This window comes from Ictalurus punctatus, chromosome 22 (genome assembly GCF_001660625.3).
Source record: "Ictalurus punctatus breed USDA103 chromosome 22, Coco_2.0, whole genome shotgun sequence".
Taxonomy (NCBI): Eukaryota; Metazoa; Chordata; class Actinopteri; order Siluriformes; family Ictaluridae; genus Ictalurus; species Ictalurus punctatus.
The window spans coordinates 11,226,558-11,297,255 of NC_030437.2; the positions used below are offsets into that span (position 1 = coordinate 11,226,558).

General features: G+C 37.4%; 2 protein-coding genes across 5 annotated transcripts; one reads left to right on the forward strand and one right to left on the reverse strand.

Annotated features, from left to right (window-relative positions):
- The first annotated feature begins 11,093 nt into the window (after nt 1–11,093).
- Nucleotides 11,094–20,622, forward strand: hapln1a (hyaluronan and proteoglycan link protein 1a). The gene is made up of 4 exons (XM_017452549.3): nt 11,094–11,347; nt 16,117–16,452; nt 18,612–18,911; nt 19,574–20,622. Exons 1-4 carry the CDS (start codon nt 11,284–11,286, stop codon nt 19,855–19,857), a joined length of 984 nt encoding a protein of 327 aa, XP_017308038.1. The 5' UTR covers nt 11,094–11,283; the 3' UTR covers nt 19,858–20,622.
- Nucleotides 20,623–27,023: 6,401 nt separating this feature from the next.
- On the reverse strand, nt 27,024–60,693 carry vcana (versican a). 4 transcript variants are annotated; one of them, XM_017452370.3, is made up of 15 exons: nt 60,266–60,693; nt 59,185–59,273; nt 57,228–57,599; nt 55,800–55,974; nt 55,398–55,525; nt 53,905–54,198; nt 45,490–46,644; nt 36,257–42,724; nt 36,016–36,129; nt 35,752–35,865; nt 34,396–34,554; nt 33,776–33,858; nt 30,966–31,110; nt 29,512–29,694; nt 27,024–28,598 (listed from the first exon to the last, which is right to left on the reverse strand). In XM_017452370.3, exons 2-15 carry the CDS (start codon nt 59,240–59,242, stop codon nt 28,456–28,458), a joined length of 9,591 nt encoding a protein of 3,196 aa, XP_017307859.1. In that variant the 5' UTR covers nt 59,243–59,273; nt 60,266–60,693; the 3' UTR covers nt 27,024–28,455. The 4 variants fall into 4 exon arrangements, with proteins under 4 accessions (XP_017307859.1, XP_017307858.1, XP_017307860.1 ...); XM_017452369.3 differs by having other exon boundaries at nt 59,185–59,276; XM_017452371.3 differs by lacking the exon at nt 60,266–60,693 and adding an exon at nt 59,661–60,199 and having other exon boundaries at nt 59,185–59,276.
- Nucleotides 60,694–70,698: the final 10,005 nt, after the last annotated feature.

Here is a 70,698-nt window from a genome sequence, read left to right on the forward strand (position 1 = left end):
CAGAAAACAGTCCCCTCTGAAGCTGTTTCAACAGCAAGGCCAATTCAATTGTTTTTGCTGTAGACTGAAGACATTTGGGTTTGAGATCAAAATATCAATATGAAAAGAAAGTTTAGAATTTCAGCTTTTATTTCCTGGTATTTATACGTAGATGTGTTAAACAACATAGAACCTAGCACATTTTGTATCAGACCACCCAATTTGTAGGCAAGCAAAAATATAGGAACAAGTGATTGACAGGTGTTTCTTGTTACCCCGATGTGTCCTGTTAGATTGATTGTTTAAACAATAAATAACTCTGAAAATCTACTCTGGGCTTCAGCCTTTAGTTTTACCTGTGAAGACTGCATTTTTTGTTAAAATGGATAAACCAACATGAAGATCAGAGAGCTCTCTATAGGAGAAATGCAGGGCATTTTGAAGCTGAGAAAAGAGAGAAAGGGCATTGCAGAAACATTGGCCATAGCCAATACAACAATCTGGAATATCCTGAAAAAGAAAGACACCAGTGGTGTATTGAGTAACAGAAATGCATAGATGAGCCACAAAGTTCTGTAAACAAGTTTAACTTCTACCAAAGTGATGGAAAGGGCAAAATGTGGTGAAAGAAAGGATCTGCTCATGATCCAAAACATACAAGCTCATCTGTGAAGCATGGTGGAGGTAGTGCCATGGCTTGGGCTTGTATGGCTGCTTCTGGAATAGGCTCACTATCTTTTTTGATGATGTAACTCATGATGCCATCAGCAGAATGAATTCAGAAGTTTACAGGAACATTCTGTCTGCCAATTTACAGAGAAATGCATCCAAATTAATCAGTAGGATCATGTAGCATTGATGCAAAACACAATGCCAACTCAAAAAAGCACTTTATCAGGGGGAAGGGTGGAGGTGGAAATTGGAAGGTTTTTGAATGGCCAAGTCACTCACCAGATCCTGAGCAGCATTTCACTTCCTGAAGAGGAGACTGAAGGGAGAAACTCCACGAAACAAGCAACATCTGAAAGAGGCTTCGTTAAAAGCCTGGAAAAGCATCACAAAAGAATAAACCAACAATTTGGTGATGTCAATGAGTCACAGGCTTGACTCAGTTATTGCAAGCAAGGGATAAGCAACTAAATATTAAATGTTATTTACCTTATTTAGTCTTATCTGTTCTTATATTTTTACTCAGCTAAAAATTGGGTGACCTGATTCAAAAGGTCCTATGTTTTATGTTGTTTAACACATCTAGATAAAAATGCCAGGAAAAAAAGAGGAAATCCTAAACTCTCGTCTCGTATATACTAAAAGTCAAAAGTTTAGACACACTCATTCTTTAGTTTTTTTTTTTCTCTCCATATTTTACAATAATAATAAAGTAATCAAATCTCTGGAATGACACAAATTGAACTATGGGAATCAAGTTGTGATAAAAAAAAAAAAATCCAAAATAAATCAAAATAATTTAATATTTCATCATCTTCAACCTAAACCTCATTTTTGCATAGAATTTCCAGAAATGTATTCTTGGCATTTTCTCAACTGATTTCTTGAGGAATCCCCCTGAGAAGCTTTTCAAACAATATTAAAGGAGTTCCCAGCTATGCTAGACACTTATTGGCTGCTTTTCGGAATATTTCACTCTAAGTCATCCATTTAAATATATATATATATATATATATATATATATATATATATATATATATATATATATATATATATATATATATATATATATATAAAATAGTTTTCTAATGAAAGAAATGAATATGTTGGCACAATTATATTTTTGTCTACAACACAGATTTCAAACATTTAATCATACACCTTCAGATCAAAATGTTTTTAAGGTCATGAGAAACATTTCAGTCAAGTGTCTCCATACTTTTTATCGGTAGTGTACGGCTTTTGATCTCAAACCCAAATGTCTTTTGGTGTATAGCACAACAAATGAATTGGTCTTGTCGTTCAAATAGTTTCGGAAGGGACTATATGTATCGTGCAGTCTATAGAGTGGTTTTCATAACCTCATCATATACAAGTCAAGTTAATATTCGGTTTATCTAACATTGTTTTATCATGTCACTCTTAGTAACAGTTAGTGATCTAATTTCCTATTTCCCATAGTGATTACTTGCCAAAGCATGACAGTCTGCCAAAGTATACTGTAGCATATGGAACAGCATGGTAAGTGTCTTGTTTAAGACCATCTGGACCTCAGCAGTATACTGTACATTAGATTTTTTCTGGCTATCAGATAACTACCCTTAATCTGGTAGATCTGTGGGAAATGTTCTGGTTCTTGTCCCATGACAGTAAAGGATTTCTTCACAGCTGGCTCAGTGATGAGCACAATGATACAAACAATAATACAACCCAACATTTGCCTAATTTCATGAGCTGTTTGTTTGTTCATATGTTGCAGATCACTACATTAGGCAAGCAGTCTTTCAACATGTGTTGCTTTATTCAAAGATGACGTTATAATGAATTATTTAGAAACTTATGCAACTAGGGACAGGCCTTGGACATCTTTTTCAGGTGTTTTCAGAAAAATCTGATGGTTGTTCAAGCAACAGAGTTTGGTTAACTCGACATACCAGGGAAATCTCTCTCAGGGAAAATAGCATCTCCATCTTTCTCTTCTCACTGATGTACTTTGTGCTTGAAGGCTAGTTCACTGTATTATCCTTATTATACACTATGGGAGCCAAATATATTATGTAAGTCTCATGTAAGTCTCCTCATGAGGCCACTCCAGATTCTGCCCTTTGAGTACAGCTCATCTGGTTTGGTGATCTAAGGCTACATTGGTGCATGTTTTCTTTTTCCAGTTCTTAATCTCCAGGGTAATGTTTCAAGCAGGGTGTGATATTTGAGCTCTTAAAAGATGGGAAAAACACATTTTGTGTGATAATGGGCAAAGCATAACCATTACTTAAGACCCATCAAAGATCAAACAGAACTCTTGGCTCAATCCAGCTGTTTTGAGAAGGACATGGCATAGGTTTTTCACAAAAGTCACTCAGAAATATATCTCAAAAAGTTTTAAAATGATGGTGCTGATGTGAATTGTTCAAGAGCTACATGGTTCCACATGGGAAATACTAATATAGACTATCACTAATGTATTGGCATATGAAGCTGTCATTTGAAATAAATATTGATTATCTTCCAAAATGGAGACTATCAATATCATAGACAAAAAGTAGAGACAAATGTTTTGTAAAACTACTTATGATGGTGGTACTTATGTTTCACTGTACTGCAGTTTTTGCCAAAAGTAACCCAAGTCAATGAACTGCACCAAACATAAGCATGAGGGATATAGTTAACACATTAAAAATTACCACATCACACTGGACACATTTATTGTGTTTTGTTTTCTTTTGTTTTTGTCCTTTGAGATAACAACTGAGATCATCATCAAGAGACCCTCCTTAAAGTGTTCTAGTGACCCTTTCATCACTTTACACTTTTGTTCTGCTATTCCTATCAAAATTATTGTGACCTAGAAAAGTCTTGCTCAGTGCAACATTGGCTATATGCCATGTATATTATTTAAGCCTATCCTAGTTATATGCATCCATCTGTGCAGTACTTTTTAGCTTTAGTAATTATTTAGGTGCTGTTTGTCTCAAGTCAGCACTTTATGAGTGTTGTTTGAAACTAACCAGTTTCACTGAAACAATTTTTGGAAACACACACTGATGTCTTAGACACTGTATTTCTTCCAAGTTGATTGAATCATCTGTTCCAAATTAAGACAGGAGGGGTTGGTTTACCAAAAAGTAACAACCATGCCTATAAAGTGGTGGCACACCACAGTGCAAGTGCAAACCAATAGTCTGTTCCATTACTGCTAATTTAATATGAGGTCTGACTGACACCTGCTTACCATCAGTCCCTTAGCACCAAAAACTTGTGGCTCACAGGCATCTATAAAAGTGTTATATTGTGACCAAAATCCCAAAGCAAAGCCAAAACAGGCTCCTAAAGACCAGTTGGATGACCAGGAATAAAAACTAGCTGGCAAAGAGAAAAGGTGTGAAAGGGAGTTAGTGAGGCATGTGGGTTGAGGTCATGACTGTCTGCTCCAGTGACAGTACCTTTACCCTGCTTTGCTTCACATTGATCTATGGCAGGGTAAAGTACTGTCACTGGGGCAGTGGGCCAATGGGGCACTTTCACTAGGACACAGGTGTATACACCTACTCTTTTATGATACGTGTCCTGGGATTTTTAATGACCATAGAGAGTCAGGACCTCATTTTTATGTCTCATCTGAAAGACATTTTTTGGAGTATAGTGTCCCCCTCACTATACTGGAGCATTAGGCCCATACAGACCACAGGATGAGCATCCCCTGCTAGCCTCCCTAATACCACTTCTAGCAGCAACCTTAATTTTCCCCAGGCACTGGCCAGGTTCAACCTTGCTTAGCTTCACTGTGAAACCAGGTAAGAACTGCAGGGAGATATGGCTCTGGCATACTATCTAACTCTCAGATAACTATTCTTTATCTGCTAGATCTTTAAGAGACATCTCATATTTTTCTTGTTTCTTGGCAGAAAAAGATTTATCCTCAGATGTCTCCAGTAATGAGAACATTATAAACATTTTAACATGTATTCTTATGAAGTGGTATCAATGGCATAACTACAGTATACAGTGTAAACAATTACCAGATCTCACATATAATTTCTTCAGATGTTTGTCCATACTGTATGTTTCAGATTGTTGTATTAATCAAGCAGTCTGTTTTGATTGTCTGATGTATTGTTTATACAATTCTTTTCTTTTCACCACTTAGACCAGTCTAGCACTTGTACAAACTACCATTTGGTTCTTGTTTTCTAGATGATGAATCTTTGCAGGAACATGTTTTTGATAACATTTTCAGCTTGGAAAAATGAGGTGGTCATGCAAACCTCAATCAGATACATTCTTTAAACTAGCCCATATTTAAACCTACTCCAGTCTCTGTCTTTCTTGTAATTGTGGCTTTTTAGGCTACCAAAGACTGACAAAGAAAACTGACATTGATGTGGCTGCTCACAGCTATAGTGCAAAGTATTGTGCATAAATACCATGAATAAATAACAGTTTAGTGGAAGATGGATGGGAAAAATATTGTCATCCATCCTTATATGCAACAAAAATTAATCCACATTTACATACTACACTTTTTACCATGTCTGAGGTCAGAGAAACAGATCCATCTCATTTTGGAGTGTTGTTGCAGTTCCACTTCCACAAGAAAGCAACAGGTTTTGAAACCTGACCACAAAAGCCAAAGAAAAGATCCATTCTGTCCTCTCATGATGAATAACTTATGTAACTTCTATATTTTTCAAATTACGGCATGCCAAGTAACATAAAAAGTAGTGCCACTTTGCTTTCCCAAGCTCTGTACGATCAGCCAGAAGCACATATCCAAATCCATGAAAGTGTGTAATAAATGTGATGATTTATACTACTATACTATTTTATCATCAATATGTCATCAATATATCACTAACAGATAGGTAAACACCCCCTTTTCTCATCAAACTGCTGACACAACATTATTCAGTATTATATCAGCAGTGGGTGTAGAGCAACCTTAAGCCTTTAATGATCTTCTTAAACTACTTAGTGCATGTACTGTGTATTCACATGTAGTAAAACATTTAAACTGTAAAACTGGGCTAGTTATGTAAGATTTTTAGCTGACTGGCCCTGTCCCAAGCTTATGGTAGTGTGAAACAGTAGAGTACAGTACCTCTCTGCCAAAAGATGAGAAGTAGCACTTTCTGCCATATGCTAGCAACTAATGTCCAGAGATTAATGTGCTCACTATCCCAGATGTCTGGATCTACTAAAGCCTGGTTTGGGGAAGGCCCTGGGTGAACTCCCAGAAACTCCCAGACTTTTACTACACATCAATATATTGCTCACTCCCTTTGGAGATTGAATCAAGAAGTAACTTGTTTATACAGTACTGTGCAATAGTACTATGCAAATAAATGCTGTACAGCAAAGATGCCTTCAAACATAACGTAATTAAATGTTTCTACATAAAAAAAAATTAAATACTATAAAGAGCAGTAAACAGAAATAAATGAAACAAAGTCGATATTTGGTGTGATGACCATCCATCCATCCATCTTCTATACCGCTTATCCTTCCTTCAGGGTCACGGGGAAACCTGGAGCCTATCCCAAGGAGCATCAGGCACAAGGCGGGGTACACCCTGCGATGGGCACAATCACATACACATTCACACACCCATTCATACACTACGGACACTTTGCACATGCCAATCAGCCTACCATGCATGTCTTTGGACTGGGGAAGGAAACCGGAGTACACGGAGGAAACCCCTGCAGCACGGGGAGAACATGCAAACTCCACACACACAGGGCCATGGTGGGAATCAAACCCCCAACCCTCGAGGTGTGAGGCAAATGTGCTAACCACTAAGCCACCATGCAATTTGTGTAATTTTATAAGGAAATTAGCTGGTAAGTTTTACTGAACATATTGAACCAGCAACAGTACTTCTGGGGACTTTGACTTTCACACTTTCTTCATATTTTTGCAGCAAAACCGAGCAGCCTTCATTATGTTTTTTTTGTTTGAAAAAGGGTCTCTTACATAATATGTTGCTTTCTTTACTGACATACATCTGTAACATTTAATTTTGTGCTGGAAAACTAATGTTTGGAAATCGAACATATTTTTTTTTGTACTGACTTGATAATGTTGAAGTCATAAAATAAAAATCTCTAACAAAGTCTGTACTGAAAAAATAGGATTCCTAAGACTTTTGCACAGCAGTGTATGTTTATATGACCCATCGAGTAAATGACTTGTTAAGAGTGTGCAAAAGATGGCCTATAGCCTAAATAATGCTGGAAATACATGGCATTCTATAGTGTCTACCTTGAAAGAAAGTTTGCCCACAGTTTAAGATTATGTTATGTTTGTTATGTTATACTACTGGGGGATATGTCCTCCAATGTTCCAGTCTGCAGAACTGCCCAGTCAAAGCTCTCTAGTGGTGCAACACAAAAGGTTATGCCCTATCATTGCAAGATTGTGAGTTTGAATCTCAACACTGCCACAGCCATCTGTTGTGCTGCCCTGTGATGCAGCATGAACAGTAGTTTGAAAAGATGCAGAGGTTGATAGCTGTCATGTGATAGGGAAGAGCTAGCTAATGGGTAGTATTTGGCAAATAACCAAATTGAGGAGAAAATGGGAATGGCCTAGTCAAAGCCCAGATCTCAATCTGATTGAGAATCTGGTGTTTGAAAATCGCTGTTTACCAAAGGTCTCCATCCAGCCTAACAGAGCTTGGTTGATTTTGATAAGAAGAATGGATAAAAATATCTAGGTATGCAAAGCTGATAAATTCAAATCCCAGAAGACTTAAAGCTGTAATTGCAGGCAAAGGTGCTTCAAGTAGTTACTTATACTTACAGTGGGGGAAATAAGTATTGAAGGAGTCAACATTTTTTTCAGTAAATATATTTCCAGTAAGACTATTCACATGAAATTTTCACCAGACTTTCATATTAACTCAAGAAATCCACACATATAAAGAAATCCAAACATTAAAATCCATAAATAAAGTTATGTGTAATAAAGTTGAATGACACAGGAAAAAAGTATTGAACACGCTAACTGAAATCTATTCAATACTTAGTGGAGAAGCCTTTGTTTGTAATGACAGCGTCGAGACGCTTCCTGTATGAAGAAATTAATTGGCCACAGTATTCAGGTGTGATTCTTCTGAACATATTGTCTTTAAATTTGGTTCAATTGGATTCAAGTCAGGTGATTGACTGGGCAATTCTAACATGTTGATTTTTTTCTCTGAAACCAATTGAGAGTTTCTTTTGCTGTATGCTTTGGATCGTTATCCAGCTGGAAGGTCCACCCACATCTCATCTTCATCATCCTGGTGGATGGCAGCAGATTCTTCTCAAGAATCACCCAGTAAAGGGCTCCATTCATCATTCCTTCAATGATATGAAATCTGCTAGTACCATGTGATGAAAAACAGCCCCACACCATGTTGCTTCCACCTCCAAAATTCACTGTTGGTATAGTGTTTTAAGGGTGATGTGTAGTGCCATTTCTTCTCCAAACATGTTGTGTAGTATGACATGATGTGTAGTATAAATTTTGCTCTCGTCTGACCAGAATACACTCTCCCAGTATTTCATAGGCTTGTCCAAATAAGTTGTAGCAAACTTTAAACAAGCTTTGACATGGCTTTTCTTTAGTAATGGAGTCTTGTGGGGTGTGCGTGCATAGAGGCCAAGGCGGTGGAGTGCATTCCTATAGTTTTCTCTGTGATGATGGCACCTGCTGCCTCCAAGTGTTTCTGGAGCACTTTCCGAGAGGTCCTTGGCTCTTGGGCTACTCTTCTGACTATTCTTATGACTCCCTGGTCAGAAATCTTGTAAGGAGTTCCTGTACGTGGCCGGTTGATGATGAAGGGATGTTGCTTCCACTTGTGGATAATGGCCCTAATGGTGCTTACTGGAAGATTCAGAAGTTTTGAAATACATGTATATCCGATTCCATCAATATGTTTCGCAACAATAAGGTTGTGAAGGTCTTGGGAGATCTCTTTGCTTTTACCCATCATGAGATTTTTTTTTGTGTGTGACACTTTGGTACACACAGAAGCATTTTTATAGACCATCAATTTACTTACCCAGCTGATATTAATTTGCACAGATAGGGGGTATAATTACTTACTGATTTCAACTGGTTCATTGCCTTACCTTGCCTTGGAGAACTGCTTTTTCTTAGCGTGTTCAATACTTTTTTCCTGTGTCATTCCACCTTATTACACATAGCTTTATTTATGGACTTTATTGTTTGGAATTCTTTATATGTGTGCATTTCTTGAGTTAATATGAAAGTCTGGTGAAAATTTCATGTGAATAGCCTCATTGGAAATATATTTACAGATTCAGTACTTATTTCCCCCACTGTATGCAACCAATGAATTTCTGCTTTTTTGTTTAACTAATCTTTGTGCCACAATAATAATAATAAATAAATAAAAACCTTGTTAGACGGTTTGTGTAATTCAAATGTCAATTTTGTGTAGAAACACTACAAATTGTGGAAAAGTTCAAGGGGTATATACTTATATAAAGCACTATATATTTTTTCTACCTTGCACTGACAGTTCAATATAATTTTGTTTCATTTTCTTGATGCCTACTATATTATACCCAAAATGATTTCTGGCACTTTGGAGTTTGTCTTCACACTTAATACCTAGGACTTCTAAAACAATAAAAAAAGAAACAACTTTTTTCTTCTCATTCTCTCTATGTTCTACATGTAAGTGGTTGTTATGTTTCAGCTGTATTTTATTGTTTGTGACCATTTCAAGGCGGTATTCAGGGGAGTGAAGGAAACATGTTTCTGTTTTTAGTGAAATCTGCTGTATGCTGAATAAATGCCCTTATATTGTGGCTTGTAGTCACATGCTATGTATATGCATACACTGAATTTCCTGCTTTTAATTTGATTTGTACAAATGTTTGTTCATTGAGAAAAATAGTGATTCTCCAAGTAAGTCTGCTGACCCATCTTAATAGATAAGGGCCATAGACTTCACAGACACTCTGCTTTATCTAGTCAACAAGTTGTTTCCATTTCATGTTTATTGATAAGGGGGAGTTTTTGTTCATTGTGCTTTTTTAACTATCGAGCTAACAAGAGCTGTGTTGTCTCTTAAGCAGCATGCCCGCTATCTTGCTGTCATGTCATTGAAGTGCTCATTGGTGATTTAAGTGGAAAAAGACTTGCAAACTAATATCTCAGGCTAATTTTTGTTCCTCTTAGGACTGCAGGAAAAACCATTTAATTCTCTTGCAATTTACATCTCATGAAAAAAAAACAAAATTGGGAATTACCTCAATTTGGTCATAGGGTATTTGGCTGTAGTGGTGAAGAATCATTAGACAGTTCCAAATGCAATACATCCTGCATGTTATAGCATAATGATTAACAGTAGTTGTATAACAGCAGTGCATTCCGTAATACCATCTAAAGTGTGATTTCCGTTCCTCTTTCAAACCGTTTCCATGCAATGAGTCAGTCTGTGCTACAAAGCTGGTGATTATGGTGCTTCATGACATCAGTGTTCTTACTTTTACATGGCAGTAACTTTGTTGGACATCCTCTGTATACACTGGAGCTCTATATAGCTGGAGGTTCCATCACAGGGTTTTTCTCTGGGTTTTTCTCACATAAAATCACTGATTTTTGACAGCTGTGTTAACAGTACCAAGAGCTTATTAGACCATATGTGATGTACAGGCATCCAGCCCTGTTTTCTTGTCTGTCACTGTCAATAGAGATGGCTGAAAAAACATCCCTAAAGGACCGCAAACTTCCTTCGCCTTGACATGCAGTCTCTATCTTAACAGGGTAATGGATTCTTCCTATATTAGGACTTTGGTCAGTCAAGTGGGCACACTGCTCCTTCATTTCCTTTGTTTTGTACGCTGGGGGGTATGTTGATTAATGTAGTTCATTACTGGGAAGGGAACTGAGAAGGTTTGCTGGATGGTGATGTATACACTAAAGGCCTGGTAGTTATTGATGTTTAAAATGACACTGTTAATAGAAATGGAAATAAAAAGATCAATCAAGTGGGTTACATTACATGCAGTTCATATAAGTCAGCTGCCCTATAAACAAAGTGTACAATATGCTGTAACATCTCCATTATTAACTTTTAAGAATTATTGTACTGTCACATGTGCATCTGAATCAACATATTTATTGCAAATATCTACTGGTTTTTTAAGATGTAAAAGATAAGATTTCCAGTCTATGGTGGTTAATTGGGAAGAGCCACATTAAAAACATAAATTAACACATTTTTAAGTGTTGCTTAGTATGGTATTAATACAACATATTATTACACACAAACTAAACCATGCAGCAAATAGAGAAAGCAAAAATCATTAAGGAGCTCTCAGTGCTAAAGTACAGGGTGATGGGTACCCTGGTTTCTCCAAAGGGAGGCGGAGTGATCTTAGCCAGCGCCCCCGAAAGCCCCCCCCAATCTAATAAAAAGCTGTGGTTACAAACACTGAGAACCCCAAACTTTTCAGTGTCAACGAAACTGTCTGTTTCCTACGCCTTCTCACACCAACGAAGACAGCAGCAATTTTCTGTGCAGTATCCAGGGGTAGTGTACCTAAGTTTGAGCTAACATCCCCTTTTTTTGCTTCTCTAGTGCACAGGCCCAAAGACAAAGGAAAAAGAAAGAAGATGATAACCATAATTTTCTTGACGTTAGTCTGCCTGAGCCTTGCCAACAACGCGTATACAGCAGGTATGGCAAATCTGAGAATTAATGTTTTTCTGGGAATGAATGAGTGTGCATGTGTGCATGTACGTGTGCGTGTGTGTGTGTGTGTATGTGTGTGTGTGTGTGTGTGTGTGCGTGTGTGTGCGCGTGTGTGTCTACTTGTACAATAAAACTAAACAGTGAAAAATTGCTTATGACACAAAGTAACACTGTGTAACACTGCAGTAAGAATTTGGGGGACTATTAAGTTAAGTAATTCTTGGGATGCCCCATGAATGAATGAATGAATGGATGTCAACTAAAAACAATGCATTTTCTGTTTGTATTAATTTATACTCTCTCTCTTTCTGAAGCATCTAATAAGACTAACAAACACATAATGGTCCTAGGAAGGGGGGAAGGGGATGGTGAGCCAAAAAGAAAAAGTAAACTGTTATATTCATAAGGTTATATATGACAATATTGTGATTGCTGTGATGACCCCAAAAACGTCAAAGCAAATAGCTTTAGAATTTCAAATTGTAAAATATATAATAGTATAATTTTATAATAGTATAAAATGTTGCCAAATGTGAAATTAACAGTGAGCAATTTTTCAAGTGTCAATCTACTGTATCTAAAATATGAAATAAAAAATTATTCCAACTATTTACTGTCAATGTAATATTATGTGCATGATTTGTGGTCACATTTGCATGAGCAGTTATTTAAAGTTTATTATTAGTAGTTCTGCTGTACATGTTTTCTTCTGTATATACTTTAGCTCATTCAGCATTAAGCTATAGGACTACTTAAATCAGAGCTATATGTGAACTATGTAGCCATTATATATGGTCTCAAAGCAGAGACATTGCCAGATGCTGTGTTTTCACCCATCCCCCTTGACAGGCTGGGAGAGCAAGATGAACAACTTCAGCATTTTGAGCCCCTTGCTGAACTCTGTCCAAATGCCTCTCCCTTTCCCTCTGAGGTAATGGTGTGTTAAGTAAGCAGACTGAATGGGCTCAGATTGGGTCTGGACTGTGGCCTGGCGAGCAAAGAAGATGAGAGGAGAGGAAGGAGGGAGTAAAGCTATTATGTGCCTTATTGCCTTAACAGACAGCCTGAGACAGGCCTGATTTATATGGGAAGAAAGGCATAATGCAGTCATTACACTGCCATGGATCAGTAGGAATGTGTGTGTCTATAAGAGAAAGAGAGAGAGCAAAATAGAGCTCTTGTGTTTCCATATATGTGAGGATCTAATTATTCATTAAGAATATTAAACCCTATAAACTCACAGAATCTGTTGGCGGGTCCATACTTTCATTCCTCACTCACTGTAACTACATAATGTTCCTATTAGAATCCTTGTATTTACTGAAAAATTCATAATACTTACTGAATAAACTGACTAATAAGCTCCTCACATGGGTTATGGTATACCTAAAATTATTGGAGTTTATATATATAAAGGTTATGTCGCCTGTGTTGAGTGATGATTACTCTGAAAATATGTTCAAAATAGTGCCTGAAATTTTTTAATTAATGTTTGATGGATTGTCATTCTAAAATATACACATGTGCATTCTCAGCTGCAGTTAGTCCCCATGGATTCATAAGACCTGTAGCTAAAATATGAAGAATTTAAGGGGGCTTCCTAGTATACTGGTTATATCCAAAGCCCAGGAGTGTGCAACAACAGCCACTACAACAGAAGTACAAATTCTGCAGACAGATGCAGAACAAATTACCATGCTGAATTACTGTGTTAACATAAATTTATAGCACTTCCTCTATCCCAACTCAAAGAGACATCTGGTTCTAGTCTCTCAGTTGTATAACATTGTATAACGTTGTGTGACAATGATTGTCTGTAGTTGTAAAATTGCAAAATGTCTTAGCTGCCCTGTATTTTATCACTGTCAATGCCTGGTTATTTTAATTTGATTTTAATTTCACTTAATGTTACTTGATAATTACTCATTGCAAAAAAAATCCTTGTATAAATAAGTTACTCTGTGATACATGAGAACTCTACACTAAGAGGAAAAAAACACACACAGTGCCAACCAGTTAATTAACATCCCTTGCAGCCACTGGGTGGTCTTTTGTTACTGTGAGAGAAGACCATTGCAGGACACATTGAATGTCTGCATTCTTTAAGTTTTTCAAATGTAGTCAAGGGCTGGACAGAGTTTATATATGAGTCAGAAATGGGCAACCAGCCAGCATTGAAATGCAAAGCACACTAACTGAGACTAAACAGTAAAAGGTACAATAAAAACTATATCAGTGAAATTCATAATGAGTATTATAAAGTAAAACCTCTATTTGAAAACAAACTGAACATGATGGTTCAACATAAGCAATGCTTATCTCCTAAATTGAGTTCCCAAGCCTCATTAGCAATCTTCTTGGCTGATTTTAGTGAGATATGCCTGGTGTAAGTCACTCCCTGTAAACCAACCCAACTTCATAGTTGATAGTCAAATTCAACTGGTGACTTGTCTAGAGCTTTTCCAATATTTCCATTCTGTCAGACAACTGTAAGTTTTTCCAAGCCTTTGTGGCACCTAAATCAGAATAGATAGGTTGAACATTTGCTGTCATCCTCAAAGGGCGTGCCCAGATATTTAATGATATTTATGTCATCAGGCTTGGGATAACGGAATACATGTAACGGCGTTACGTAATTAGGATACAAAACAACTGGTAACTGTAATCTGTTACAGTTATGTCAAAAACAGAGTAATCACATTACAAGTACATTTTGTAAAAAATGGGAATACTCTCAAGATTACAAATTTTTCATTTAAAACCAAAGAAATTAATCATTTGACATAATACATTATAGACAGCTACTTGATTATAGATCTGGTTCTCTCTTTCTAGTCGTGGCTCACATGAGAAACCTCCTGTTCCATACACAAAAAAAGTTTGCGCATTGTTAATTTGGTAGAAATTAACACAAACTGTTCTCTGAAATGCTTTTGTCAGGGTGACCATACGTCCTCTGGACCATACGTCCTGACATGTCCTCTTTTTCAGACTTTAAAAAAGCATCCAACCAGGATTTCTAAATTTGCAAAAATGTGCAGGATTCAGCTTTAGTTTCATTATGATGTTCTTTTGGTCTAACACTGCATCATGTGTGCACATATTTGCATTGCTTTAACCCCTCTCTGTAAGTCCCACCTTCTCGCACACCAGTTGGTCGATTATAAAAGGCTTGCAGCAAATATTGGCCAAATTCCTGCATCTCAACCGTTAGCCTACTTTCAGCGAATGCATGAAGGTGAAGCAATGTTTGTGCTTGACAGAAGCAGCAAATGACAGCTGTCCTGAGTTGAAACAATGGCCATGTCCATATAAGGTCATTTTTAATTTCAAGTTATCACATTGCTTCGTACTATATAGCCATTCAAATATGTAAATGATGGGAGAAGAGGCAGAAGGTACACTTGTGGCATCTGATATTTTATTTTACTCCATGGACATTCAAATGAATGTAGGAAAAAATGTAAACCGTGGACAGAGTGAAACCAATTATATAATTATATATATATATATATATATATATATATATATATATATATATATATATATATATATATATATATATATATATATATATATGTGTGTGTGTGTGTGTGTGTGTGTGTGTGTGTGTGTGTGTGTGTGTGTGTAATTTATGTGATGGTAATAGTGTGTCTTTTTCAGTGTATTAAAGTCTGCATTCATAGTAACACTATTTTGAATGCTATTAAGACACACACACTTTTTTTTGTTTGTTTGTTTTTTTTGGAAAAGCAGAATATGCTCATCCTAGTGTTTGTGATGTAATCTTACCCACATCAGGGAATGTAAACATATTTTATTTATTTATTTACATAAAACAAATCCAAACATTGAGATCTAAAATATGCTTTAAATTAAAGTGACTTTATTTGCATATGTGACCTTGAAGTAATCCAAAAATAATTAGATTACATTACTTTCATATTGTGATACTTGGATTATGTTACTGATTACATTTTTATGAAGTAATTCGTAACTCTAACAGAATGCATTTTTAAAGTAACCCTCCCAACCCTGTATGTCATTTTCCTCTTCATTTTATACCCTCTGTTTCAGCTCACTGTCCTGTGAGTTCCAGTTTATTAGGCTTCAGACAAAGTACAGTCACTGCCTCATTGGCTTACCAGGAGCAGAAGTGTTATTACTCATTATTTGCTAATTGCTTGATGTGTCCAGTCTGTTTGCTGAATGTATTAGGGTGTAGGATACTGTTATAAGGGAAAAAAAGAGGATGCAAGTAAAAGAAGACGGTCGATGGAGGAAGACAAAAGCTAGCACTGACTTTGATATCCACTGCAGCACATGCGGGATAGATTTTACTGGAATGTGTCACGAATTATGGTTTTACTGTGGTACAGGAAGTCTTTGAATAATAATTTCTCAGGGTTGAAAGTTCAAAAGGATTGAGAAAATGCTAGAAAGATGGCAAAATCCATCAAAATGTGCCAAGAGTCTAAAGTGAACTTTGGGTGAACACGGATTTGATATTGATATTTAGATAACTGAGGGCACTATTCAGTTTAAATAATGTCAGATGGTCCTGAACTGTAGCACAAACAAAGACCACAGCTTTTACCTGGATCACAATTGCACTAAAATCTAAATAGATAATTTCTTTAAATAGAAGTTTGGTGCATTTTCGAATGGCAAATACCAACTTGATAATTATCAAGTCATATGTAGATATTTTGGTATTTTGGATAAACATGGAGGGCATCTTTATCTCTTTTCAGAGAGTCGCCTTCAGATCTTTGCCAGTCCAGGTGAGAATGTTAGCTTGCCCTGCCACCTGAACCCTACTGATACCTTCACTTTTGGTGGGCTCGGAAACAGGATCAAATGGACCAAGCTTAAGGATGCTGACGACGAAACTGATGTGCTGATTCGTATGGGTTTCCACAAGGTCACACATGGCGGCTTCCAAAACCGTGTTCATCTGCAGGAGGCTGATGAAAATGATGCCACCCTGATTATTAAAAACGTCAACCTGGATGATTTTGGCACATACAAGTGCGAGATCATCAATGGCATGGATGACATCATTCTTGAGATGGAGCTTCGAATGCGTGGTAATTAAATTTGTCAAATTTCACTTCATGTTCTATAATAATCTGATTATGTGTAACTTTTGTATATATTTTTGCACCACTATAAAAACCAATTACCAATAACCAATTTATATACAGTCATGTGAAAAAATAACCTCATGGAAATTTTTAGCTTTTTTGACATATTTGTACAAGCAAACATTTCATCATCTTTGAAATAGTGCCTATTAAAAAAAGTTGATATAATTAGACAAAACCACAAGGAAAATTAGTTTTTTCAAACATTTATTCAACAGATATATCAATAGATGTGATATTCTTCTGTGGAAAAAGTAAATACACTCTTGGCCTCAGAAGCTAGTATTGCTGCCTTTAGCTGAAATAACTTCTTGTCAGCATTTTGCATAATTGTCCACCAGGCTTGCTGGAATAGTAATGCAATAGTCTTTCAGTTGCAAGATGTTTGAGGGTTTTCTTGCATATACTGCCCGTTTCTAATCCCCCCACAACATTTTAATGGGATTTAAATCTGGGTTTTGACTAGGCCATTCCATAACCCTCCATATCTTCTTTTTGAGCCATTCCTATTGCTAGTGTTCTGATTTGCTAGTGTGCTTAGAATCATTATCCGTTTAAATGTCCACTTTTGGTTCAACTTCAATTTTCGGACAGCTGGCCTCACATTATTTTCAAATACTCTTTGATATGATGCAGAATTCACAGTTGAAACAATAAACACAAGCTGTCCAATCCCTGATGAAGTGAGGCAACCCCAAACCATAACATTTCCACCACCGTGCTTCACAGTTGGTTTCAACATGTATGCTGTTACTGTGGCCAGATAACGCTATCTTTGATTTGTTTGGCCTGGTCTTTGCCTACATGCTCATTGGCAAACTGTACTCTTACAAATTCTTGCTTTTTCCTGGCACGCCTCCTATTGCGGTCACATTTGTGCAATCTCTTTCTGATTGTAGAAGCTTGCACTTTGACAAAAACACAAGTGCAAAAACTTACTAGCAGATCCTGTGATTAAATTTTGGGGTTCTTGGAGACTTCTCTTTACATCAGATGGTCTGCTCTTGGGCTGAATTTGCTGGGATGGCCCGTCCTGGATAAATTGGCAATCATTTGAACTCTGGGTCATTTGTAAATTATTTTCCTTACAATGGAATGAAGTATATATTTTAAAATAATTTAGAGATCTTTTTAAATCCCTTGCCAGACTCATAGGCATCCACAACCTTTTTTCTGAAGGCCTTACAGAACTCTTTAGATCTTGGCAAGATGACACCACACACGTCAATATCAAAGGGAACACCAGATACTAGATATGAGAGGGGTATAAATAAGACAGGTTCCACCTGCAATCCCTAAGCATGTTCTGATCACTGGCACCCAATCTTGAAAACCTGATTCTAATTTTATGGATTTGAATGTGCGATAAATGTAGGGATGTGACTGATCTATTTTTGTTCATTTAAATTGTAAAAATTACTACAGAATGTCAATTTCTTGTCATTTCATGGAGTGTATCAAATTTATTAATAGGCATTGTTTCAAAGATGATCAAATGGTTGCTTGTATAATATGTCAAAAAAGCCAACAATTTCCATGGGGCGTACTTATTTCTTCACATGACTGTATATATATATATATATATATATATATATATATATATATATATATATATATATATGATCTAGTAATTTTCATCCTATTATTCCACAGAAAAGACATTTCATGCACATGCACATACTGAATGAAAATTTGTTCTTGCCTTTGGCAAAGGCTGTCCTTGCACACACGACATCAGGGTAGTGAATAGGATGTCTTCAAATAAGATTCCAAGCTATAATGAAAACAGGCTACCACAAATGGACGTAGATAGTATTGGAATAGAGATGGCAACCTTCAGGCATGCAAGTAATTGTTTCTGCATTAAAGCTCAAATAGTCTTGCCCAAGGACTAAAAGGAGAGAAGAAGTTTGACACTTTTACAGGGTCTTCAGTCAGTGATGGTATAGTCATTGTTCACAGCTTTAATATAAAAAAAAAAAAAGATCTTGAATATTTACCAAACTCATGATTACTACACATGGTAAACCTTTAAATCCAAATACATCTTATTTTAAACTGAATTGAACCATTTTTAAGAGAAGCATCACTCTATTTTACAGGGGTTGTATTCCCATACTCACCACACTTGGGCCGTTACAACCTGAACTTCCATGATGCTGAGGCAGCCTGCTGGGGGCAGGATGCGGTGGTGGCATCATTTGCACAGCTCTACCAGGCCTGGAAAGGTGGACTGGACTGGTGCAATGCTGGCTGGCTGAGTGATGGAACCGTACAGTACCCTATCACCAAACCCAGACAGCCATGTGGGGGCAATGTTGCTGCTGGACTCAGGAATTACGGCCGTCGTAACAAAACCAACAGCCGCTTTGATGTTTTCTGCTACACCGCTGGATACAATGGTGCTTGAAGCTTGAGGAGCCCTTGGCTAGCCTCTTAATGCTAAATTTTTACATTTTAATTTCCTTTTAGCTGAAATAGTTACAGCAGTAGGGTGGGGTTAGCAATCAGCGATTTTCATAAAAATGTATTCATACCAAATCTGAAAAAAATGCCCCATCATCACACTTTATATTAAGATGTAAGCTAACATTAGCTAACATTATTTAGTGCATTCATTAACATTAAAAACCATACATTTTAGCATATATTCATGGAAATTTTAACAAAGCAAATAATATTTTTGGTTTGTTGTGTTTTTTAAATAACGTACCAAATAAGCCAAAACCTGCAACAACCGATATTTATCAGTGAGGTAAAAAAAAAAAATAAAAAATAAAAATAAAAAAATTATATACTGTTAAGATTTTTGCATATTAATTATCATTCAAATGTAAATGAATACATACATTGTTAATGTTATTTATGGTTTACTAACGCATATTTATGCTAATATTAACTAATGAAGAAAATAATGTTATTTAAGGGAACATTAATGTTAAGCATTGTTATAGTATCTGTCTTGTTTACTGTTGATTTCTATTTGTGTTTTAATCTTACACTCTGTATTACTATACTATTACTGTATGAATCCTATAATAATTTACACTCTTCTGGTCCTCAGGAAATGTGTTCTTCGTGAATCAGAAACTGACCTACCTTGAGGCTGTGCAGGCCTGTGAGGATGATAAAGCTGAGCTGGCAAAAGTAGGGCACATATTTGCTGCCTGGAAGCTGCAGGGGTATGACCACTGTGATGCTGGCTGGTTGGCTGATGGTAGTGTGAGATACCCCATCTCCAAGCCCAGGATGAAGTGCAGCCCCACAGAAGCCGCTGTCCGTTCAGTTGGATTTCCTGACAAGAAGCACAAGCTCTACGGTGCCTACTGCTACAGAGCTAACCAGTAATATGCAACACCTTATCTAAGCTCGCACACCAACCAAAGAGCTGTAACACACAAGCATTGAATCATACAGCATGCTGAGTTATCATGAGAAAACATTGAAACTGTGATTTTTAAAAAAAAAAAAATAGTACATCCTGAAATTTTTTATACTGTACATTCCAAATACATATTGCAAATGGTACAATTATTCATTCATTCATTCATTCATTCATTCATTCATTCATAGTTTTGCTCAAATATTTTCTTCCCTTGCACCAAATCTTGTGATACCACAGCTAGTACTTAGTAGTAATTTCAATCTATAAAAAAAAATGTGACATGCTGCTGGAGACGCAATGCAGTTTTGGTCATTGCAGAAAGCTGCAAATGCAGTTATAGTCGATCCAGATGCAGATTAAATCTTTAATAGGACCCAGTTGCTTATTAGCGACTGCATTTTAAATGACTAATCTAAGCCTTGCACTTGCATAATTGTGAGTGCCAACAAAGCATTGTTTCATGGGTTGGATTTATTAAAGAACACCAATTTCTTATATGTTTATGGACTAAGCTACAATGACTTGCCACTGAAAGCAGATCTCATATTCTGTATTTCAAACATGGGTTTGTTTATATGATTAGGAAGAAAATTCCACGTATTATTCCTCTTTGTACTACAAAGCCACAATATAGGCACATTATGTACTTTTTTTTTTTAAACTAAAATGCAGTGTATTGTTTTTACATCAATTTTCCAAATGGAAAATAAAACCTCACAAAATTTAAATGGACTTTGAATGTATTATTTTCTTCATTAGTGTGGTTGTAATTTTGCATATAGGTGCAAAATTAGGTGCATTGCTGTGCATAATTTTGCATCAGTTTGTGCATATTCCAGAGCTGGTCGAGTGTGCTGACAACTTACTATTTACTATATTGTGTCTGAAAAGGAAGGCATGCATAAAGACTCTTTGTTCCAGCACCTATAGGTGGTGGAATGAACTTCCCCTAGCTGTCCGAACAGCTGAGACACTGGCAGTACCTACCTCTTCCTGAAGTATTTAAAGTAGCACTGTAAAAAAATAATAATAATGAATTGTGTTGTCTGTGTGCTTTTCTTACTTTATTACCTGCCCAGCAGAGTTTTTAGACTGATGGTAATCTTAGTCCGTGACCTAGTGAAGCAGTATCAGGATGTATTTATTTAAAAAAAAGGTAGAGCGCTTCTGTACGTCACTCTGGATAAGGGCATCTGCCAAATGCCAAATGTAACTGTAAACAGGGACAATTTCCTTTTAATTCAATTAAATTTTATTTGTATACCACTTTTAACAATGGACAATGTCACAAAGTAGCTTTACAGAAATCCAGATATAAATTTTTATTTAAATTTATCCCACATTTTAATTCCAAGACTTGAAAATGAAAGTGTACTGTGACCATGAAAGTGTACTGTGAGTGCCTCCATGCCTGCATGTGTGTGTATGTTTGGGACCCAACAATCCTAGGGCATAGTAAAGCAGTCACCAATCTTTGATTTTACAGATTCATTACAAGTTTTATAAGCAGGGCATAAATCCACAACATGGTCTTCTTTGGTTGCAGTATTAAAATGTACTTAACTCCACCCTTTTTCAGTGATTATACCCCAAACTTCACATATCTCATTTTTCAGACTTTTTTGCCATAGATGCAAGACTTCACGTTTTGTTTAATTCCATGCAGGCATTCATGTGATACAGCTGTATGCGTAAACCAGCTCCATCCCACTTGCATTGATTAGCAACTGTGTTTTTAAGTGATTAGGTAAACTTCAATAAGCCACTTACAAATAGGCACACAGTTGCAAAATACCAATTTCAGATGGATGAAACTTACTGTATGGTTCCAGAGAAACAGTTAACTGACTGTAGCTCCACCCCTATACGTGTCCATGCCCCATTCATGAGTTAAAGTTGTGTGAGGAAATTATGAACCAACTTATTAAAACAGATTGACAGTTGGTGGCCATATTGTTTAGAAATGTCAATATGTCTTTGATAATTATTGAGTTTCACACTCTGCTAAGTAGTTTGACATGACATTTGTGAAGACCAAAAAATAATCCTAGGATGAGTTTGCAAAAGTTTGTTTTGCATATTATGCAAATTTAAAACAATCTAAATCAAATACCATTCTAAAATAGTTCTTAAGACTTTTTCATTTGGGAGAACCGAAATAATCAGTGTAAAAAAGTAATGTAAGTCTAAAAAAATTCTGTGCTTCAGAGCCACCATTAGGTGGAAAATTGATTTGGCACATGCATATCAGCAACTGAAACTGGATGCTGACTCAGAGAAGGACCTTACCATAAATATGCATAGGGGACTGCATAGGTGCCATCTTAGCTATGGAGTTGCTAGTACTCCCTCAATTTTCCAAGCAGTCATGGATCAAATTCTTGCTTATGACCTTCTACCAGATGAGTTGGAGGGTTAAACAGGGATGAAACAATGGAACAATGGACTATGACAGTTAAAACTTTTTCACACCTGTGGGTGAAAGTGTGTAAATGCCGACACTTACGTCCGAAACTTTAGTGGAAACTGAGACTGAAATTGAAAAAAAAATCAAGAGGGTGAGGATTCTCCAGAGGAACCAGAGAGAAGATACGCACAAAGAATTCATACAGCTCCAAAAAGACTGGATTTATAGTCTATCGTGTAGCTAAGGGATTGTAAGAAGAAATAAATAAATAAATAAAAAGTTATGTTACAGGTATCGTTTAAGTGCAAGTAGGGTTTAGAGTTAAATAAGGGTTTCCATCTAAAGGGGGATGAGTTGTAATATATGTTGTTTATTTGTTAGCATGCAAAGACACAGTTTCTATTGGTTGTCCTGTATGTCAGTCACGCCCACTTTCGGGGCTAGTTTGAATGCTTGTGTGTGTGTTAAGTGGAGAACGCACAGTAAAAGAAGTCAGTTGAACTCAGTTGGTCTCCTGTCTCTATTTCCCTGCATTAAAATAACATTTATGCAAATATATTACAGCTACAAACCCTTAGAATCCTTATTTGGTAATTCATTGTTTTCTTTTTATTTTGTATTTGTGCTGTAACAACGTCACAATACAGGTCAAGCTACTAATTGTCAAGTTATGCTGAAATCGGTGCAGGACTCATCATCCCCAGCACCAGTCACATGTCTCAATCAGCCTCACCTGTGTCTTGTTTTCACCCTGATTATCACCAGTATATAAGTTCCTTTGTTTTGGTACCTCTTAGACAAGCTTTTGTTGTTGTTTCTGCTGTTGTATGCCTGCATTATTAAGTTATACCATAGTCTTGCTCATGCCTGTGGATCTGTGAACCTCTCTCAGAACCGTTTTGAAACAAGCAGCAGAGCACATTAAACATTGTTGAGTCTGAAAAAAAATGGAATGTGTGGCTGGTAAGATTTAAGAAAAGATATTATGTGTGGTTTATAGCGTAGCTTTAATATGCAGGATTTAGTACACCAACATTTTTTTTTCCACTGTAGAAAGTCCCTCAAGGTAACATTGAAAGAATTCCATCTTCTCCTTTCTTGCCAATCGAAGCTTTTGTTCTTCTCTTAGATGTAAAAGTTTACAATTTAAAAACTTGTTTAAAGAGAACACAAAAGTCCACATACTGAAAAAAAAACTAATTGAATTTACTTAATTCAGATTTGTACATCAGTTCCACATGATTGAGTTATGTTAACATAATTTGTTTTTGTACATCAAACATGATTTGATCATATAATTTCAATGCCCTAATAAAATTAAATTTTGAAACATTTTGTGTTATTTAGAACATTTAGCAACATTTATTAAATGTGTTACAGAAAGAACATATTCACAACGTGTTTTACACATCCTGACTATCATAGATAATGTGCTACATTTATTTCATTACATTTACTTGAGTAACTTTTGGAAAAAAAAATTGAGACCATCAAATTTGCGATGAGAGGCCAAAAATCCTAGGACTACTTTGCAAAAGTAGGTTTTGCATATTATGGAAATTAGCAAAAACTCATGGTTCATTAGATATGGACCAAATATTTATGTCTCTATGACTTATGGTGTGGTCTGCATGATTCATTTTAAGGCAGACGAACAACAAGAAGAAAGAAAATCCTAACAATTACAGAAGGGTTCCTTTAGAAGTAGGCAGTAAATGGTTGCATATTAGCTGCATTTAGAACTTATGCAGAATCATTAAGGTTTTGTTTTGTTCTTTTGTAATGGAAAGACCGATTGTTGATCTTTTTCATGTTGTCTAAACAAAGATAAAGAAGGAAAGATAAATTTAAACATCCAGTCAAATCCATACCAATTAATGTGTGCTACACTTTGTCTGCATACATTAGACTCCATACTTTATATTTTTTTAATGGATCCAATCTAAAAATATGCCTAATGATCCAATAAAAATTTTTATTAAATAAAATAAAAGACTATGGTGACCACACTCTAACTTTTCTCTAGCTTAACCTGTATATTTCAATCAAGTATAGTTCTGAGTTTAAAAAATTAACAGTTTGGCCACCGTAGAGGGAAGGTTCACTGTGAAACAATACAAAGTTCTTTTTAAGACATCTCTTCTTCCAGGATGACTCCGCACCCATCCACAGGGCTCACTGAATGGTTTGATGATGAAAATGATATAAATCATATGCTTCGGCCTTCAAAGTCAACAGATCTCGACCCAACTGAACATGCAGAACATTTTGGAGCGACGTGTCAGATAGACCTCTCCACTTCCATTATCAAAACACTAATTGAGATAAAATCCTTTGGAAGAATAGTGTTCATCCCTCCTGTCCAGTTTTAGAGACTTGTAGAATATATGCCAATGTGCATTGAAGATGTTCTGGTCGCTTACTAAGACATCACATTATGTAGCTTTTTAATTGGTTACCTGTCTGTAGTTGCAATCATAGTTTCATATACATATTGCCTATTGTACTAATACTATTTTACTATTGCATTGTTTTACAATGGATTAATTACTAAATGATTTACCTGTATTTTGACTTTCTAAAGCCTCTTTTCTAAATAATACTACATTTTACTAATTCTATTTTACTTCCAGTAATAAACAAACTGGCAAAAAATGTCATCAGTTTGAGACTCATTTGATTGGCTCGGAGAACTGTGTAGTACTCAGGCTCCCTCTCCTCTACTTAAGGCTGTACGAAAAGCAAGCAGGAGAGAAGACCAGTCACAGGATAATACAAGGTGAGCTACTAACAGCGCAGTGTTTGGATTTTTGTTTGTTTCATTTCTTGAGCATGCATATACATAGGGTCAACAGTTTTGTCCAGCAAATTTTATTCAATCTTAGTTGAAATGTTAATCAGTAGTTTTGCCATGCATGATTAAAATTTGCAAAAAAAAAAAAAAAAAACACAAAAAAATTGTTGGCCAAGAGAGTGCCAAAACAAAACCTAGATCCAATATTCTGATAGCAGCATTAGACAAAGTGACTACTCACTTTCATGCATCATTTTATCAGGAGATGCCTGGTACAACAGCAGAACCTAAAGTGAATTACCGTGGTGACAAAATTTTGGATAAACAAACCTGCTACTTTGCTGATTTAAGGGATAACTGTGAATGCATTCAAGTCTGTGTCCATCTTGGGTATCAGGTTTGCTGATAGTGACAGAATCTAATGTAGTCACATTTGGTCCATTAAAAATAATCAGTTTTAAGACTCATGCAAATTGCTTTAAATCAGTTAGCATAAACTTGGTGAACTACATGCTTCCATATGTGTTTCTCTATGTCTTCCAAAGGGACTTTGGAATGGACTGCATTCTCCTCATCTTTCTACTCCGAACTCTTGCAGTAGTTGCTCTCTTTCCTGTTTCATAATCCCAAGAGGCTTTGCTGCTGCAAGATTTGTTGACTGGGCATATTTCATAGAAGCCCTTACCTTCTGGTTTTAGCCTAACCCTAGGAAAGTGGACAGAAAACAAACCGCCACAAGGTTCCTTCTGGGGCTTATGGTCTGGGCCTTGCAGCCATTAATCCAAAGATTAACTGCATTTCAGTCCACAGTTCATCTTCTGTGGTGTTTAAATTTATGGTTTGTCAGTGGCATCAAGTATCTCAGTTTTGTGCCTTATTCCATGTGGAGGTCTAGTGGGGAAACTTGTCCCTAGTGAATCAGTCCATTTTTACAGCCTTGTTTGGACAGCTGACAAAGCAATTTTGCTAACATAAGATGAGATATAGAGCTAGGCCTCTACAAACCTTATTTGACAGAACTAATAATTCTTCATTCTTTGACTTAAATCAACCTTCTATTTTCGGTCAAGCTACTGAGGCATACATGGTCCACAGGAGAATTCTGGACAAAATGTATTGTAATAATGGCGAATAGTGAAAAACACAACTGAATTAAGAGGTACTACTGATGACTGTGGGTATTTGTGTTCATTCAGCCACAAGAGCACTGGTGTTGGGCAAGGAGGCCTAGGGTGCAGTCAGCATTCTTATTCATCCCAATGGTGTTCAGTGGGGTTGAGATCAGGGCTCTGTGCTGGCCACTCAAGGTCTTCCACACCAGCCTTGGCAAACAATGTCTTCATGGACCTTGGTTTGTGCACAGGGGCACTGTCATACTGGATCATGTTTGGGCCCCTTAATTCTAGTAAAGTGGAATTCTTAATGGTACAGCATTCAAAGGCATTCTATACTTCTATATATATGTGATTGAAACTTTGCATCCACATAGTATAATAAAGTTTAAACAAAAATTATTTAAATAATAAAGTAAAAAAAAGTTTGGATATAGAAATCTAATTAAGTAATCTATGCCATTTGTTCTCTGGTAAAGTGTATAGTGATGGAGTAGGTATAATGACTATCAACTTCAAGCAATTATATTTAGCATAGTATTTAAGTACTGTAAGTATACTGGCTCAGGATTCGTGTGCTTGTTGTAGGCTAAATTAATCACTCCATCTTCTGGTCAAAATGTATTACTACTTTGTGCATTATAACATCACCTGTTATTTTCCATAATTATAGTGTATATATAGTATAATATGTATTATAGAATAATTTATATAATTATTTTTGGTTCATACCATATCAGTGTTATGACACAAGAAGACCACACTTGGATGGAATAAATTTTGACTCTTTGGTGACACATTGCAAGTACAAAAAAGTAACTTTCCTAGCCAATCTTTTTTTTTTTTTTTTCCACACACAACCCAGACATTCACATTATACAATAAACATGTTATACTTTAAATATGTATAAAAAAAAAAAAAAAAAAAAAGATATGTGCACTTTTGGATAAAAAACAACTGACAAACAACAAAAATGCATTTAAAAAAACAAAACAATGCTTGGGATGAACAAATGGATAACAATTATTGTTGAGATGTGTTGAGACATTCCATGCAGAAAAGTTTGACTGGTAGATTCTGGTCTTTTTTTGGCCTATTGAAACACCCCAAATGTCATATTACTTTCTAATCTCTGTGTTTAAATAGAAAATATCCTTAACAATCACAAGTGTCACCACATGGCTTTGCTGGGCTCTAAAATAATGCACTTGTGCATGCAGGTCATATTACATCTCCAGTGTGTTGTACATTAAATACAACCACAAGAAGATTAGGAGCAGCTTGGAAAATAAATGACCTGCATGCTGTTAAAAAGCATGTGGTTCAAGTCTTGTTGAGCAATTCACAAAGTACATTCTCTTAAAAGTAGTTTGACATTTCACCTAAGACAACATTAAAGCTGAAGTTATGGATGAAAATTGAGGAACTCGAGAATTTAGGGATTAAATGAGATGTATCTGCTGTAGATCCAGAAAGACAAAATAGCTTACATAATATGATTTGAGCCTGATTTTTTTTCTTGCTATTTGATCTAGGCACTTAATTGTTCTTTGTGTGAGGTTATTATAGCAAATTCCTTTTGGATCAGTTATCAAAGCTCACTCCACCTTTTCCTGTAGTCTGTGTACTATTATGTACAGAATATTGAGCACTTATTGGATTGTCTTTGATTGTATTCCTTTTTTAGTCTTTTGGATGTGTCTCAACTCCCATATGTTGTGATTTTTTTAGCTCTTGTTCTTTAGAATTTGTGGAATCCCAGGTTGAAATAACTTTGACATACAGCACCCATATGAAAACATCCAGTAAAAAAAATATGTGCTGGAATATTTTCTGGCTCACAGTCCTTTACATGCTGACTTTCTACCATCTCCTGGAGTTTGTAGTGTTGCAAAGTTACATTAGTATATACTGCGCAAAGAAGGCATTTTGTGATCTGAAGAAAAAGACAAACACAGATTCACTAACATATACATTGACTAGCAAGGATCAGTCAGTCATCCAGCAGAAACAGCAACAGTCCTTTTTTTAGTGGCCAACTGAAAATACTTGAGAAAATCTTCCATTAGTCCTAAAATACTGAAAAGGCACTGTGTTGATTCCAAAATCTAGAACTCAAGATGCTTATCTTTTTCTGTGTTTTGTCCATTTCCTATTTCCACACATGTATCTAGGTTTAAGTCAGATGTCCTGTGAGTGTTGTTAAAAAAAGAAATCAGTCATTGAGACTATATCATAGTAGGCCTATTATTTGGTTCTGTTGTCCTTGAAGGCATGGTGATGGTGTTTCTGGGGGGAACTGGCAGGCTTCTCTGCAGACCTTTTCCGATGACTGCCATAAATTCTGATGTGTTGATACCACCGGCTGTATCTTCTCTGGAAGTTGGAGGCTGGAAAATAAAATAAACATTTTAGTTCACTCTTCTATTTAAAAACAGGTTCATAAGATCACTTTTGGCATCATTGTGTGGAACGCTAAAATGAATCTTTTTTCCATAATTCAACTGTGTTTTTTCCAGCTATTATTAATCAGCTGCCTTATAATGTTTAGCAGAAAATGTGATTTCCAGGAAAACATCATTCAAAAATTAAAATGATAATAATGCTAGAAATAAAATAAGATTATAGTGATTATTCACAATAGATCATGCTAACTAGCCCCCTCTGGGGTCCATTCAAAACAGCGCATTTTAGCTCGCAAGCCTGGCAACAGAATAGCTTTCTCCCTATTATCTGGAGACTGCAAGCTCGAATACTGAAAATGTCACAGCTATCCAATGGAGCAAAATTGGCTGTGATCTCTGGGTGAGAGGGATGACATAATCTCTCACCTCTGTCAATCAGAGTGACACTATCCAATCATGAGTGTATATGAGCTCATGAATGTGGAAGAGGGTGTGTGTTACACTGCATGAGCAGCAGCTTGAAAAGATGCAGTTTCCTGGCTTCACTTCTCTGTGAGCATATTAGCCTTTAACCTCCCTGGTTGGTGACTGTCATTGGGGAGCTCTGTCATGTGATAGGGAAGATGTGGCTTTTGGGTGGGAACTGGCAGGTGGCAGGAGAAAAAATAGGAATACTCCAAAAAGCCAGAACTTTATTTTATTGTCTTTATATATATATATATATATATATATATATATATATATATATATTTGAAATATTTTTAATTTCCTTCAGTCTTCAAATGGTATCATCTTCAGTGTGTTGTACTTTCTATAATTCTTCTTCTTTTAGGTTTGAAGAGCATTTTAAGAACAATTTTGTTCCTTTTTTAAAGGCTCAACACACATGAAGACTTACGATTCATGCAAGAAATTTTAGGCAGGTCCCAGGAGCCATCTCCTTTGCAGCGAATGGTGGGAAGGTGCCTCTGGATGAAGCCGTCCATACACTGGTATCTCACTAGCGAGTTGATTTCATAGCGAGGCCGCATCTGCCCGAAGGTACGAGCGTTTGGCACCACAGGTGGCTGACTGCACGACACTATTATCAGGAAACACACGAGGGAGAGAAACACCATTATGTTGCTATCAAATTTATCTTAGCTTGTAAAAGACTATCCATCCATTTTCCATACTGCTTAACCTACAGAGTCGTGAGGGAACTTGGAGCCAATCGCAGGGTTGGGAGAGGTACTACAGGTACTACAAATTACTTCATAAAAAATGTCATCAGTAATGTAATACAAGTATCACAACATGAAAGTAATATAATCTGATTTTTTGTATTATTTCAAGGTCACATGTAAATAAAATCATGAGAAAAGCAATATGATCTAAAATACTTTTATTTAGAGCTTATTCTAGAGCTTCAAAACATGTTCAATGTTTGGATTTGTTTTAATAAAATAAATAAATTTGTTGCTTGTGTGAGTCACAATTGGTAAGAAAGAACCAGACATATAATCAAGCAGCTGTTTATACTGTCAAAAGATAGATTTATTTGGTTTTAAATGAAAAAAAATGTAATCCTGATAGTATTCCCTTTTTTTTGGGAGGGGGACACCCTGGATGGGGTGCCAACCCATTGCAGGGCACAATCGGACACACATTCACACATTATGGACAATCTGGAAATCAGCCTACAATGCATGTATTTGAACTGGGGGAGGAAAGCGGAGTACCCAGAGAAAACCCCCAAAGGGGTGAACTAGCTGCTAGAAGTGGTACTAGTGAGGCCAGCAGGGGGTGCTCACCTTGTGGTCTGTGTGGGGCCTAATGCACCAGTATAGTGACGGGGACACTGTACCGTTAAAAAACAGCAAACCGAGATGATAAACCCAGGTCCTGGCGCTCTTTGGTCATTAAAAACCCCAGGACGCTTATTGTAAAAGAGTAAGAGTATAACCCCGATGTCCTGGTGAAATTCCCCTATTGGCCCTTGTCTATCATGTCCCCCTAATAATCCCTCATCTCTGAATTGGCTACATCACTCTCTCCCCTTCACTAATAGCTGCTGTGTGGTAGGCGTTCTGGTGCACTGTGGCTGCCGTCGCATCATCCAGGTGTATGCTACACACTAGTGGTGGTTGAGGAGACACCTCCATATACTATGTAAAGTGCTTTTAGGGTGTAGAAAAGCGCTATATACATAACTGTAACTCCAATAAAAATGAGTATGAGAGACCCTTTTTCTGTTGATTTCACTGTTCTTTAAATGGAAACATACAATATATAGTTGTGTACAAAAGTTATCACACCCCTTCATGTCTGGAATGTGAATCTGAATTTCTATATCATGATGGCACTCCTCACCTGTGCCTTTCTTGCAGGTAAAGGTGAGGTGGTAGTTACATGGGACATCATTCCACTGGCCATCCTCATGCCAGATCATTACTACACAGTCCTCTCCAGAAGAGAAGAAACTATCTGGCTGATTGGGTCTCCAGTTCTCATATTGCTACAAGAGAAGGAAAAGAGTATGAGAATTGTGAATCCAAATATCATAATTGGTGTGAGTTCTTGCAGTTATTTACATTTATTTATTACATATATTGCCAAATGGAACGCTGACACTGTGCTCTCATAAAAAATAATAATAAAAAAAGGCGGGGGGGGGGGGATAAAGCAACTGATGTTTTGTTACTTACTATTATGCTTAGACAGCAACAATAAATGCCTCCCATTTCCCAATCCACATAGCGCTACTTGAGCGTGGTAAAGCAATGAAAATACATTTATCATATTAAAAAGCTTCACTTACGTCCCATCATCCCATATTAGTGAACAAGTCAAGTGTACTGTTCTGAAAACACCATGGAGAGTAAAATGATTATCATTATAGCAGTCAAGAACCGTTTTCATTCTTGCATCATTTGAATTATGTAGTAATACACTTAGACCGCATGCTGGCTTATTCATCTCTCTTATGGTTCATTAGTTGACACAAGAGTATTAGCTGGAAGGTTATGAATGACTGATATTATAACCCTTGTGGGGCACAAACAATAGAGCTATAAACCTTGTGCTAGTACTACACAACAGAGACCACATGGTGGAGCTGTCTACCTCCACACTATAACAGAACACAGACGTGAACTTTGAAAACTAACAGAAGCAGTGTGCAATTGCAGACACTGGCCTAATTTTTATCAGCATAAGACAAACACAATTGGAATTTCAGGAAATATGCAGCATTTCAGACACAACCCTGGCAAAAAGTAAAGCATGCAGGCAGTATAAATAAGCCTAATGCAAATTATAGGGCACATGCAAAGGTTATTTAAGGTCCTGTACAGCACATAGACTATAAGAGGGCCCACCAAACTACCATCTAATGTTAGCGAGATTGATTAAATTAATATGAAATTAGGAAACTAGAAACAGTTTAGTTTCCTATAGGACAATACATCTTAGCAAAGGCAACTATACACACTATGTAAAAGTACGCATCATAGTCCACTTGGGGGTGCTGTGTACCTCCTCACCGCATAATGAATGCAGATTTTATGGGAAATGCCAAAAAGAGATATTGGTTTATTCAAGATCCAGAAGAGCTAATGTGGATTCCGAACTCATCACTGATCAGCTGTTCTCTGTGTTCTCCCACAACCAGGTGGCTACAGTTAACAGAAGATGAACTACACATGAAGCTACAAGATACAAGATGATGAGTAGGATCATGTGGTATTTCCTGGAACAGCATTGGACCCAGTTTCCTTTCTCTCATTATTCCCCTGAAATAGCTCACTGTCCAAGAATGGTGGGATTGACTATGGCTCTCTTAAGATTGGAATAATACAAACCAGTGAGAGATGAGAGAGAGGCCTAAATGTACAACATAATCGTGCTTTTCGGAAAAGTGGATTGTATTCTGATTTTGTGTCCACCTCTTCCATGATAGCTATGCAAATATGCAATCTGTCCTATAGTTATGCACTGTCATGCATGTTTCTGGGGAAATATTTCAAATGGATTCTCAGTCAACAGGATCAGTCTTCATATATTCACACAAACTTCCATCCCATTTCATGCACTTGAAACTTCTCTGTACACTTAACCAACAATAACAAACACTATGTAAGCACTATAACCCACTTTGGCTGAGCATCTGAGCAGTGCTTTTCTTTAGTGTGTTTCAGCTGAACCATATGGAATGAGCCACATCTGTGTGTGCACTACTCATGCCTGCCATCTTTCAGCAACATTCTGGATTACAGCTAGCCTTTCAAAGCAGCATGGACCAATTTGCCATGCGTCCTGTTATTACCCTAGTCCAATTCTACAGGCTACCCCCTGCTTCCTGCAGACATTTAGTAATGCCACAGTCAAACCCTTAGGACATGCTTAATCACATCCTAATTCACACAAATAATCACATAGCCTATCCACTTCCCTTTCTCTTCTCATGTATATACAAGCACACTATACATGAGGACCACTCACAAACATGTAATTGTACGCCAAATAACTGCATATAACCCCCATCACAACACACATTTACAGCACCCCTGTGCTGTGTCCTTCACTTATCTAGTCCCAGGTGCTGCCCAAATGATGGCTGTTCCTCTCTATTTCCTGAGGAGAGTTGGTACCTGTCCACACCTGTCAGCTTACTCCTCCTGCTTCATTCACACGTTTATTTTAATCTCTCAGCTGGGAGGGAATGTTTCTACCGACAAGCATACCGCTTATCTCCTGCCCCCAAAGGCTTTCTCTCTTTTCCCCAGCTCCAGAATACATGCTGTATCTTTGAAGTGATTGTCCAATCAGCATCAAATGACCCTAACCAGTAATTAGCCACTTGTCTGTCTGCTGCAAGAATACCACTGGAAGCAATGGGGGAGTTTCTTGCATCCACACTCCCCCACCCACCTCTATATGAACATACAGTGAAACAAATTAAAAGAAAACCACACAATTTAAATTCAAGTTATGAAATAACTTGATATCAGTTATCTACAGTTATCATGAGAACTAATTTTAGAACCAAATATCTATGATATCTAGAGTAAACCATCTAAATTCCTCAAGTACATTTATTTAGTTTATCAGGATTGTATTTAGACTTTATACTGTATGCCCTTTGACAAGAGGAATCCATAAATTACAGTTAACTCTCTTACCAAAATACGGCCATCTGTCCACCGGAAATCACTTTCAAACATCTTATCGTTCAGTCCGATCCACTGGTAGTCATGGCCAAGGCCTGCCAGGAAAAAAAAGAGCACATGTTGGTAAATTCTTTTGCCATATTAGGCATGCCTGGTCAGTATTTATAAATAAGGGAAATTTTTATTAGCCTACACATCTCACTTCCTCTTTTTCAGGCCTGAGATACCTATTCCTCACATCGTCTGTTCAGTAATCAGCTTGTGTTCTTTCTTGACTGTGTAGTCAAATAATACCTTCTTAACTATATAGATGAAGATGTTTCCACTATTCCTACTGTCTGGGCATTTAAAGCCCCGATGTGCTAAGTATATGTATATTTTTGCCACTTTGGATATATCATATTTAAATTGGAAACTTTTTATTTTGGTATTTAAAATGTATACATATGAAATTGTATTGGTTGACTTGTATGCATATTCCGTGTTAATTATTCGCTATTGACTATTCATTATCATATTTACTTCATATTTATCATATTTCATATTTACTTATTAGTAGTATTACATGAGGGCAACAATGACAAAATTAACTTTAGAAAGTTTTAAAAGCAAATAAGAGCCTCCACACTTACGGTTGATAAACTGCTGTTCTTCATGGGACAGAATACTAGTAAGATGACCATCCAGAAGACGACATTCACGCTCTGCTACATCCCAGGTGCGTCTGTGAGGGAAATACCTGTAGCAATGGCCTTGAAACTTATGCCAACCATAACTGCACGTTTCTGTGTCTGGAAAAAGAAAAATATAAAAGTATGCAACAGAAAGACTTGGTTTATACAGTAAATTGCTATTAACTTAAATTTATTTAAAACCTATCAAGAGTGCTGAATGCAACGATATAACTTTGAGTAAACTGGTACTATAAATCTGACTATGTTTCATGCACTAAAGTTTTTGTCCTTTATTGCTCTTCCTGAGGGTTTGTGATTTTATCTCCCTTTCATCCTTCTAGTACACTACACACCACTACACTAAATGAGATCTGTGAGAGCAAGTTAAGTTCCTTAAATATATGATTCAACGCTGGAAAACAACATCTTAAACATTAAGTATAAATGCTCAAGAGGCCACTTTGCCTGCTATCTTCGTGTACAGCGTTTCTACAGAGACAGATGTTCAAAACATTGCTGCAAGTGAGTCATGAATATAAACTATGAACATGTCACTTTTTTTCTTCTTTTTTTTTTACGTTTGCAAATGAGCCATAGGCAATAAATCACTGTGGAGGTTTCTGGACCAGCTCAGGGCTGCACTGTTTCCTAACTTATTTGAAATGGCATGGATTTACCCTGGCAGAAACACTAATGATCAGTAGTTAATCACTGATATGGCATTTTAAGGAAAGATGCTGAAGGAAAACCCATGAATTTCTGCAGTTTTAATCTGGCAATGCTTGCAATAATGTACATGAGAATTATTAAGAGTTTTTTTTTTTTTTTTTTAAGGCATATTGAAGTGTTGTCTAAAGCTGAATTCTAGTTTGATAAACTAATGATCTGCTATTACAAATGGCATTCTAAATGTTTGTGTTTGATGAGGATAATAATTTCTAGCGCTACTGATTCATCTATCTTGGCCTAAACTCTGGTTCATTTCTGGATAGTAAGAAACATAAGAATCATGAGCAGCTGTATGTAAGCATTCAGACACCCAGAATGAATCACCCCTGTATAATTTCAGCAACCAGAGAGTGTTACGTACATGGACAGTTATTATAACATTGTCTGAAACAGGAGCTCCAAAGGTGATCGATATGTATGTACTATTATTCTTCTCTAGCAGTTTTATACCACTATGGTATTGTTTACTAGGTATTTTTGATTAAGCCCTGTGGAAATTTGGGTCTTCATAGATGACTTCAGCATGTTAGTGATGTTTTCCTAAGTACAGTGTGAATCACTGTTACCAAAGAAATATATCCTTACCTTCTTCACAGAGAGATCCTCTGTAGCTTGGTAGACAATCACAATTAAAAGAGTTGATCCCATCTACACAGGTACCCCCATTTCGACATGGGTTGGGGTGGCACTCATCAATATCTAAATAATATGAATTAAATAAATAATATCTAAATTATATGAATGAGTCAAGATTTACACTACTGTCATTCAGGGGAAAAAAAACCTTGAATAATACATAACTATTCACTGATTAAGTTAAAAAGTAAATCATTGCATATTCATGGATACCTATTTCACAACGGTCACCAGTGTACCCGGGTAGGCAGCTGCAAATCTGGACATTACCCCTTTTCAAACATGAGCCACCATTCATACATCCATCATCAGAGCATGAATGGACATCTGTAGTTTAAAAAGAGAGAATGGACATAGCAATGATTAGATGGCTCCATATGAAGTAATAGCACATAAGCATACTATAGATGATCTGAGAAATACTGATAATTTGGTCTTCAAAATAGTGTCATACCTGCAATATCATATGGCTCTCCAATAACTGTGTATCCTAGGTCCATGTTCAGTCTAGGTCTTTGTGTTCCATTCAGTGCTTCTGGATTAGGGTCTGAGCTCTCAACCAATATAGTGTCATCAGAAATATCTTTAGGAGAAGCTGTTGTATCAGAATGCATTTGAATTCCATCAGCGGATGATGTGGTGTAGTCTGTACTCTTCAGAATTGCCATTGCAGTTTCCTCAGTTTGACCAAATGTTTTTTGTTCCTCTGACACATTTAACTTATCTACAGATGAAGTGAATGAATCATAAGAGTCTTGCATTGGTGATGCTGGTGATGTCTCATCAGATGACGGTATGACAGTGGTTACCTCTTCTTTGTTAGTTTCATAAGTAAAGTGCTCCAAAGGTGACACAGTGGATAACCTCTGTAAAGGATTTTTGTCTGAAATGTGTGGCCATTCAGTGCTGCTAACTGATGTCTTACTCTCATATACTGGAGTGTTTTCAAGGGGAGTCTTACTCTCAGGCTTTGAGAAAGTCTCAGAATCAAACAAATCTGGTACTGATTCTACTAAAGAAGGTTCAGATATGGCATCACCATCCATTATTGGTATGCCTTGAGTCGACTGCACACCTTGCTTTGTGGGTTGGGTATACTGAGTATACTTGCCGTTTTCTGAAGTGGACATAAACACCATGGGAATAGTTGTTGTTGTTGACAAATCGTCTGCTGCCGAGGTATCTTTAGTAGGCTGGGCTGTAAGTGTAATTTCAAACACTGCTTCAGGGTGGACCCTTGATGTTGTGAGTATTGGGGGTGCATAGGTTGTACTATCAGTTTCTTTAGATAGTGATACCAATGCATCTGAATGAGTGGTGGAAAAGTCTCTGTGATCTGTTGACACTTTAAAAGAGACAGCTGTTGATACTTCAGTGAAGATTTCAGAAAACATATCACCTGAGCTTTCCTCTGATAATAATGGGCTTGATGTCTTTCCTCTGGTTGAATCAAATAATGGCATCTCTGAGCTTTTTGTTACTGTCACTGTTGTTGGCCTATCATTCACTTCAACTCTTTCAGTTTGCACTAATTTTGTTACCTCATATATGGTGGTTGGTTGTACTGTGACATCAGATTGTGTAGCAGTTCTAACACTAGTATTACTCTCAATCTCCATGTTTGGATGTATGGTGGTCTCAATCTCAGTTTCTGATCTTGGTTCACCATGCTCTGTAGCCTCTGCCATACCAAGTACATCTGATCCACTAGACACTGTAAGTTCTGATATGAGACCTGAGCCTTCCTCTGTTACACTTCCCTGGGAGACTAAAATAAACACTGATTGTTTAGAGTTGGTGGTCTTATCCATATTATATCCAGAGGTTGCAGATACCATTCCATGTAAAGTAGAATTAACATCTGCTGTTAAGGTTGTGGGTGAACTTGTATCTGTAGATGTAATGACATCTGGTATTGAAGTTTGCATTCCAGAGTCTTCAGCAGAGACATGGTCTCCTGAGAAATTATCAGTCAAAACAGACGTCAACATAGAATGTGATGTCTTGGGCATTGCCTGTGTAGTTCTAAATTCAGACTGTGATGTGGTAGAGGTCACATGAAAGATGGTCTTAGGTTGACTGGTGGTTGTATGGCTGGGTTTAGGGATGATGTGACTGTGCTGACTGGTAGTGGAAACAGAATCAGTGGTGGTAAATGTAGGTTGATTTGTGCTGTAGGTATCATGCAAGGTGGTCTGACTAGGATAGGATTTTCCAGTGTTGTAATGTGTAGTACTATGAGCGGAATACAGGGTTGTTTGAGCAGAATTTGTGGATGTGGATAAGTGTGGCATCATCTTTGAAGGAGCCACAGTTTGAATGATATCAGCAATGATATCTACAGAGAATGTTGGTTTTGTTTCTGTTTCCTCAGCTTTTACTGAGCTGCTTAAATCTATGCTTTTAGCTGTTGACCCTTCCAATGATTGAGTAGGCACGTGTAAATCTGAGGATGGTAAAACAGGACTGTCTGTTCCAGAACCTTCTGGTTCCTCTGTCAGTATGCTGGAGGATTGAGGTGTCATGGTGACAGCTGTTATGCCAGCTGCTTCCTCTGTGATGATAGTGGAGGCAAAAGGTGATGAGGGTTTCAACACTGAAACAGTATCTGCATCAATGATTATATCATCTTTGTTGATAAATTCTTTTTTGGTGCTATGGTCTCTCATGCTGTCTGTAACTGTTGAGAAAAGTTCATCTTCATCTTTTATCTCTTCTGTGAATATGATAACAGGGCTTGTAATTGATTTGGTATCATGAAGTCTTGCGGTAATTTTGCTAGATCTGATCTCATTGCTAGATGGGACAATTGTTGTAACTTCTTTATCTGTACCATCTTGGTATATGACAGAGAAAACTGGAGTAGTCACATCTGTGCCCGTCACTAATGACTCAGGTGAAGTTTGGACACTGACTTCATCCACAAGTGTAGTATATGAACTCTCTATAGGCAAACTAGTGGTTAGGGAAACTTGTGTAGAAATTTCTAAATTGTCTTCTGTGGTCTCAGTCTCAAAAATCTTTGTTGTACTGTGGGACAACTGAACTTTTCCAGTAGCTATGGTGGATGTGGCACTTTGCATAGTTGCTCCTACAGTGGCACTTGTAGATTTCTGCAATTCACTAGGGGTATTAACTAGCATTTCATCACCCGAACCTCCATCCTCTGTAAAAAGTTTCAGTGTCCCTTTGTCAACATCTGTTGTTGAAACTAAAGAATCAATGTCAACGTGCTTTGATATCAGATAGATTGAATCTGTTCCTGGCGTCAGTGTCACACTTGTTACAGTTGACTGTTTACGCAAATTATCTTCATTTGTTAAAGAATCCAAATCTGTTGAAGTAGGAACAGCCAATGGCAGGTCTTTGATACCTATGTTCATTGATGCATTTGTTTTTTCTGTTATTATATCTGTTGTTGGAGCTTGTGAAGGAGCAGCAGACTCAATAAGAGCACCAGAACTTTCATCATCAATGCCTTCATCTTCAGTGCCTTCAGATGTAGTATCCTTCATGTCACCATGAAGATGAGATGACTCAAGGACAGTGGATACTAGATCACCAGATCCATTATCATCAGCACCTTCAGTTTCAATAGTAGTGTCCTCTGTGTCACCACTACCAGACTCCAAAGAAGAAGACATCAAATCTGTTTGTGCTGGGCTTGAAGGAATTTGTGAAGAAGATTCTGATGTTAACTTTGTGGAAAGTGTAGCGGATTCAACATCTGAGTAATCTACTGTGCTCTTTGCATAACTAATTTCCGCCTCATCAGTTCTTACAGAATATTCTTTACTTGCTTCAGTTGTTTCTGACATATTGTCAGCAGATCCTTCAAGTATGGAAGACTCTTGATCTTTGCTTGAGGCCCCTAACGTTTCCATATCGATAGCGGTTGACATTAAATATGTGGCATTATGTATACTCTCTAAGTGAGATATTTGAGACGTACTTAATGAAAAATGGTCAGCGGTTACAGTTGAACTGCTAGTAGTTGTGAATGTCTCTCTGACACCAAATGTTGTAATAGAAGTTGGTGAGGTGACAGATACAGTGTTGAGGATGTCTTCATTCTGGTCCCCAGAACCATCACCAACTGTAAAGGCAAGGATTGTACCTGTCACTGTTGAGTGGGCAAACTCTGATGATACCTCCATAACAGTTGAGTGTACTGCCAACTCTGTTCCCATAATGGCCCCTGATTTTGTTGTTAATACATCCTTTGTTAATGGAACTTGTGAAGGAGGAGTGGACTCAACAACTGTATTAGAGAAATCACCAGAAACACCATCCTCAAACTCTCCACTTTCTTCACCAGAACCCTCTGAATGTGGTATCTCTTGGGTTGGAGCTGAAGTAATATGTGAGTCCTTGGAAACTATATTTGAGATTTGAACCCCTGAGTTTTCTACATATCTAGTATTGAAAGGTGACTCTGTTTTGTAATGGCTAGTTCCAACCATTGTGCCAGTTGTGTTTTGGTTGAATTCACCAGTGTCTGGTGTTATTCCTATCTCTATTGAGCTAGACTCTATTGAGATTGATTGTGCATGGTCAACTGTAAATGTTCTTGTTGTAGTAGTAGAAATACTTTCTTTTGCTTCACTTTGTGTCGATGTTCTTGTTGTCATGTGCTGGTCATCTGTGGCTATACTATGCACTTGCATAAAAGAGGCTGTGCTCAACCTATCAAGAATGTTCTCACCAGAAATATCATCCTCTAATAAGTTTGAGGTGACATCCTTACTTGTTATGGTTGATGATGGCTTTTCAGTCTCTGCTCCATTTGTGTGATGTGTTTCCACTTTTAGTGTAGTTACATCTGACAACAAAAAGGCAGGAATCAGTGTGGATGCATGACTTGTCGTCATTGTACTTGTTGCTATAGTAGTTTCTTGCTCTCTGGTAAGCTCATGTGTAGAGGGGACTGTAATTGGAATACTGAATGCAATGGCTGGGCTCTCTGATGTTCTCTCCAATAATGTGCCTTCTGAGTGAGGTAACAGTGTGCCATCCCACATTGGTATTGTGGACTTGAAATGATCTCTGTTAGGAGTTGTGGATGTTGTGGCAAATGCATCAATTATTTGATTACCTGAACCTTCTGTATCTTGGAAGAGCAATAGTGACTCTGATTTTGTACTTGGCAAACCTTGACTTATGGACTCAATAATACATTTATCAGTTGTTTTCTTCTCTGAGCTCTCTGTTGAGGTGACCATTTCAGAGGCATCAATAATATGCACTGCAGATGTCTCTCCTGCTGTGTGTCTGTCAGGACTCTGATCACCTGAGCCTTCCTCTGACATCACATATGGAACTGTGGCAGTGAAGGGTTCTTGTATGACTTCTTCAGAAATGTTGCTACATGGCACCGGTTCCGTTGTTGTCTCCATGTAGCTACTTGAAAAGGCTGAAGGAGAAATAGTAGCCTGATTTGCTTCCGTTTCCTCTGAAAGAGTCTTCACTGACACTGTTTCATCAACTCTCTGAACTGTATAAACAGCTGTTGTGGTAATATTTTGTTCAGAGTGGGTTGTAGTATGCAATGGAAAAACTGTTGTCAATATAACATGCGACTGATCTCCCGAGCCATCAGCTTCAGAAAATGGAAAGGTTTCAGAATGTGTACCTGATGACACATATTTACTTGTTTTCTCCACTGTAGACACAGTGCTTATAGCTGATATTTCATTTAAACTTTCTTCTTCTTGTGTGGAGAATAGGTTTTCTGAGGAATCAGTAATATTAACTTCTGATGGTTTCGTTAATAATGTTTCTTCTGTTTGGAGCATCATAATTTCTGCGTCCAGAGGTGTGTGTGGTGATGTGGCCTCAAAATCATTTGTCACAGTATGCTGTAATGTAAGCTTTGTAAAAATCAAATCATGGGGTTCACCACCTGATCCTTCTTCTTCAGTTATAAGCAAGGATTTTAGTGAAGTAATGCGTTCTACGTCTGGTGAAGATGTAACCATAATTGTGCTTTTTGAAATAGCTTGTTTTTCAGTGTGTTCAGGTGTGGACATATTGTCTGTCTGATGTGTTGCAGACATGGGTGTGTCTGAAGTAAAAGCATACTCTTTGATTCCCAACTCTATTGTCTGGTAGTTTGAGGCTGTGTAGGTAATATCTGTGGTGTCAGTAAAAGAGGGCAGTAATGATTTCTTTTCAGTGGTTGCAAACATTGTATGGTCTAATTTGTCGCTTTCTGTTGCTTGCAATGTTGCACTTTCCTGTGTCACTTGTACAATTTGAATAGTAGCCGTTTCCTGCCCAGACCCATTTTCAATAGAAAGAGAAATTTCCTCAGTCGTGTCTATTGGCTTAGAAGGTGCCACCTCTGAGATAGCTGTTGCAGTTGTATTTGTTGGGAACACAGATGGCTGATGTGGTTTTAGTGAGAAGCTTCTTTCAACTGTGATACCAGATGGAGTATTTGGTATTAAGTTTCCCTCCTCTATGAGAGTCTTATCTTCAGGATCTGGCATTACAAATGATGGAGGAGTGGACTCTACACTTATTTGTTCTTTGTCATAAACATATTTTGGCTCCACTGTGCTGAGGGAAATGGACATTGAATATGTTACATCTTGTGTTGCACCAGTGTCTACCAGTGAGTAATCAAAATTGGATGTTGTCTCTATTTTTTCTTCTGTTTGTGATAGGTTTTGAGAGGATACACTCTCAAACACATCTCCTCTTGCCTCTTTATCAGCATAAGACTTCTCAGGCTCAATGGTCACCTCATGTTTGCCATTTATAAAACTAAGTGTTGGTGTGGAGGTGGCTGCAGGAGAGGAGAAGTCTAAAGTAGCCTCTTCATGATCCCAAATAGGCTCACCATACACAGGGGAAGGAATGCGATCACTGGGAACCTCAGGAATAATAGGAATCTGGGGTATCAGATGGTCCAGTTGAACTATAGAAAAAAAGATGTAAAGTCAAATGAGTAATATATAAAATTCTTAACATTGATTAAAACAAGAGCAGAGGTTGCAGATGAAGACACATCAGAGTTCTGCTTTCTCAGCCTCCATAAGCTGAATAGCAATGATGACTCTGTTTCCATACTATGTGTCTGGTAATTAATGTAACATAAAACAACCCTGGTCATGATCATAAGGGCAGTTGAAGTCAGATACAAATACACCCTTGTGCTCAAACCATTACATCAGTAACACAAGCACTGCTGAGGCAACCGTCCAGACACCATTTATGACCTTAATTCATTTGCTACTTCTTGTGTTGTGTTTGGTAATAACTATGTGTTTCTTACTGAAAAATAATATATAGTCACCACAGATATGTTGTTCAGTGTCAACTGACATGAAATCAGCAGCATAAATAATATAAAGGGTACATCCTGTATTTTCAGTGTAATTGGCACAAACTCATTCTTGACCACAACATTAAAATGGATATAAATGTTTAATAAAATGATGCACAGGGTGTTTCAACATTTTCCATTGGTAAATCTGGCTGATTACGATGTCAAGGGGAAAGCCAGTTATGGCCAATAAAAAGCAGTAAACACTTTTTTTTTCTACAAGCTCACTGTTCAGCTGTCCTTTCAGAGAGGGGAGACTTTACTCTGGTGGTGACATCAGTCTTGTTGTGGCGGCCAGTCTTTACTGTGCTAATAAGCATCTGTGCTTATTCAAGTAGTGTGCCAAGATATTTTTGTTTCTGCCAAGTCTCCAGAAACCAGAAAGAAACTGTTGTCTCTTCCACTCTGTGTCAAAATGAGCTGTGTAAAACCTGCCAACTAACAGCTGGCAGCTAGAAGTGTTAGATCTATTTCTAAAACTATTAGTATAGCTAGATAAGTGTAAATCTTGTCTAAAAGCCTCTCAGTAACCTAGAAATATTTAACATGTGCATAAGGTCAAATTTAATTCTAGGATTGAACAAAATACTGTTGCCTTGCCATCTCAGATGCTTTGTTTAAAAACAGCTCAAACAACCGTTCATAATTGTATGGAAAAAAAAATAATTTCTCATATAGAATTGTAGCCATTCATCAAAGAATATAGAAAGCTATTTATATGGAAACATTCATGCATCAATTGATCCATTTTCTGTACCACTTATCCTATACAGCATAGTGGGGAGCCTGGAGCCTGTCCCAGGGGAATCAGGGCACAAGGTGGGGGACACACCCTGGATGAGGTGCCGACCCATCACAAGGCACAATTGCACACACAATCATGCACTCATTCACAGACTGTGGACAATTTAGAGATGCCAATCAGCCAACAAAACATGTCTTTGGACTGGGGGAGGAAACCAGAGTACCCAGAGGAAACCCCGAAAACACAGGGAGAACATGCAAACTCCAAGCACACACAGTGGAGGTGGGAATCGGACCCCTGACCCTGGAGGTGCGAGGCAAATTTGCAACCAAAAAGACAATACCCCCCCCCACACACACACACACACACACACCCCTCACCACCACCCCCATGAGCCTCCCACTCGTTACTGACCAACGAAGTTTGCACAGCAACCAGAAGGACAAGCTCATACCAGTCTTTAAATACAATTGAAGCAAATGTACACGATGGCAGGATTTTAAAGTAGCTGAATGTGGTTTCACACTACGTCTAGACCATGTCTAAAGAGTGCTTTGATTAATCTCAGAATATCTGTAACAAAGCACATTTACAAAATGATCCTGTGGAGAGACCTCATCAAATCTTCACATAAAACCAATGAGGCCTCATTAAATCAGGTCTTTAGCATGGCAGTGAATTTTTAATGTTGGCCTCCTCTTTACCAGTCCTCAGTACAGGGTTGATGAAGACATTACTTACCTTCCCTTATTTATTTATTTATTTATTTATTTATTTAATTTAATATTAGTTCACTGATGTAATAGGTGTATATGCATGGCTCAATGAAATTTCATTTAAGTGCTATTAATTTAAATGATATTTCATTTAAGGGTATTTTATCATGCTTTTAATTTTCTATTTCAGTTGTCGAATGAATAATGTTAATGTTTAATAATGGCAATGTTTTGGTTAATATGATGCACTTTCCTGCATTAAAAAAAAAGAAAAAAAAAGAAAAACATTCCCATGGTTTGATGTATACACTGCTATCATCTGCTACACTTACATCTCACTTTAGATTAATTCATACCTATAGCCATAAAAAAAGGTCTTCAAAAGATAAGCAATCTATCAGATTAAGATCCTGTTTCCTTCCTTTCCTGTTTTCCTATGGCCTTTGTGTGAAAGAAACACTTTTCACAAACTTTAAGGGAATGATATTAATACTTCGTTAATAGAATTATAGTTATGTACGTATGTAATAAATGCAAGGTCAGAATTGTTTGACACAAACCCCACCCTAATTCTCATAAATACATTTATATATAGCTCACCCTACAATGCATAACTCTTGTGCAATTCTTTAAATAGCACTTCTGTAGTTATGTTTAAGGTCTACATTAAATCCTCAATATGCAGGCATAAGTCAACTCCCCATAAGGTGAATCTGGCAGATTTTGCAGACATTCAGCACCCTGGAGAGCACTGTCATAAATAATATTTAGGTTATTTATATAGCCTTCTAAAGTTTCAATTATTCTATAATTAGATTTGCTCTCACCAATAAATTAAATACTTTCGTGGATATAAGAGTAACGGTATAATAAGCAAAAAATAAGAACGGCCTTACCTGTTTCATTCTGCTGATGAATGTTAATGATGATCACTTGGACAAATGGGTTATCTGTACAATTGTTCTTGCTTTTTTGAGGAGAACGTGTGATGTCTTCTGTATCCTTGCCATTTGCCACACTTTTACTTAGGCCTTCTAGACTACACAATACTGATTCTTCTACAGTTGACTTAGTTGTATCTGATTTCTCAGCCAGTATTTCACTGAGTGCAGGAGTTGTTAGCCTCTTAGGCATGGCAACCGTAGATGATGCTGATGTGGGAACATCAGAATGAATTGTATCGGGTTGTATTGTATAGGTTGTGAATGGGACAGTTGCATCATTACTAAGTCCATCTGTGGTATCTGAAAGTTCAGTGAATGTTTGTGTGGGAGGCGGTCCAGCCATAACTCCAATTTTATTGCCTTTCTCACTGCTGTCATAATCACCAAACACTGTAGCTTGAATTTCCTCTGTAGGGCTTATCTCAGTTATGGTGGTAAGATGAACTGTGGTGACGTTAGGCAGAATAGTGTCATCTTTTGCTGTACTAGATTGTGAAACCTCAATAGTCGTGCTGATTAACTTTGTGGGTTTTACTGTCAGATCAGGGGTAGTGTGCATGAGATCAGAGGCTATATCTTTTTTCTCATGTTCCAGAATAGATTCCTCTGTTTTACCCAGTGCAAACATTGACTCTGTGCTTGGAGAGGCTGAGATTAAAACATCAGGTGGAATTGTACCTATTTCAATGTGTTTGTTATCTTCTGGTTTGTCTGAAGGAATCTCAGGAAGAGCAGTACCAGCTGTTGTGGTTACTAAGTGCACTCCATAATCTTGAGTTTCCGACACAGTCTTAACATCTGCAAGAGTGGTTACTGAGTCATGGACTTCTAAATCCTCTGTGATAGCTGTTACATGTTGGCTACTTGGTGAGTCAGAACTGCTTGATAGGGCCATGCTGGTGGAAAACATGAAAGGCGAGTCTGTCAGGGGATGGTTCTCAGAGTCATCTATGGTGGTCTGTGAGTAAATGAATTCCTTTGGCTTGAGGGCGGACTCAGATTGAGCAGTCTGGACTGTGGTTGAAGAGGCTGTAGAGGGTGAGGTTGTGGTGACACCCTCAATTGTAACATCCACCCTTGTTGTCTGGTTGAGTAGAAACTCATAACCTAAAGTTAAACACAGAAATATTCTCTGATCTGCTGCAAATGTCTCAAAAAAGGTACAGCTGTCAAACATAAAACAGAAGAAGAATACATTTGTTCTTCTAGTGAATGCATTTCCACTAATCACTCTACATCATACATGTGCCTCAGTACAAAAGGCCGAATGACTAATAATTAAGAATACATGATGCACCATTGTGTTATAGGAAAATAATCCACAACAGGTTGGTATAAAACAGAGTTACTGTTAACATCCCAAAGTGAATTCTTTCCAAAAACAGCACATCTGTGAGACAGTTTCCTGTTATACTATGGTTAAATGCTTGACTGAATGGTCTGATTGGTCAGAAGATGTGCATTATTTCCACATAAAAGCACAGATAGTTCTGGCTGTAACATGAACGGCAGCTTAAATTAATGTGCTTGTTCTAATATGTTATTGTTTATATAGTAACAACTCATACACAGGGACTTGTACAGCAAACAATCCGCATAATCTATGACTAATTAATTTAAAAATTGTGTTGTTGTTTAACAAATTAATTCGTATAATCACTGATGTGGTATAGAAGGTTAGGACAACATTTATTGAAGGAGTCTCAGTTATAAGCACTCTCAGTCACGCTTTCTGTTTTCTCTGTTTGTCAGAGGCTGTGTGTGTGTGTGTGTGTGTGTGTGTGCATTGTTTTCATATAGCAGTACTGTCAATTGTGTGTTATTCCTTACATATCACATACATTATGGTAGCTTTAAACAGTCATTATCTCACCAGCCTCTTCATTCTTTCTTGATGTTAATAAGACAGCTTGTATTGTTACTGGGAAACCAGAAAGCTCATACTCCTGTCCTGAAGTTCATCCCATAATGGAAAACTTAGTTACAGCTTTAGAAAGGGACCAGTTGAAATCAGTAAGTAATTATACCCCCTATCTGTGCAAATTAATATCAGCTGGGTAAGTAAATTGATGGTCTATAAAAATGCTTCTGTGTGTACCAAAGTGTCACACAAAAAAATCTCATGATGGGTAAAAGCAAAGAGATCTCCCAAGACCTTCACAACCTTATTGTTGCGAAACATATTGATGGAATCGGATATACATTTATTTCAAAACTTCTGAATCTTCCAGTAAGCACCATTAGGGCCATTATCCACAAGTGGAAGCAACATCCCTCCATCATCAACTGGCCACGTACAGGAGCTCCTTACAAGATTTCTGACCAGGGAGTCATAAGAACAGACAGAAGAGTAGCCCAAGAGCCAAGGACCTCTCGGAAAGTGCTCCAGAAACACTTGGAGGCAGCAGGTGCCATCATCACAGAGAAAACTATAGGAATGCACTCCACCGCCTTGGCCTCTATGCACGCACACCCCACAAGACTCCATTACTAAAGAAAAGCCATGTCAAAGCTCGTTTAAAGTTTGCTACAACTTATTTGGACAAGCCTATGAAATACTGGGAGAGTGTATTCTGGTCAGACGAGAGCAAAATTTATACTACACATCATGTCATACTACACAACATGTTTGGAGAAGAAATGGCACTACACATCACCCTTAAAACACTATACCAACAGTGAATTTTGGAGGTGGAAGCAACATGGTGTGGGGCTGTTTTCCATCACATGGTACTGGCAGATTTCATATAATTGAAGGAATGATGAATGGAGCCCTTTACTGGGTGATTCTTGAAAAGAATCTGCTGCCATCCACCAGGATGATGAAGGTGAGACGTGGGTGGACCTTCCAGCAGGATAACGATCCAAAGCATACAGCAAAAGAAACTCTCAATTGGTTTCAGAGAAAAAAAATCAACATGTTAGAATTGCCCAGTCAATCACCTGACTTGAATCCAATTGAACCAAATTTAAAGACAATATGTTTAGAAGAATTAGCCAAAATCACACCTGAATACTGTGGCCAATTAATTGCTTCATACAGAAAGCGTCTCGACGCTGTCATTACAAACAAAGGCTTCTCCACTAAGTATTGAATAGATTTCAGTTAGCGTGTTCAATACTTTTTTCCTGTGTCATTCAACTTTATTACACATAACTTTATTTATGGATTTTAATGTTTGGATTTCTTTATATGTGTGGATTTCTTGAGTTAATATGAAAGTCTGGTCAAAATTTCATGTGAATAGCCTTACTGGAAATAGATTTACTGAAAAAAATGTTGACTCCTTCAATACTTATTTCCCCCACTGTACATCAACATAGCAATGATTATATAGTTTCTTCTGGCGTAGTGGTTAGCACATTTGCCTCACAACTCCAGGGTTTGGGGTTTGAATCCCACCTTTGTGGGAGCTTGTGTGTTCTCCCTGTGCCTCATGGGTTTCCTCCCCAAGTCCAAAGACATGTGTTGTAGACTGATTGGCATTTCCAAATTGTTTGTAGTGTGTGTTAGTGTGTGATTGTGCCCTGCAAACGGTTGGCCCCTGCCTTCTCCCCATAGTTCCCTGGATAGATTCCAGTCTCCCCCATGACCCTGTGTAGAATAAGTGGTACAGAAAATGGATGGAAAAAAAAACAACACATTTTTTTCTCAATCCATTTATTATTGGGCTTAGTTTATGTAGAATGTTCACCATTCAAGTCCCTCGGAATGAGCTATTACTACAGAAACGATAACATATTAGAACAAGTGCAATTAATATAAACCTGTGATTTGCTACTGCTGTCAGAGTTGCTGTATAGCAACTTAATTACAATTTAATTTAACATTTTTTGACCAATCAGATTAGATAATTCAACAGCGCTGTGGTATAAAGCCTTCTATTGAGCAAAAGATTACAGATATTACCACATTATCAGTCAAAATGGGAAATGGGTTGTATGTGTTCATTAGGACCTTCTGTAATATTTACATCAAGAGTTAACCAAAACAAAAAGTGATTTTTAATAGAAGAGTATATTTAGTTTTGTGTATAAGCTTTGCTCAAAAGGTAATCTTTAACACCTGCTTACATTTACCTCAGTTGGGCAATCTACATTTCTTTGTTACTACCATTCTATCCTCCAAGAACACCATTTCCCAGAATTCTATATCGGCTCCCATGCCCCCTCTGTTCAATTCATTTAATTTCAGCAGTTTACTAATCACACTCACCTGCATCTAATTTACTAATCACCTCTTCAGCCTGAAATACCTCCCAGTTTAATTAGTCTAGTTTTTCCCTACAATGCTAAACTTTTTATCTGCAATTCTATATTTAACTTATTATATCTCTGCTATCTTGTCCAAGTCTGACAAATACTTTATATAATCATTAAGAATTTATTATGGGGGAAAAGCAGTTTCTAAATAAATTATATAATTAAAACAGACTAACTGCAAAGGAGGCTATCATAGTAAACCGAGGTCCATAAGGCTTTGGCTATAACTTACTAGGGTTCTCATAGACTCCGTGTGATCTATTTTATCTGTAACAAATAATAAAGTCAGGTGTGGCAACTTAAAGCCAATTCACACCAAAAGCTTTTATGTGTCTGTTAGTCACTTATAAGCTTCTATTTTAACCAGTGTTTAAATTCATTTGAGCTGAGAGACACACACTCAAAACATTCTCTCATTGTTCTGCTGAGTCGTTCTATCCACACTTCATAGAGAGCCATCCAAATCCTTTATAAAATTTCATTATTAAAACAACCAATTTATTTATAATTTGTTTATAAAGATCATTCTCAATTGGATTTGTACTTCAGACAAGGTCATATTGCCTCTCCTGGGTTCTGCTCCACTTTCATTTTCTCTTTCTCATCATGATTTATGCTTTTGCCCACTCTCAAAAGATTGTCTTTGAAATGTTAAAACAACCCTACATACTCCTTCATATATGAAATCGAACATATTTTTGATGTTGAAGCTGGTATTAAGCTTAGTATTGTGGTAATGGCTTTGGATATGGGACTTTGGGACTAATTGTCCTGTGACATACAACCCCAATTCCAAAAAAGTTGGGACGCTGTGTAAAATGTAAATATATATAGAATGCAATGATTTGCAAATCTCATAAACCCATAAGATTATTCACAATAGAATATATAACATGTTTAAACTGAGAAAATGTACCATTTAAGAAGAATATAAGATAACTTTGGATTTTTGAATTTGATGGCCACAACACATCTCAAAAAAGTTGGGAAGGGGCAACAAAAGGCTGGAAAAGTGTTACTAAAAAGAAACAGCTGGAGGTTAATTGGCAACAGGTCAGTAACATGATTCTGTATAAAAAGAGTATCTTGGAGAGGCAGAGTCTTTCAGAAGTAAAGATTAAAAAAAAACGCATCTACAATTTGTGGAACAATTTCATATAAAATAATGTTCCTCAATGTAAAATTGAAAAGACTATGAATATCTCATCATCTATAGTAGATAATATCAACAAAAGAAAAAATCCAAGAAGCTGGAGAAATCTCTGTGTGCATGGGACAAGACTGAAAATCAATATTGCATACCCGTGATCTTCGGGCCCTCAGGTGGCACTGCATTAAAAACAGGCATGATTCTGTAATGGAAATCATTGCATGGGCTCAGAAACACCTCCAGAACTCATTGTCTGTGAACACAGTTTGCCGTGAACACAGTTCACCATATGTGAACATGATCCAGAAATGATACAGTCTTCTTTGGGCCAAAGCTCATTTAAAATGGACTGAGACTAAGTGGAAAACTGTTCTGTGGTCAGACAAATCGAAATTTGAAATTCTTTTTGGAAACCATGGATGCCGCGTCCTCTAAATTGAAGAGGAGAGGGACCATCCTTTTTATCAACGCTCAGTTCAAAAGCCTGCATCTCTGATGGTATGGGGGTGCATTAATGCCTATGGAATGGGCAGCTTGCACATCTGAAAAGGCACCATCAATGCTGAAAGGTATATACAGGTTTTAGAGCAACATATGCATCCATCCAGATTCCATCACATCTTTACTTCTGAGAGACTCCGGTATATTTACTCAGTTTAAACATTTTATATGTTTTCTATGTTCTATTGTGAATGATATATGGTTTTATGAGATTAGCAAATCATTGCATTCTGTTTTTATTTATATTTTACACAGCGTCTCAACTTTTTTGGAATTGGGGTTGTATATTAATTTGTTTTATAAACAGATGTATTTTGTAGAAAAACGTATCTATAGCACTAATCTTGAATCTAGTTTATATAGTGGGATTCCATACCAAAGGGAAAATGCACTCTGTGAGCATGACCACAGCATGTGAGTCATTCTGTCTATTTTCATCTTTTACCTTCTACAAACTTTCGCTTTAATTCCTGTATTAGTCTTATTGGGTATATTTAGCCACTGACACTACACATGAGAGGAGCTTATTTGATATTGCAACAGCACATCTAACCACACTTCTTAATGATATATTCACTCAAACCAAATCCCATTTGTCTCATTGGTGCTCTGCACCACATTACCACATGTGGCGAGGCTCAGGAAAAGACCAAAAATGTACTATGATCCTAAGAATAATGTATCTTTTTTTTTCTTCATTTAGCTAATTTAGTTTGACAGATTCAAACTAGACATACAAAGTCTCTTTATTTTTAGCTATTTTACTTTTCTTGCTCTGCTGCTTAAAATGACTGACCACATTTGGCTGAACATTAAATTAAATGAAATACAAGATCTTGTAATGTTTTCAAATAATCACTTGTATATCTTCCCCAATGTTTATGCGTATGGAAATCTCTCTGCTGTAATGTGACATGCCCTGTAGCCAACTCTCCAGCTGTTGTGTATTAAGTGCAATACCCTCCCCCTTTTTTCCAGCTATATCTGATGTAAGGTGCAAGTCATTCTTTTCCTTTCCAAAAAAAAAAAAAAAAAACAGACATTGGTCTGTTCCAGTCAAAGAGTATTTAAGCTTTCACCACTCATTTTTGGGGGATATGGCATTATAAGAAATAAGAGCACTCACTGACCACTGTGTAAATGGTGAACAGCACTTAAAACCACATGGACCTGAGAGTGACCTAAAACAGGCCGAACAAACAAGCAGGTCACAGCGTCCTGTTTTAGGGTGACCCCTGGGGTCCAATACTTCACAGCAGGCTGTCATTCTGGATGAGCGCCTTGCCTAGCAGGAGGCGAGTTATCTAAATTAGCCTCAGTTGAAAAGATAGAGCCCTCATACCAGGTCAGAGGTCAGCAAGACCTGTTAATTTGGGAGCCATAGTGGTAGCTCCATCCATTATCTCCAAGTCTGTCCTGATAACCATGAGCATGGGTGACAAAGAGTAGGGAGAGTCTGGTTGAGGAAATGAGAGGTGGACTGAAGAGTAAAGCTTAAAGAGTGAAACCTAAGCAGTTTCTCACGCTGTTTAAATACGTGAAAAGGGCTCCAGGGCATCCCAGTGAAAGTACATAGGATTGCAAAACATTGCTGTTTTGAAAAAATGCCACCAAATTAAAACTGAATTGAAAAATGTAATATGCCTTTGTGTCAACTTTTTCTACGATTATTCATCACTGAAGAAGTCACATTAGTCCTAAATGGATTATTTTGTGAGATTAACTCCATGCAGTGATATAATGCCTGAAGAAGTTAGCCTAAAGAGAAATGAGTTAAGTTTCCTGTAGCCAAGCCCAATTTGGTTTCCCAGGAAACGAGTAGAAACCCAAAGTAAAATGAAGTGAGGTCAAGGACCCACTGCACAGACACACACACAGTCTATTAAAACTTGTATAAACTTTTCCAGTTCCTTGTAGTCTCAATTTACGTAAACTCTCTCAATTTAACAAACAATGTGCTTAGATGCGTACGCAGTCTCAAGCTTCTGCCTGGATTTAATGTTACTGATGTGGGAAAGGAGAGAGTTACTGACTCAATGAAATGCACGCCAACATGTGTGTGTGTGTGTGTGTGTGTGTGTGTGTGTGTGTGTGTGTGTGTGTGGGAGTGTGAGTGCTTGTAAGGGTGGGGAAGAGATTACGTACACTCTAAGAAATGACATAAAGAAGAACTGGGGCTCTGGTTAAACAATTGTCCTCTGTTTCTTCTAAATTCTACATGTACTTCTTCATGCACTTACTGGCTATTAGCTCTTATGTGGTACAACTATAATCAGAAGTTCAAATCCTGATGCCACATTGATTGCCAAGAGACTGAAAGTATTGGCCTCTTAGACTGGTTGCACAATAGGAATGACTCAGCCTACAGATGTGAATTCTCTATGACTAAACTGGAGGAAAACTGGGTTTTCATAAAAAGAACAGTGGATATTGTAGAATGCAAAAGTTAATACCTATGTAGCAGTAGGCTCCCAGTTTCGTGGTGGGGTCAGGAAAGCCTGTCTGGTTGCGGAACTGGTACATGGTGCGAACTCCAAGCAGACCTCCACCGCATCGTGTTCTGGGTATGGCAACAGGGTAGCGGGCACTTCCGTCAGACAGCCATCCGTAGTCACAGCGATCTAAACCTTTTCTCCAGGCTGAGTGGAGCTGACCAGGTGAGGCCAAGGTAGCATTTCTTTGCTCACACTCAGTCTTTGATTCCTCGAATGTCATCTTATTTGTGGTAGGTGCAAAGAATACATCACCTGTACGAATGAATGTATATTTGAGTAACTATAAGTGTATCCATCACACAGTAAAAAAAAGAGCTAGAACCACTGTAAGTGAAAATTGTAGATTTTAAACTTTATAAGAACCATTGAATGAAGCATTGAGTTTAAACAGACACTGTCAGAGATATTATCTAATCAAATCTAAATATAACAAATCCTCATCCATGCATCACAAGTGTAATCAGAATATTTTGCTGAAAGGATAATGCTCTCCATATGCGAAACTTGTGGTAAATTAAATACAAATGGAAGAAAATCAGCAGTAAAGGGTGTGTTTGTTTTTACCTAGATGTTTTATATGTGTAATACATAATCTACACCATGAATATCCTCAAACATTTTTTCGTTAATTATTGGAGAATGTTACAAACCACAACAAAGAAAAGGCTGATTGTTTTAACAATAAAAGCACCGGGTGTTAATTAGTGAACATTTGTCTTTGTCCACATTAGGCATACTACACTTCCTCCAAACATAGGCGTCTCTTAGAATTATTATATTATGCTAATGTATGGCAGACACAAGAGATATTCTAGCTATTTGGACATTTGATCAGTGGTGCCTACTGTTTCAAAGCCTTCATATACACATGACTGTTCAGTAAGTCATCCTACCCCCCACCCACGTTAACCGTTCCTGTATTTCCAACTAAAATTGCAGGCAATATTTAACTCTTCCAGATACACAGGTTAATACAACAATATCAATGTTATTGCCTCCAAGGCATTTGTTGTTGCAACAATCAGGCAGAAATGAACCAGTAATCGATACAAAAATGGACTTCACTGATGTGGTGCCAGACATAATGCAAAATTGTTCTGGAAATAATTCTAGACCCAATTCGCGTTTTGATTCCTGTAACTGTACATAACTGTTTAACTCATTCTGTCAATAATGTGCTAAAGAACAACAAATAACTACTTTGGCTGCACTCACACTATCAGTGTTGTTGCCAGGAGCAATAATGTTTATTAGAGCACATAACCACATTCTAATTATTCTACCAAATTCTAGATTCAAGGCTTTACCTAGATGGAATTAATTTCTGACAATCAATTGATGACATATTCAAAAGCAAAGCTGACTATGAGGACTGATGAGTTTGCATATAGTAAATGGTTAGTCCATGGAAAAGATCAAGGACAGTAAACCTTTTTGCACTTTACTCTTACCCTCAAGTTTATCTGCATAGCAGAACACATCATACGTCTCAGTGGGCATTCGAAGGCCATATGACCGGACACCAGGTTTTCCAGGCAGGTTCCCAGAGCAGCCAGGCCTTGGGTTAGTGATCGGGTATCTACATTTCCAAAAAGAGAAAATCTTTGCATGGCACAGGCTTCAAATAGCAGCTTGCTCATTAAGGCTTCAGAGCCACATCTCTGTAAAGCTTTGTACCATATAAAGCACTACAAAATAAGAAGGAATGTCTGTAATCACAACATGGCATTTGGCCATTTCCCAATGCTTAGATTAGCACAATATATGTCATGTATTCTGTCACATATTGTTATTTACTTAAGCGTTATACTTCATGGTAATAATAGTAATGGACTTCATCAGTGTACTCTTACCTCACTGTCTGATCTGCTAACCAACCAGCATCACACTGATCAAAACCATCCTCATAAGCCGCTTTTAGCTGTTCTGCTGTGGCAATTGTAGCCCCGACACTTCGACAGGTCTCCACAGCGTTGTTGTAGGTCAAGGTGTATCTACTGGTCTTGGGACGATAATGAAAGACAACACCTAGAAAAGAGAAGAAACAAAGTGTCACTGGTAAAGGTGGTTGCACTAAGATGAATATCTGACACAATGACAGTATGCTTTCTACACTTAATTTTGAAGACAGATTTTAATCTTTTTAGCCATATTAAGAATGAAGTTTACATGGGTCACTATAAACCATTAATGTGATGTGTCGAATTCTAGTGCGTGGGTAAAGGAACTTTCCATCCACCCTAATGGTGGCTTCAAAATAACAAACTAAGTAAAAGAATAAAGTCTCCAATTAAAACTGTGGAGACTTTGCTGAGAGCCGGTAAGTGCTAAATAAACAATTCTAGCCTATGCCGTCCTTTCACGTGGCCAAAAAATAAATCAGTTCTTCAAATGGATGTTTCAGAAAACTTTGCAAAATAATAGATAAGTCAAGTAATTTAAAAAAGACTATTAGGACAAAAGTCTGCAGGAGAGCCTTTTGTAGACAAATAAAGTAAATGTCAAGTTTTTAATTACTTTGGTTAAAAAGAAGGCAGTGGGTTTTAAAGCTTCGAGTTAACGATGTGTAAGCCCTTAAAGTCCTAGCTTGTTATTTAGGTAATTTTAACTTAAAGCATGTAATAACAAACATAATTTATTCAGTATCTACAGTGAAATTAACAGGAAAGACATGCACTTACAAGAATTATTAATGTAAAAACTGATTTAATTGGGAAAACTGAATGAAAATAATTTAACACATTAATTAGATACAGAAAAAGGCATATATGAAAAGCATGGGCAGCTGTCAAACCATCTGTTTGTGGGGAATGTTTTCATTCAATCTTCAGGCAAGAATTTTGTAAATTAAGAATTTAAGAGATTTAATTTAAGACGTTACATTTATACTGTAAATTTTCAGTGATTATGTGTGTACCAACATAATCAATGTAGCACTGAGATACACTGGTGATCATTCATGGACACTGCGGTGTGCTGTATTTGATAGGACATTCTCTGTTTGTCTCATCCTACTAGCTTAACTGTGGGAGTGCAATGTTTCTAGTTTTAAAATCATGCTCCTTTTTCAGCATGTATTAACAAAATTCAACAACTGGCCTAAGTCTTACATTATAAGTGAATTTCAAGTGAATTTCACCAGGTGTGGGAGGTAGAGATTACATTGAAAAATGTATCATAATAAAAAAGGGAAATGTAATGAAAGGGTTAAATGTTTCATTTAACAGATAAGCATACCTGATATAATTTATTAAAAACAGAAGACATAAACCATCACCCACCACTGACATCCAAGCTGACCATGTCTTGAGTGTCTTCAATGCCATACATGACCTCACAGCGGTAAGTTCCGGCATCGCTAGCTCGCAGTTTCACAACAGTCAATGAAGCATCCCCGATATCCTCTGGGTGACTCGGCACAGATACACGGCTTTTGTAGCCTGACCCAATTTTAATGACACCATTTTGAGCAACGATTACTATGGACTCCACTTCACCCTCTACCCTGGTCCATTTAATGCGCAGATAGTCTGTTCCAGGGGTCGTAGCATTGCTGGGAGATGCTGTAGGGAGGGTGGAAAAGTGGCACGGCAAGACCACCTTTCCTGAAAGAGACCCCCTCACTGGCTGCATCACTATTAGTGAGCCTGAAGCTGAAAGAGTTAAAAACACACTGCATTAGGCATATATTCGAAGCCATCCTGAGGACATCACAAGCACTTTGTGTTATTTTTCCCTGCAGAGTGATGTCATTGTGGATTCAAAGTGCACAGGCATCCGTTAGACAACAGCAGGAAGATGCAGAGCATACAAGCATGCTGTGCACAAGGCCAAGCATTGTATTTCCTAATTAAAATAATCTAGCTGGGATGCACAGTGGGATGGAGATATGAGACCAACAGATATGAGGAAAGGGGGTGGGATGTCTATTCTCAATTCAATATGCTGAATTACTCTTTACTTTGCAAAGAATTTCTGGGTAGCAGTCAGTCTTGAGTCATGACTTTTTCTATCTTCCATTTATAAGAATAAAAGTGGCAGAAAAACTTTTTATTTCATGTTATATACTCTAATATATAAAGTACCAAACTGTACCTTTCCTTGTTGCAGCAGTGGTACCGTTAAAGGGACCTGTTTTGTACCTTTGGTATGCAATTTATGTATTTATTGTAAATAATTTAAATTATTTACGGTACATAATTGGACACTACTTTAAAAAATCATTAAAGGTAGACCACATGCATTTCCTAGATATATACTAAAGGTACAAAACATGGACCCTTGATGGCACCACCCCAGCAACTAAGAAAAGTACAGTTTGGTACATATATTGAACTAATTACACAGTGTTCTTAAACCACTGTTCTTTAATTGCTGTCACTGTAAAATAATTTCTCACTACCTTCCATATTAAGTTAATATTGATATTGGAAAATACTGTCACCGAGATCTTGTTTTTAAAGCAAATAATCAGAATGAAATCTAAACAAATTTCAGCAAACACAGGTTATGGTGCACAAAAGTAGAGTGTAAGTGCAGACATTGTATGATGCAGAAATATATTTCTCTTGTGGGAACTATATAAATATTAGAATATTTCAGTGAATGGTTTTTGCGTAGGTAGGCAGCTACGTAATCTCACAGAGAGAGCGTATTCTTCTGATATACTGTCAGAATACCAGATATACAGTGTCGATATGGAAAAACATACTGCAAGATTTGGGAGACGGAAAAGCCTATTATGGCATGAATAATGGCCAAACCAGGTGATGATTATAAGGAGTATTGAAGATACTCGTGATTGAAGATAACAGAAATGCATGCACACTACAGGGACCCTCTTTTCCACACAAAGACTGACATAAAATACTGGAAAATTTTGGGTTAGTTTTAGGTCTTTTGTCTTTTTTTTCCAGTGTAGTTGGGCTGGAAATTTTGCTCAGACCTGGCAAACCTGGATCTGAGAAACAGTGTGGAATGCTTGGGACAGGTGGGATAACCCCTGAGGGCATACACAACAGTATGCACAGGGCCTTTCTATGTTATGAGGTGAGCCCATCTGTTTTCACCAGACAGTTTCCTAATTAAAAGGCACTGGGTCCTTGGAAGGCCATTCGGCAGCACATTAAGATTTAGCTAAAGTAAGAGACTTTAGCTTTGTGGGAAACCAGATGCAATAAATGATTTCCTCATGAATGGATGTAGGCTACATCTTAGAAAGCGAAAAGAATTACTTACCCAGCGATGTGCTGTATAGGCACAATAACCACAGTATATGTTTTATATTCAGAAGCATCTTCACTCTGGAGGATGGGGAGAAAACAGCCCTGCTGGGGAAAAAAAAAACAGAAATCATCACAGAAATTCTAATGGCTTCCACTGCAAATGCCATTACAAACCATCAGCCAACCATTATAATTACCATTATTGGCCCTTAATGGTATCCACTAGACATAACATGCCACCAATAGAAAGCAACAAATTAGCTGTAGAGACTCATAGAGACCATTACAATTTCCATTAAAACCAAAACAATTCCCATTAAAACCATTACAAATTCTATTAGGGTTTCGGTTGTTTTTTTCAGCACGGAGAAAATGAATAACTGGAAACCACACATTCAAATATCACCTCAGCCTTGAGATTCAGTTTCCTCCACATTTCCTGACTGCTATAAAAAAATAATAATAATAAATAAACACCATATAGCCTACCTAACGATAAGGAATATTCAACCTGTCCGTGGTTATTTTCAGTGTTTAAACAATTTTAACGGTCAAACGCAGGTCGCTTCCCTTGACAATGTGGGTGGTAAAACTGGGTCTTGTGTTGTCGTAGCCCCCTGCAGGGAAACGGGCAAATTTCTCCAACAGACAAACCCCTCTGGAGGTCCAACTTCAGTGCCATTATTCTTTAGCTTGTGAATTAAACTTCGAGACACTGAGCTCATAGTGGCTAATGATGAAAAGGTGTCCTTGTTTATACTTTGTGAGAAAATGAAAATGCTATTGTTGTTTTTTTGGTTTTTTTTTTGTTTGTTTTTTTTTAACTGAAAACGGTTGTCCTAGCTTAATGAAACTTTTTATGCCATTTTTACAGACAATGAGGTGACAAACTAGCCAAATATAGTAGTGGGAATAATTCCACCACTTAATCGTTTGCATTATTGACTCACGTTTTAAATGTGTGCATTTTTAAATGAACTGAAAACGAGGTCAGGGTTAACGGGGCATCCTTCACAGACTTATTGATGCAGAGTTTAGGTTGAGCGATCTGAAATCTGAAACACAATGAAAAACTAAACGACTCATGCACGTACCTTTTTAATAAAAGCGTGTATAAGTCCGAAATCTGTTAAAGGTCCTTAAATTTCCAGTATGAAGCACACGGTATGTCCAGAGTCCATATGAAGCTGTGCACAGGAGTGTGTCCTCTTCTTTCTGCTCCTCGAGGTGAAGGACTGCTTTCCTCCCAGCGCCTCTTTTCCTCTGGCCAGTGAGCGACTGCGATCCTTACAAGAAGATCAGAAGATGAAGTTCCACTACTTCTCTACACCCACGGTTACGTCGTCAGGGATGGATAGGAGGGGCGCAGTGATTACCCGAAAAGTGAGTGGACATGTGGGTGGGGGGACATTTGAGTTGGAGGAAGACTGAGGCACACGAGACGACTGGCACGTCTTTACATTAACGATGCTGCGATCTCTCTCTCTCTCTCTCTCTCTCTCACTCTCTCTCTCTCTCTCCCTCCCTCTCTCTCTCTCTCCCTGTGTGTCTGTCTGTCTGTCTCTCTCCCTCATTCTCTCTCTCTCTCTCTCTCTCTCTCTCTCTCTCTCTCTCTCTCTCTCTCTCTCTCTCGCTGTGTGTGTCTGTCTGTCTGACTCTCTCTCTCTCTCTCCCTCTCCCTGTGTGTCTGTCTGTCTGACTCTCTCTCTCTCTCCCTGTCTGTCTGTCTGTCTCTCTCTCTCTCTCTTTCTGTCTGTCTCCCTCTCTCTTTCGCTCTCTCTTTCTGTCTGTCTCTCTCTGTGTCTGTGTCTCCCTCTCTTTCTGTCTGTCTGTCTGTCTCTCTCTCGCTCTCTCTATCTGTCTGTCTGTCTCTGTGTGTGTTTGTGTGTGTGTGTGTGTGTGTGTGTGTGTGTGTGTGGCACAGCATCCTTTTTATTACTGTTATTAATCGTTTTGCCACGTGCTCATAGTGGACAACGTGGCCAATAAATAAATAGAATACCCTAACGTATCGAAAATGCACACAGAGATTATATAAGACTGCTCAATAACACAGCGCACCTATATAAACTGTGTGATTCATTAGCAGTATTCTACCATGGTGGTGTTTTATTTAAATACATAGCAAAATCCCTAATGAAAATAACAACATAAAAAAGTAATGCAGAAACACTCGTATATGTTTTTTAATGCCACGTTAGGAGTAATAGTCTCGGTGTTGTTTTGTGTAGAAACGCACAAAATCCCAGCACTTCATTTGCACCTTGGTATAGCCTAGTTGGATTCATTTAAACAGTGCAAGATTTAATCAAAACCTGTTGGCGTTAATTTAACGCTGAAGAATGTGTAGGTGGGAGAGAGAGAAAATGCACATTGGCTTTACACCACTTTTTTCTCACCCAAGTGTAATGAACAGTTCTGTAACTGGGGTGTTAATGCGGTACATTTCAATCATCAGGCACACGATTAATTGGCAGGATTAGTTGCTTTATTTAAGAAAAAAGCCCAGAAAAGCATATGCCTATAGTAGCAAGATTTATGATCACATTATCCTTTGAATTCAAATTAAATATTCATTATCTGAAGTATAGACCATATAAGCTTTGGACCGGTTTTATTGTATTAATTTCCCTTTCTTGAATTGGCGTTGTGATGAGGTTTGCTCTTTCTTGCCTGTCTTTTCCACACGAGGGAGTGTCCGACCACTGATAAGGAAAATCCTCGGCACTATAACACAAGCTTAACTGCAGGGATACATATGCATGTCCTCTCACATAAGCTTAAAAACGTTGTGCACGTGGTGGGGGAGGGGGGAATGGGGGTCGTTGGAGGGGCAAGATTTATAATAATGCTGTTTAACACTAAAACTGTTATAAGAAGCAAACTATAAAATGTGCTGTGCTGGCTAATTTGCTGCAATGTTGGCGTTATGAAGCACATGATACCTTGAATTACTTAGAAACAAGGGTTTGTTTATCTATTTACTTATTTAGTTTGTTAGTTTGTTTGTTATTCATTCCTTTATGAGTATGGGGAATGCGGATTTGGATTCCTTCTTGGTCCTGGGAGGTTAAAGGTGTAATCTCAAGCTATAGCCTTACATGCAGTAGGTATCTTGTCATCTTGTAAAATTAAACGTTTATCAACATTATCAGTTTATAACTACATGTAGTCACATGTAGTTATGCTAGTCACCCAAATGGTATGTGGTACACAGTCATTGAGATTCAGTCAGGAAGCCCCCCACCTTCCTCAGGGCACCTGTAAAAAATTTTGAAGTCTATCCATTCCTTTGTAGACTGTAATCAGCATTGGCCACCACTTCCTAAGAGTGCCGCGTCTTTTGAGCTGTGTTGATGATGGTATGAAGAGAGATGAAGGGAGTGAAAGGGGATTGACACAGCTGGCAGTACATGTTCTGACAATGGACCAATATTGTGGAGGAAGCCCGTTACTTTCTCTAAGTCTTTCAAGACCAGACTCGTCCCCAAATCTACATGGTCCCTTAGCAAAGGGATGTCCCTTAGCAAAGGGATGGCGCTCCAATAAGTTTACATGTAGATGCCAAGATGTCTGGAAAACTTCGAGGATAGAATATATGATGCTGGTAGATTTTTAAACATGCTTGCTCATTACCACTCTTTAGGTCTCATTTTCTTGAACAGCTTGCAAACTTTAAGATGAATCCCAAAGCTTATCTTATGATTAATAGCATTTATTTGCTATTTGTCTTCTGAGAGATCATTATCTGTCATCTAAATCCAGAGATCATTATCCACACCTTAATTAAGCGTAAATTAATTGACTTGCATCTGATCCATAATGTAGCTGCCCAACCTGTCTTTCATTAGCCAATGTTTATCTAGGTCACTCCCCTCCTGCATTCTTTTCTCCATGCATATATTATTTATTTTCTATATAGTTACTTGCATATTAGCACTGATTCTTGTTTCTGGCAGTGTCTTAGCATGTTGGTATCTTTAGACTCTGGGCCATCTGCTCTAGCATAAGGATATGTTTTCCAAATAGATAAGCAAGCATGATGTAAACTCAAGTGCAATGAGGTGCAGTATATTTCAAAATGAAACATTATCACATACTGTATATTAATTAATATTTGGCATGTGGATTGTGTTGACAATTTCAAACCAAAAACAAAATCTCTTTTACAGACAAATACATTTTTACACAGGAAAAATAAAAAATCTCCAGTTTCACTTTATCCTAAAACCATCTCCACTTCTGAAGGCATAAAGCGTAATTGAAAGGAGTCAGGCAAGAAGAAGAATTTCAAATGCGTCCAGCTGTCCAAAGGAACGTGGAACCATGACACAGCTGTCCCGCACATCCACAAGAGCTGTCAGTCAAGGGATAGGTACTTATCTTAGTTTAAAGTAAGTATATATGCATTTACTCAAAGTGTGAAAAGGATGGCTTAATTACAGACTGTTACTTGTCACCCAGTCCCCATGACTGCAGTCAGAAAGATATTCATATGACCTTTCACTTCTCTTCTGGGATGTTAAAGTAGTTCAGTAGAAAAACCCCATATTATTGCAAATCATAAGTCATTGTTTTATACTTGTATACAATATTTTTTGCTTCAGAGTTAACATTTCATTTTCTATACTGGAATCATAGCTTCTTTTATACATAACCTCTCATTTCAACTGACCATACACAATCACACAATTGAACATAACATAAAATATCAATTAAAAAAATCTCCTTTTGTATTTGATCACTAGTCCTTTAAAGCTGATTAATGCTTGATATCTTTGTCCCAGAATCTATTGTAAAATATACAAGTTGGTCACTGTTGCTTATACATTTGCAAGTACCATTATACTGTTATTCTTAAAGAGGTTTGATTCAGAAAAATTGTTTCATTGTTTTATTTATTTTTGGTGAAGATATAATGGTTTTGTTTTTAGAGAAAATAGAAGAATCTAAAGGAAATGCAGCTCATTGGAGTTCTGGTCACATGAGTGACTTGAACAGACATGAAAGTTCCACTATTTGGCCCAGAATAGATGATTTAGCAACAGATTAGGATGAATTGTCTTTGCAGCTCCTAAGGACTGCCGGTGGTTTGCATTTTGTCATAAAACCCTCTGAAGTCATTGTGACAGAGTGAGCTAACACAATTCAGCCCTGAAGGCTGTGGTATCTCCCCTAAGAACACCTCCCTCAAACCGCCGCCCCTCCACTTCATTAGATCCTGTTTAATAAATTAAACCCCAAGTCATCCAGTTGAAAGGATTTTGTTTAAAACCATCAGATACATACACACACACACACACACACACACACACACACACACATATATATATATATATATATATATATATATATATATATATATATATATATATATCTTATATTATATATATATTTTTTCTTTTTTTAATAACTGGAACTACAATTGGAATCTTGAGAATAAAATGCACACTATTGTAATTTATGGCTTATATGAAGACTGACAGCCAAATTTTAACCCCAAACTCAGTTGACTCTGCCATGATATTGGCATATTGCCAGGATATTTCAACAAAATAATGACTCCAAATATACATTTAACTCCACTGTAAACCTGTGGTCTGAATTGAAGAAGCTGCAAATTTAAGAATATCAAGTAGATTGAAAAATTATGCATGGAGGAGGGTACAAGATCCCTGTAAACTCTTTCCCAACGTTATTAGACATGAAAGAAAGTGTTGTGTTATTTACTCCACAGAAGATTAAATATAATGAACATTAATTTTGGGGGTTCAACTAATGGGGATTTTAAACAAATGCTTTACAGAAAGAAATTCACTATGTAGATACACTGTGAAATATTATTGTGCTCACATAAAACTATACAGCATCCTCATATATTTATGACCAACATATCATGCATAATTCATGCAGTCAACTGTACCTGAGGTGAACTTCTAGAACACCAACTGTACTGTGACTTTAATCTCCAGTTTTCCTGCTAACTCAACAGAACTATGTAATGATACTATGTATGATAACAATGTTTCCAAACCATCCTTTGTGACTCTCAGATGTTTCACAGTATACCATGTATTCAGTGTAATTTATGGTTTAGTTTAGCTGTGTTTGGAAAGCATGGTTTAGGAAAGTCTGTCTTATAAGTTGCCAGCATGAATCAGGTTTGTCCCACATATGTACTCTTGATGAGAAAGCGTAAGGACTGGTAGTAGGATAGTTTAGTTCAGGACCAATAAAGAGGAAGCAGTCTTTGTACATTTCTTTCTTGATCTACCAGAGCATGGTGACAAATATACAATTAACTATCAATTCCAGCAAAAGCAAGCAACGCTAGTTGTTGCCATGTGGTCACATCATGCTAGTGTATACTTCTCTCTAGTTTATGCCACAACTATAGTTTATCTTAGCAAGTTTTCTTGAGCCATTCAGTAGCTGAAATATTCTTCAGTCATTTACCACTGGGATCTGCTGTTGTGAAGGTCACAAGTACATTTGTGTTTCCAGGCAGATTTGTGGTAACATGAGCCAACATGTATAATAATAATAATAATAATAATAATAATAATAATAATAATAAAGCAGTCACTTTTCTTATGAAAATATTTGCTCTGATTAGAAGTCTTGTGAATGCTAAATATCACATTTGGGCCTGATGTTGAGAGATGTCAGCAATAAACCGGTTAAAAATGACTGTAAAAGGAAAATCTATTCCTGACCATTTTGTTAGCTCTCTTGTTCATAAACAATGGAATGACAAACAGCCTGCCAAAAAAACAACTGAACAGTCATTGGTTCAATTACTTGTGGTCCAAAAAATGGGCAATTGTAGAAAAAAAGGTTGTGATTGAAATACATGTTCAATCCAATATAGAGTTAAAAGCCCTCAAATTAAAGTTGACATTTGGTGCATTGTCTCGTTTAAATTGCAGTGTGCTTAAATACAAACAAGGCAACAAAAACTGTGCAACTGTCTAATTATGTGCACACTGCATGCATGTGTGCATACTAGCAGTTCAGTTAAAATGTACAATACTGTACATTTATATACAAATTTTCTGCTACATTATATACGAACACCTCCAATGAATTTGAATATAACTGATGCCTACCTTGGATAAATTATCGCTTATTATAAACCAGGCAAAATTAGGAACAGATGGTTGACAATACTGAAGCTGTCACTGGCTTACAGTCAACTCATTGTGGCCTCGTCATTTTTCTACTTAAAGCAGTTCAGTAGTATAGTGCCTTGAGCGATCCTAATTTATTTTTCAGCTAATTACTTTGATTCATTGCATGTTTGGTTCATATGTATAAAATACATAACATATTTACATAATTTACATAAAATAAATGCATAAAATGTATTTTACACTTGGTGGAAATGGAGAAAAATGTCAGGTTAGAATGTGTGAGTTGATGCTTCTCATCACTGTAGATAAAAAGTTCTGTAAATGACTTCTGCCTCGCATTTAATTGCATGATATGCAGGGTATCTCAAAAGTCTCCGTACATAGGGGAAATTAATACTTTTTAGCAAAATGTAACTTTCTTTACAAAACATCGTCTACATGATCAGGAATGTCATTTCACTGTAAACACACATGGAATCATCTCTCCCACTCATGATGAACAGTTAACACATCTGATGTTATGCATGTAATTACATGTGCATCGCAAACTTGCGACAGCTTCCCCATCCAGCCATAAAAATGATTTCAATATGTTGTTCTTTTCTCAAAGGCATTCTTAAAGGGAACCCCGACTATGAAGACTTGTATGTTTTATTAGATTAACACTGACATCCACTATATAAACTTGATGTACAAAAACACTCTAGATGTCAGTTTAAAAAAAAATTCACTCCTTGGCCACCATTGCTGCTTACATCACAATGCATTCTGGGTAGTGACATCAAATGTTTGCAACAGTCTTGATTCTCCAGCGACCCTATAGCGACCCTACATGTCTTCCGTTCAGCCTTTTCAATTTGAACCCGAGAGTAACATAAGCGAGGATGCTAACATAGAAGACATTACTCAGAATGTACATCAAAATGAAGATGATCAAAGAGGTGAGGAGGCAAGAGTGGGGCAAATTCGATGGTGTCTGTGTAGCAACTGAACGTCTATGCCAACGAAGAGCGAGAGTGTTTGTTGTAAAGAGCTCCACCTTCTGTCAGCAGCTGTTCAAGGTAAGCATATGGATTAACATTTTATGATAATATGTATTCTAATATCAATAATTTTAGATATTATCAGCCATCGCCATCACATACTTCATCCTGTTAAAATTCCGCTGGTGCACCTTCACCATGTTATGAGCAAATCTATGCTACATACACAGCTTCTGTGTGTACGTGGATACTCGTGCAATCTAAGATTCTTGTGATTCCATAGATATAAAATGCTTCAAGATACAATCAGAACAGCGGCTACAATCAACATTTCTGTCAGACCACCGACATACAAACACTTACGAAACGGTGGCAGCTCACCTATGAAGCTTCATAGCAGTCCACTGATCCATAACATCCTGACAAAAACAGTCTTGTTACACTGGCAAAGGTCCAGACAATCCAACTATGTAAAAATATTTAGACCACATTACAAAAGAGACCAAAACTATGCATGTACTTCAAATAGTTCAAGTACAACTTTAATTTTACTTTGGATATGCCTTGGATAGGCGTTTTAGGCTAATTTTACAGGAGCATTACATTATGAGAATATTTGATTATATTTACAGATACCCCCTGTATCACAGCACAAAAGAACTAGAAAACTACAGCCAAAAGCAGCACAGTGTGGCATTCTTTTAATGCTGTGGGAGCTAGTAGGTAATTCATTTTGCTTAATGGCGCTATGCTGGAGTGTGTTTCAGGGTGCTCAAGTGCAACCATTCTATGTCATCGAGTCAGAGTGCATTACTCATGTAATGTATTGGCAGCCTCAGTAAGTTAAAATATGTATTAAACATTAATGATTTTTAAAATAATGAGAATATTTCATGTTTCTAACGACATTTTTTCTGGTAGGAGAGGGCAATTATTGTTAAAGCATATAAGTCTTCATAGTTGGGGTTCCTTTTAAAGACTATATAATATAACTAGGGGCGCACGGTGGCTTAGTGGTTAGCACGTTCGCCTCACACCTCCGGGGTTTGAGTCCCACTGGGGCCATGTGTGTGCGGAGTTTGATTGTTCTCCCCATGCTGCGGGGGTTTCCTCCGGGTACTCTGGTTTCCTCCCCCGGTCCAAAGACATGCATGATAGGCTGATTGGCATGTCTATTGTGCCCTGCAATGGATTGGCGCCCTGTCCAGGGTGTACCCCGCCTTGTGCCCAATGCTTCCTGGGATAGGCTCCAGGTTCCCTGTGACCCTGAGGAAGGAGTAAGCGGTAGAAGTTGGATGGATGGATAATATAACTACTACTAATAATAATTATATATATATATATATATATATATATATATATATATATATATATATATATATATATATATATATATATATAATGTGTGTGTGTGTGTGTGTGTGTATGTATGTGTGTATATATATATATGTATATATGTATATGTGTGTGTATATATATATATATATATATATATATATATATATATATATATATATATATATATATATATACAGTGAGGGGAAAAAAGTATTTGATCCCCTGCTGATTTTGTACGTTTGCCCACTGACAAAGAAATGATCAGTCTATAATTTTAATGGTAGATTTATTTGAACAGTGAGAGACAGAATAACAACAAAAAAATCCAGAAAAACGCATGTCAAAAATTTTATAAATTAATTTGCATTTTAATGAGGGAAAAAAGTATTTGACCCCCTCTCAATCAGAAAGATTTCTGGCTCCCAGGTGTCTTTTATACAGGTAACGAGCTGAGATTAGGAGCACACTCTTAAAGGGAGTGCTCCTAATATCAGTTTGTTACCTGTATAAAAGACACCTGTCCACAGAAGCAATCAATCAATCAGATTCCAAACTCTCCACCATGGCCAAGACCAAAGAGCTCTCCAAGGATGTCAGGGACAAGACTGTAGACCTACACAAGTCTGGAATGGGCTACAAGACCATTGCCAAGCAGCTTGGTGAGAAGGGGACAACAGTTGGTGCGATTATTCGCAAATGGAAGAAGCACAAAAGAACTGTCAATCTCCCTCAGCCTGGGGCTCCATGCAAGATCTCACCTCGTGGAGTTGCATTGATCATGAGAACAGTGAGGAATCAGCCCAGAACTACACGGGAGGATCTTGTCAATGATCTCAAGGCAGCTGGGACCATAGTCACCAAGAAAACAATTGGTAACACACTACGCCATGAAGGACTGAAATCCTGCAGCGCGTGCAAGGTCCGCTGCTCAAGAAAGCACATATACATGCCCGTCTGAAGTTTGCCAATGAACATCTGAATGATTCAGAGGACAACTGGGTGAAAGTGTTGTGGTCAGATGAGACCAAAATGGAGCTCTTTGGCATCAACTCAACTCGCCGTGTTTGGAGGAGGAGGAATGCTGCCTATGACCCCAAGAACACCATCCCCACCGTCAAACATGGAGGTGGAAACATTATGCTTTGGGGTTTTTTTTATGCTAAGGGGACAGGACAACTTCACCGCATCAAAGGGACGATGGACGGGGCCATGTACCGTCAAATCTTGGGTGAAAACCTCCTTCCCTCAGCCAGAGCATTGAAAATGGCTCGTGGATGGGTATTCCAGCATGACAATGACCCAAAACACACGGCCAAGGCAACAAAGAAGTGGCTCAAGAAGAAGCACATTAAGGTCCTGGAGTGACCTAGGCAGTCTCCAGACCTTAATCCCATACAAAATCTGTGGAGGGAGCTGAAGGTTCGAGTTGCCAAACGTCAGCCTCGAAACCTTAATGATTTGGAGAAGATCTGCAAAGAGGAGTGGGACAAAATCCCTCCTGAGATGTGTGCAAACCTGGTGGCAAACTACAAGAAACGTCTGACCTCTGTGATTGCCAACAAGGGTTTTTAAACCAAGTACTAAGTCATGTTTTGCAGAGGGGTCAAATACTTATTTCCCTCATTAAAATGCAAATCAATTTATAACATTTTTGACGTGCGTTTTTCTGGATTTTTTTGTTGTTATTCTGTCTCTCACTGTTCAAATAAATCTACCATTAAAGTTATAGATGGATCATTTCTTTGTCAGTGGGCAAACGTACAAAATCAGCAGGGGATCAAATACTTTTTTCCCTCACTGTATATATATATATATATATATATATATATATATATATATATATATATGTGTGTGTGTGTGCGAGTGAGTACACCCCTCACATTTTTGTAAATATTTGATTATATCTTTTCATGTGACAACACCAAAGAAATGAAACTTTGCTACAATGTAAAGTAGTGAGTGTACAGCTTGTGTAACAGTGTAAATTTGCTGTCCCCTCAAAATAACTCAACACACAGCCAATAATGTCTAAACCGCTGGCAACAAAAGTGAGTACACCGCTAAGTGAAAATG

What these genes read in the sequence shown, in the direction of transcription:
- hapln1a (XM_017452549.3), top strand. Translation starts at nt 11,284, where the DNA reads ATGATAACCATAATTTTCTTGACGTTAGTCTGCCTGAGCCTTGCCAAC. An exon ending in GATGGAGCTTCGAATGCGTG is followed by an intron (nt 16,453 to 18,611) that starts GTAATTAAATTT and finishes TCTATTTTACAG; the next exon opens with GGGTTGTATTCCCATACTCA. An exon ending in CTACACCGCTGGATACAATG is followed by an intron (nt 18,912 to 19,573) that starts GTGCTTGAAGCT and finishes TCTGGTCCTCAG; the next exon opens with GAAATGTGTTCTTCGTGAAT.
- vcana (XM_017452370.3), bottom strand. Translation starts at nt 59,242, where the DNA reads ATGCTTCTGAATATAAAACATATACTGTGGTTATTGTGCCTATACAGC. An exon ending in TTAGCAGATCAGACAGTGAG is followed by an intron (nt 55,526 to 55,799) that starts GTAAGAGTACAC and finishes TTGGAAATGTAG; the next exon opens with ATACCCGATCACTAACCCAA. An exon ending in AGAACAGCAGTTTATCAACC is followed by an intron (nt 33,859 to 34,395) that starts GTAAGTGTGGAG and finishes TTTTCCTGGCAG; the next exon opens with GCCTTGGCCATGACTACCAG.